At 35.4% G+C, this 72,089-nt stretch overlaps 4 protein-coding genes, 1 long non-coding RNA gene and 1 other non-coding gene across 26 annotated transcripts; 2 read left to right on the top strand and 4 right to left on the bottom strand.

The window, feature by feature from the left end:
• Positions 1–5,802: 5,802 nt before the first annotated feature.
• LOC148927270 (uncharacterized) lies at positions 5,803–7,508 on the bottom strand. Its single transcript, XM_089056253.1, has one exon. It carries the CDS (start codon positions 7,161–7,163, stop codon positions 6,036–6,038), a length of 1,128 nt encoding a protein of 375 aa, XP_088912379.1. The 5' UTR covers positions 7,164–7,508; the 3' UTR covers positions 5,803–6,035.
• A 4,645-nt stretch (positions 7,509–12,153) lies between these two features.
• LOC148927268 (protein NONRESPONDING TO OXYLIPINS 2, mitochondrial) lies at positions 12,154–15,766 on the bottom strand. 11 transcript variants are annotated; one of them, XR_016129088.1, is made up of 5 exons: positions 15,486–15,766; positions 15,270–15,419; positions 13,590–13,635; positions 12,764–12,798; positions 12,154–12,492 (listed from the first exon to the last, which is right to left on the bottom strand). XR_016129088.1 is itself a non-coding variant. In XM_089057702.1 (4 exons), coding segments are annotated over exons 1-3 (324 nt in total). In that variant the 5' UTR covers positions 15,659–15,766; the 3' UTR covers positions 12,154–12,492; positions 13,590–13,634. The 11 variants fall into 11 exon arrangements, 9 of the variants coding, with proteins under 9 accessions (XP_088913828.1, XP_088913830.1, XP_088913835.1 ...); XR_016129089.1 differs by having other exon boundaries at positions 15,301–15,419; XM_089057702.1 differs by lacking the exon at positions 12,764–12,798.
• On the bottom strand, positions 13,984–14,103 carry LOC148927269 (small nucleolar RNA snoR83). Its single transcript, XR_016129293.1, has one exon. It is a non-coding gene; the product is annotated as a small nucleolar RNA snoR83 (small nucleolar RNA).
• An 11,769-nt stretch (positions 15,767–27,535) lies between the features above and the next one.
• LOC148927267 (O-fucosyltransferase family protein) lies at positions 27,536–36,529 on the top strand. The gene is made up of 9 exons (XM_089057205.1): positions 27,536–27,981; positions 29,720–29,810; positions 30,349–30,425; positions 30,600–30,688; positions 31,051–31,240; positions 32,488–32,669; positions 34,474–34,576; positions 34,686–35,014; positions 35,787–36,529. The coding sequence occupies exons 1-9, from the start codon at positions 27,694–27,696 to the stop codon at positions 36,136–36,138; spliced, it is 1,701 nt and encodes a 566-aa protein (XP_088913331.1). The 5' UTR covers positions 27,536–27,693; the 3' UTR covers positions 36,139–36,529.
• A 2,566-nt stretch (positions 36,530–39,095) lies between these two features.
• Positions 39,096–50,200, bottom strand: G2484-1 (protein). 11 transcript variants are annotated; one of them, XM_048092404.2, is made up of 15 exons: positions 49,924–50,200; positions 46,986–48,784; positions 46,397–46,852; positions 45,839–46,131; positions 45,268–45,710; positions 44,975–45,027; positions 44,772–44,879; positions 42,866–44,706; positions 42,553–42,661; positions 42,123–42,303; positions 41,549–41,616; positions 41,108–41,217; positions 40,206–41,021; positions 39,546–39,642; positions 39,096–39,468 (listed from the first exon to the last, which is right to left on the bottom strand). In XM_048092404.2, exons 2-15 carry the CDS (start codon positions 48,772–48,774, stop codon positions 39,449–39,451), a joined length of 6,384 nt encoding a protein of 2,127 aa, XP_047948361.2. In that variant the 5' UTR covers positions 48,775–48,784; positions 49,924–50,200; the 3' UTR covers positions 39,096–39,448. The 11 variants fall into 11 exon arrangements, with proteins under 11 accessions (XP_047948361.2, XP_047948364.2, XP_047948368.2 ...); XM_048092407.2 differs by having other exon boundaries at positions 42,866–44,700; XM_048092411.2 differs by having other exon boundaries at positions 42,866–44,679.
• A 10,777-nt stretch (positions 50,201–60,977) lies between these two features.
• LOC148927266 (uncharacterized) lies at positions 60,978–61,941 on the top strand. Its single transcript, XR_016128744.1, has 2 exons — positions 60,978–61,168; positions 61,636–61,941. It is a non-coding gene; the product is annotated as an uncharacterized LOC148927266 (long non-coding RNA).
• Positions 61,942–72,089: the final 10,148 nt, after the last annotated feature.

Below are 72,089 nucleotides of genomic sequence, written 5' to 3'. Positions count from 1 at the left end.
CGATAAAGTTTTTCTCAAAGTATCCCCGTCGAAAGGGATAACGCGTTTCGGAGTCAAGGGCAAACTGAAGCCGCGTTTTATCGGGCCGTACGAGATTCTAGAAGGAGTAGGACCCGTAGCTTATCGTTTAGCGCTGCCGCCCAGCCTTGGGAGTGTGCACAACGTGTTTCATGTGTCGCAACTGCGGAAATACGTGTTCGATCCGAAGCATGTGATTCGTAATGAGGATATTGCGGTAAGCCCGGATCTGAGCTACGAGGAGCAACCCCAGATAGTCTTAGATCGAAAGGTTCAAACCTTGAGAAATAAAACCACAGCTTTCGTGAAGATTCAATGGAGAAACCACGGACCCGAGGAAGCCACGTGGGAACAGGAGGATAAGATAATAGAGCTATACCCGGAACTCTTTCCGTGAAAGGTACCAAATTTCGGGACGAAATTTTCTTTAAGTGTGGTAGGATGTAACGCCCCGGAATTTAAAACCCTAATCTTAGAGCCCTAGAATTAATTGTTGATGACGTGGAATCAAGAATGCTTTAATTTCGTGAGATGAATCTATGTTGAAAGTTTGAAAAGTCAAACTTGTTGATTTGATGATGTGGCATGTGTTTTATTTATTGTTTATGTGGCAATTTAATTGTTTAAGGGTGAGTGAGAATGTTGGAGAAAATTTCCATAAATACTTGTCACCCTAATTCTTGTAAATTTTCGAACCCTAGCCCCTTTTGTGGAGGATTTCTATTTTTCCGGATTTAATTTAATCCTTGGGATATTTATTTAAATCAAGTTCTAAGAGCCAATTATTTCCTTGTTTAGAAACACAAAAAAATCGAGCCCCCTTATTTCATAGTGATTTTCGAAAATCACTATAGTTGGGAAGGAATGAATTTAATTGATTTTATTTGATCCCTTACTTAATTTCCTTCCATATCTAGAATTCAATTATTCTACCAAATCTTTCCATATTTCAAGAGAACCTTACCATACCTTATTTTAATTAATAGTCAAAATCCATACCTTGTTTAAATAGGCTAGAAATCGCCCACTACCTTGTTTCATGGAGGATTTTCCTTATTTTTATTTTGCTCCATAATATCTTATTCTATATGGAAAAATACCAAAACAAAACCATGGCTAATTAAACTAGCCTAATTTTCGAAAATAGGGAGATATTGCCATCTCCTATTTTTGTTAATTTTCCTTCTCTACTTCATCTTATTATTTTATTCTATTTAGTTATAAGGCAAAGGATCTTACCAAATATTCTATTCTTATTACCTAAAGATCTCATTGGACTCTATAAATAAGAACCAAAGCCCCAACCCTAGCCCCCATAGTTTTCGAAAACTTCACCCCCATATGCTCTCTCAATTTTCTTCCACTTTACTCCATAAATCCTTCATCTTTTGAGAAGAAATCGAAGTTTAATCCGTGGATATTGAAGAACCAAGCCTATACCTTGTTTCTACCGATTGATTTTCTCTAAAAAGGTATTTTCGTTTAAGAGTTATGTTGTTCTTCTTATACCTCTCCTTTTCTTTTTCTTCCAACCGATTTAATCGGTGTTCTTGAACCTTTATGCATATTATTGAGAGAAAACGGGATAAGAAGGGATATGGAACATGTGTGTGTGTGTGTGCGCGCCGAGAGGGTGAGGTGTGTGTGTGCCGTGTGTGTGTGTTATGCGTGTGGTGTGTGTTGTGTAGTATGTGCTTGATGGCTAAATACTTTTGCATGACGTATGATGATAGATCTAGGGTTGAGACGCTAAGAAATATATGTATGTTAAGCATGACTTGAAATTAGTAATTCTTGGTGAGTGTGACTTGAAATCTATAGGTTATGAAGAGTTAGGTGAATCGTTGGGAAAGAGAGAAGTAACGAGGCATGCATAAGTTAAGAATTTATAATTGAACCTAATTTGTGAATACGTGCCTATGTGAATTTAAAGGTGAAACCTCGGTTGCGAAGCCAGATATCGGAAAAAGCGAAACTACTTGAAATCTAAGCAGTCAAGGTGGGCTTTACTCTCAAAAACTCTCTTTTATTTTGTCAAAGATAATTATCGGAGCTATAAGGGTGGTTTAACTGTTATGCCATGCCTATGTTTGTTTTATTGTGAGATTGTGTGCCTGATGCCTAGTTTGTGAGTTCGCTCCATTGGGCTATAGGGCTATGGATATGAGATACGAATTTGGGTCTGAGTATGGGCCGCAAACCCTACCAGGCTGTGTACACGAGGGGATCGTGAGCCGTCCTAGCTAGTCGGCCGGTCTCGTGGGCGAAAAGCGTGGCCACGCTTTCGTCGCACCATGGAAAGATTGTGATATGTGATTGTGGAATTTGATGAGAAAATGGGGAGTTATTTTGACTGGCTAGTCTATGGAAAATACTTTTGTGATACTCGTGATATTTCTCTTAACTGCTTAAAACTCGAGTTCACTTGGTAAGGGTGGCATAACTTATTAAATAAAATGTTTTGGCAATGAGCTCACTGAGTATTTCAAAATACTCAGCCCTGCATGTGTTTTCCTATGTGCAGGTTGAATGATGACGAGCGGTGGCGGGTGTTGAGCAGCATACTTAATAAATATGGATATGTTGAACTCTAAGTGTAGTTGTGTCACCATACATAGCTATGCTTCTCTCTTGGTCGTTTTCCGCTGAATTTTTGTTACTCTTTGGAATTTCTTTTGGGATATTTACGTCTTACTTTTGTTTGTGGCCTCAGCCCCTTTTCTCGTGATTTTGTCTTGGATACTATGTCGTACTCTTAAGGTTTTGACCATCATTTATGATATCTATCTCCCTTTGAATTTATAGGTTAAGTTGTTGCATTAAATACTCTGATATTTCTTCCAAATCTTCTGGTTAGCACTCTTTAAATGAAACCCTAGCCTATGTTTACTTCTTTTGAGTCGGTTTCGGGTAGCAGCCGCCGCATTTATTGTACCCTAGGAGGGCGGGTTGTTACAGTCACAAAGATAAGAAAAGAGGGAGAAAAAAAAAAAGAAGTGCACTACGGATAAAGCGGAAGAGCTGGTCTTGTCCATTTCCAACTGGCGTTGGAGCTGATCGATCATTTTCTCGAGTTACGAGGCTGGCGGCTTGAGCTTGTTGATGCGTTCCATAATGCGTTCCCGGTACGCGACTTGCCTCTGGTTTTTAGAGTGGGCCGGGTCCTTCGATATATCGATCCAACACCTCGTTAGAGTTCTGCCACTCTGGGGTGTATTCATCGTTCTGCTCGACCTCCGACAACTTCCGGGCTTTCACCTTCACCTTTTTCTTTTTGGCCTTGAAAGCAGGGCTCGGCTGCATGTCATCGAGTTCGTACGAATCTGTGTTGAAGTTCGGATCGTACTAGGTGTTTGGATCAAAGTTGAACTCTACCAAACCCGGTGTATCGAATGATCGCAAATCGTCAGGATCATGACCTGGCCACTGGGCACCACCGCCGCTGAACATTGTCATTCCATCCGGGATATTTAGGTTTGAGAAATCGCTAGGATTCATCTTCGAATAATGATACGCTCGGATTTTGCAATATTTTAAGGCCATTATTTGGTTCGTTTTTAATGTCAAAATCGCATTACATGTCCATTATTTGCATATTTTATACATTTTGATATTTTGACGTGTTTTGTGAGAAATGTGCATATTTGAACCGAAAAAAGGTTTAAAAATGCGATGTCTGGAAATCTGGAGTTTCAGGCGGCGATCGGCGACCGCCGCAACATATTCGGCGACCGCCAGCGCCCGGCGACCAACACTTTGCAGCGGTCCGCCTCGGAAATTCTGTGCAAGAAACGATGTCACGTCCGGCGACCGCAGGAGAATGTGTGCCGACCGCCACAAATGAGTCAGAGACTCTGGACTACTGTCTAGCGACCACCGGCCGAAGTGCGGCGGCCCGCAACGAAAAGCGGCGAAGCAGATTTGACCTAGATTTCTCTCCAAGATTACCATATTTTTCAGATCTTTTCATTCTAGGATGAGAGACGATTTTTCCCTTATAAATAGGCCCTCAAGCTTCATCAAAACAGATCCTCTTTTTGCAACATATTTTCCAGAGATTAAAAGCTAGAGTACTTCATCGTGCAAGGAGTTGAAGAAGGATTCAAGAGCAACAAAACGACAAGGATTCAACCTATAGGTTTTATTAGATTTAGTTTTATGTTCCTATTGTTTTCCTTCAATCTATGTGTTTATATTATTACATCATGTGTAACTAAATTCATAGGATTCTAGGGATGTGTTAGTAACGACTTTGGTTATACAATTCATTTTTCTATTTAATATCCGTTTTGTTTTTACATTGTTTCTTCCTTAAGTTAATCTGGAAGCTTCATGATTGAGTGACACAATCGTGCATGATCTAATATAACTTGCTTCATAATTGTGAGAGGATTTTAGCGAGTTAGGTCCACTTAGTAGACACTACAATTAGCTTCCCTTAAAATGACACTATTAATTGAGAGCGGGGACTTTTCAAGGGTCTTAGGAGCTTTTGGGAGTTACATATTTAAGATTGACAACCCTAATGTTAGTAACCAACGTTTGCATCGCATGAGCATAAACTAGGCGACTCGTCCGATCAAAGTATTAAATGTGCTAGGGTATTGTAGTTGGAATTTGTATAACCATAACTGTGAACGCACATCACTGGAATTCCTTTATCTCTATATTTTACTTTTTTTACTGCTTTCAATTGCTTTCTGTTTTTCAAAATTTTCAAAACCTCTTAGTTTTCCTAGATAGTAATTGAGTTTTAGTAGAAGATAGACAGTTTGTGTTTGTTTTGCCCGTGATCGATATCCGGTACTGACCTTTAGCTATACTATTCCTACTATGTATACTTGCAGGTTTTTATAGTGCTAAAAAATAGTGCATCAAATAGTGAGAGAGAAAATGAGATGGGGGAAGAGATTGCATTGAAAGGTGTGAGAATAAAGGTGAAAAAAAATCAGACGACCTATTGTCTGGACTCCCACGGTGGGGCGGACGATAGGCCAGACAATAATCGTTCGCCTGATTGTTCGCAGACTAATCGTCGGGCGTGGGCATATGACACGGCATCGTCCGCCCACCCACAATGGCAGACGATGAGGCGGACGATACATCAAGCACGACATCGTCCGTCCCATTGTGAATGCCCTTAGGTATAGTTATTAACATATTTTCTTTGTCCATCATTAAATGTCTCATTTTTCCCTTTTAGTCCGTCCGCAAATAAATTAATTAATATACCAAAAAATTAACAAAAAAGTAATTAGAATAATAAATATGATTGATAAGAAAACTTACACAACATATCACAAATTAAAAATACTTTGATATGATTGATGGGTATGATTGATTGATTTAATCTTAAAACTTAGCGCCGGTCAAATATGAGGCATTTAATGGGAACCGGCAGCACTATATATTTTTTAAAATACTTAATAAAAATTATATATATTATATAATTATTATTATAATATTATACATAGTATTAATTCTTCTGCCCCAACCCAAGGAGCTCTATTTTTTGAATATCTCATTTGTTAAATGGGTTAAATGAAAATAAAATAAAATAGTAGAGAGAATAAAGTAAGAGCATAAATATTTATTTTTTCCAAAATTAAAGGAAATGACTCAATGTAGCTGGCACATCCCGGAAAGGAATATGACTCAACTTAGTTGGGATGGAGAGAGTACGTAAAACATAAACTCAATGAAACTCAAATTAATGCAATTGTATCTGTCAAAACAGAGAAAAGTTCACTTGAATTAATATCATATGCAATTTAATAAAAAAGATCAACAAAGAGATGCACATACAATTAAAATTGTAGAGTTGAAAGAAAAGGCGTATACAAGTATATCATTTGCATTATTCTTGTCATTGCAAGAAAATTATGTATTACTACATTCTATGTATAAGAAGAAGACAATCAAAAAAATGTATACTTTGACAAATGAGTATAACATAATAGTATATACGTATTAATTCAATAAAAAAGTGTTGAATTTTGGTTTAAATCCCATCATCATCAACTCATCTCAGTGGTTGAATGAATGCCCATCTGCAACCACCCTCCATCCAAGTTCACATCTCTCAAAACGCTTAGCTTCCTTAGCTTCATCCCACACCCCTCTTCGCCAGGTTTTGGTTGATGCAAGCACAATCTTGTCGATGCCTCGTTCTCACGAGCTTCCTCGGCATCAAGAAGATGATTAGGATCATCGCGTTTGTGATGATGCTGCGGTGGTGCAGGAGGGAGGTTGAGATTGAGATCGAGTTGATGATCATGATCAAGAATATTGTGGTGTTGTTGATGTGGTTTTGGGAAGAGTGGTTTCTTGCAGAGCTGTTGGCTCCTGTGATCGTATTGGAAATCGTGGAAATTTGGGATGAACGCGTTGTCTGTGGAGGTTGTAAGCCAGTGGCATCGCTTGTGTCCACCTAGGGCTTGGCCGGAGGAGAAGACGCGACAGCAGACAGAGCACTCGTGCATCTTGCTCCTCTTTCTAGTGGAGGGAGAGGGGCAGAGGATGGTTGTGTCATGCTCGGGCGGTGGAGGCGCCTCTTGATTATTATTATGATTATTATTATTATCCTCTTGAATAATCGAGTCTTGATCGTCGATGATGTTGTTGTCTTGGTCGTTGAGGCTGTCGTTCTTAGATGCGAAACAGCCCTTAACTTTCTTGTGGCTTGCTCTGTGGCCTCCTAATGCTTGGTGGGAATTGAACACTTTTTTACATGCTTTGCATTGGAAGGTGCTCTTTTCCTCTACTTCCTTCCCCTTGAAACTACTCATCTCCTCTTTCTCGTGGGCATGGGATTTGTTCGACAGCATCACGAGGCAATTAGCGAGGTCTTCCTCTTCGCTTAAGCTCATGTAGTCCTCGAATGGCGTGGTTTTAGATGGTGGAGAGGCCAAGAAAGAGGAGCCTCTCTCTCTATCCATGCCTACTCTATTCACCGGGGACGGCTTCTTGAATTCCCCGTCCTCTTCCCCTGCATGAAACCCTAGAAATCGAGGCGTCTTGGCACGGAGAAAGTAGGAATGCTTGTTGTTAGAAGGGTGATATTGTGGCTTCATCCATGTCCCTTGATTACCAGCATGATGCTCGTGGTTGTGGTCGTGATTGGTTGCGGTTGCATGAGGTCTCATTTGGCCCCCAAACCCTAACCCTAGTAAAACTCACCTTGCAAATTTACCTCAATTCATTCTCTCATCTTGATGCTCATTCTCCATCATCTCTCCCCACACTCATCACTCTTTGTGTGAGTGTGTTGCTTTTGTTTCTCTAATTTTTATTTCTAGAAGTATATGTGTGGATAGTGATAAATGGTGAGTGGAGATGGATGTGTGTAGTAGTGGGACCAGTGGTTATATATATATAGAGAGAGTTGAGTAGTTAGTAGATTTAATGTATGTAAGAATGGGGAAGTCCTAGTTTTTAGTTGAACTTTGGTTGCTTCTGTGGAGGAGAGGGAGAGACTGAAATGAGAGTGTTGAATAGACATTTGGTGGTGGAGAGGTGTTGTCTATTAGTTTGTGGTTGTGGATTCATTTTCATAACGTTTAATTTGGTTACATGATTAACAATTGGTCAACGTAGACTTATATCAATATCAGTATATACTAGTCATTTATTTTCACTTAGTCTGAGGGTGTGTATATATTAACAACAATTACTCATTTTAAGGTATACTACTTTTATCTATATCTTGAAGAATGAGCATTATCATTTTCAACCCCATTTTTTTTTAATCCTAGCTTTTAAGTAGTGATGCAACTTCAAACAAATTAAGAGAGGCGAAAATGACATACATGTATATCATCTACTTGGATAGGTCCTCCTCTGATGCTTATAACACTATAATCCAAAACTAAGATTAAATCTACATCTTTGGATTTTGAAATGAGTGAATGAGATTAAAGTTCACAAATTTCAATAATTAGTAGACAAAATATCATAAAAAAGGTAATATTGTCGTTATGTTATCATATGCTAATTTTTATGGGTGTTTTTTTACATCAACATTGTGTATTACAAATATCAACAATATGACATGGGAATATCAACACTAAGGACAAGAAAATATCAACACATTTTTATTGATATTTTACCTACACTATATTGAGATTTTTTTTGCATTTATTGGTAAAATCTGTTTATCAACATATACGAAAATTGAAATATAATTTATCAAATTTCATCATCCGAACATCGTCGGAACATATGCAATTGAGATATCGTTGGAATCCTTATAAAACTATCTTTAATTTGATATATTTTTTGTGAAAAAATTATTTAAATCGAGAGAGTTATGTTAATTTAAAAATTTGAGATGATTTTTATGAGAGAAAATTAACATTAATACCCTTTAAGTTTATTTCCCACCAAGAGAAGAGAGTTCCCCCATTTTCATTTTTGCACCGTAGTTTAGAGGGGGTTCTCAACCATCTCCTTAGAGTAGGTAGGATCTCAGTCCTCTTCCGGGGCTTAAATCAGAGTCTCCTTTTAATTCTTTGCCTTCGATTTGCTGCACACACTTGATTACGTCTAGATAGCTGGTAGTTAGCTGTTTAAGTGTTGGTTTCTCGCACATTTCCAGTTTCCGTTCTGTAGTTCCGCTCCGAGAATGGGTGATGAAACAATTTATCACTTTCTTAGCTTAGTTCCTGTTTTCTTTTGATGTAATCGACTCTTTTCCGTTCTGTTTTAATTTAATCTTAGTTTCTGTTTTCGTTTCTTAGCTTCGTGCTTTGTTTTCTGTTTTAATGTTTAGATCTGTGTTCGCTTTTGTGTTTTATGTTGAGTCTTAGCTTAGATTTGATGTTTTCTGTTTGAGTCGTCTTTCTCTGTTTAGGTCTAGGTTTTTATTTTTCTTTTCTGCATGAAAGTGTCGTAGTTCTTGTTTTTATGTTGTTGTAGCTTAGATCGTAGAAGTAATTTAGTTTTATGTGTTTTCTGCTGTTTCGTCTTCTTTAGCTTTTCAGATGTGTTGCTGCTCTGTTTCTTTATGTTGATTTGTTGAAGAAGATGATTCTTCTGTTAAAGTTGTTTTGCTTTTTCGTACATTTTGCAGGGGATTGACAATCCCGTTTATTCTATTTGTCCTTTTATAGAAATGTTTGTTGAGTTGATCAGTTAAGTTAGTTTAGTTGTCCAGTTTAGCTTTTATTTCAAACCCAATAGTTAACTTAACTCACCCCCAAAGTAAAGCGTGGCAGCAGCCAAGCCCCAAGCCGTGTCACACAAACAATGTCCAACGCCTCATCTCTGTGGGATCGATCCTTACTTCCCTATACTAGTTAGTTAGTATTAGTGGGTTAAGGGTTTTGTTCGATCGCTCTCCTGTTAGCTCTTCCCTTCTTCTCACTCGAGTCGGCGTCATTCAGCTTGATCAGCCTGAGCTTTTACCGGATCCACTCACCCGCATTTTAGGTAAACAAGCAGAAATAGGCTGGCCTGATCAGGTCGATTGCCCAACTTGAGCAGTTCGCAACAATACACACAAACTTTAAAGATGAAGAAGAGAGCGTACGAAAAGGGGCGCGAACAATGTTTATACTCAAACCTGATTAAATATTACTCCCTTCATCTCTTAAAAATAATAACTTTTGAAGATACATGAATTTTAATGTATAATTGATAAAGAGAAAGATAGAAAAAAATATATTGCATCATGGATTGAACATCTAATTAATTTTTTTTAAAATTAAATAAATAATAAACACATTTCAAGAAATTTCAGAATGTTTTAGAATTCGAAATGTTTATTATAGTGAGTTGATTTTTCCAATTCATTCCTCTAATATTATATTATACTATTTAAATATAGTCCCTTAGTTTCAAGATAGATGATCATTTCTTGGGCGGCACGAGATTTTATGCAGTTTTACTTTTTGTGTTAGATGGAGAGAATAAAGGAAGAAATGAGGAATAAAATAGAGATAAATGAGTTACTATTTTTAGTAATATATCATCTTGGGTGCGGGAAACTTAAAAGGAAAGTGGATCATCTTCGATGGAACGGAAGGATGTATATATTTAAATAAAAACGGAATGTTAATTATTTTTTATAGTTACTTATATTATCAAATCATCGTTGAAATGTCCAATTGGTTGTCAAACAATACATATGAATAGAAAAATAATGTACCTAGCCTAGGGCCCTAGGTCCAACCTAGCGGTTCAACCCATTGGATGTCAGCTCGACAACTTTCAAATATTGAATCAAAATATATTTTTATGTACATTTGGCAAAAAATTACTCCCACTGTCTCCTAAAAATAGACCTCTTGAAACGGCATGAGTTTTAATGTCAAATTGGTAAAGTAATAGAAAGATAGAATGAAAAGTGTATTAGTTTCTATTTTTAGGTAACGGATAAAAAAAAGAATTTCTATTTTTAGAGGACGAATGAAGTATGTACCTTTAAAAGTTTGAAAAGGAGTAACGAAATCGAAAACTAAATAATGAGAATTAGTTCATTTTGGCCCAATCCAATATGGCTTGGATTAAATGGATTGCATCCTAGTATTTGATTTAATTAGGGTTATTGGGATTTTGATTATTTTTGGACTATAAATTTTCAAACATAAATCCTACTCTTCGGTTTCATAGTATTGGAGTTATTTTGCCATTTTAATACGTTTCATAGTAGTCATTGAGGGACCTACATTGGGGCTGGGGGGTCCCGTGGAACCCCCAACATTCGCAACTCTAACTATATATGTATTAGTTTTAAAACATAACCATAATCATCCATTAGCTCAAGTGGCTGACGCTCTGGTCTCCCTCTGTGGAGATTTGAGTTTGAATCCGCCAAAGGCCATTTCTATCACATTTATGCTTTCATTACACAGCTGCTTTGTACTTCCAATTTTCCTTTTTAATTGTTAATACTTCCCATTTTTTCAAATACACAAGGTTTTACCTTTATGTTACACACACTATTTTTTTGTTTCGCACAAATTTGGCAATAAAAAAATTCTCCTTATTTATTATCATTAAAATAGAAACAACATTATTTTCTTATTTATTATTTTTTTTACTTACTAGTATAAAATAATGATAAATAATATCTCGTCTCAAAAAACAAATATTTTACATTTAGTGGAACATAGTGAGTTATTGTTGCATCCTTTTATTATTCGTCAATATTATCCATCTATATACTACTATCTCATAACTTCCTACCATCTATGCCTAACTACTTGGTGTGAGACAAATATTGTATAAAATACACTACAACGGTTAACAAAAATTTGGAATCCCCACTAAAAAATTCTTACATCTGCCACTGATAGTAGTTGAGTCATTTCCATATTTAGTAAAATTCAACACATTTCTTATCACTTACTTTCTTTTCTCTTACTTTATTCACTCTTCATCTCTCTATTTTTTCATTTTCTACTTTATTCTTCTTTTACTTGCACCACTAAATACAATTTTTATTAATCTCCATGCTAGAAAGAAATGCTTCCACTACTACGAAACAAAGTGAGTATGAAATTATAAGATTGTGAGTTGTTTGATTTAAGATTATTCGGGTCGTGATTTTTTATGCGATATACATTTCCAATCATAATACTACTATCACATTGTGGAGCAATTCATTATGTCAACCTGTGAAATTCGGGTTAATTGACTGCCTTACTATTGTACATTTTAAATGTCCATTTTTTTTTTTATCATTGTTACGTTTATCTAAAAGCATGCAACATATCGAAACATGTCTTAGAATTACATCCATAACTTGGTTTTAGAAAATGCAAACACGTTAAACATTTTACATTACTCAAACTTTAATAAATCATATTTAATCCTCATTTTACATTACTCAAACTTTAATAAATCATATATAATCCTCAACTTCATATCATCAATTCAAACAAGTTAAAACCGACATCATACACATTTAGCTTTTTTTTATGAGTAAAATGGACATAAAATTAAAGACCTAGGCACAGAAAATTCAAACCTTTTGACCTTAGACATCAGGTATTAGCTTTCTACCACTTGACAAACTCACACGCAGATACACATTTAGCTTTTGTATCAAATGTGTGTGTATGAATTAACCACTTACCACAGTAAAATTTCAACTGCATCCTATCTATCAATATTCACCCGTACAAAATGACATGGTTCAAAGATTTTCCTGATATAGGTTTATTAACGTTAACAATGTAGTATTAAATTTATCTAATATCTTACCCACAAAGATGCAGATAACGAATGGGCAACTAAGCCTAAAGAGCAATCCAATATAATCATACCGTCAAAAGTTGGTTTTCCAAATAGCAGAATCAAACTGCTGTTTTTGTAGAATCAAATAGCAGTGAGTTTGGATTTTGCCTTGTAAAATTCAGCTGAAATTATGAAGCAATAAAATATCCAGCCTAGCTTTCATCCGGTCACACACGATGACAACTTCTCAACTCTGTATGCAATTATCTCACCTTGGAACTGATAGACCAAGCTCTAGCATAAGAAACAAAAAAGAAGCCAGTATCAGATCACTTGTTCCATGCCACCAACCCGTGTTATAGAAATTTTAAACAGCGAGACACTTGCAAATGTAATAAGAATGGTGCAATAATATTTATACACTTGCTGATGAACTACAAGCACAGTGCCAGTCAAAAGCTACGTCAATATGTGCCAATGGTCACTTAGTTGATTATCAAGACATGAAAGATAAGTATTGAGAGTATCTTCAGAAGCAACTCTAAAGCAGATGACTAAGCCACACCTTTGAGTAAGTTTCTCACGTCCCATCAATTTCATCTGGAAAAAGGAGAACTGATGTTACCACGTTTGTTAACCCAGCACACAATTTGACAGGGAAAGTAACTAACAAGACCAATTCAAGGGCTGAGACATTTGGACATTCAGAATGAATCAACGGAAGGGAAGTTGGGCACACTCGTTTCAGATAGAAAATGAAGTGGTTCACGGATTAATTTTTTTAATCGACTTCCTCTGACGTAAAAATTTTAACTTCATTCCAATATTAGGCTACGCACCATTACAAGAACCTAAAGTATACAGCAGTTTTCTAAATCTGCTAAATGGCTCCCAAGACTAATGGTTGAGTGCGATAATGAACCCAAACTTTACTAGTAAAATCCATCAATCACATTTTCAAGCATCAAAGAACCTATAAAATGAATTCAGACTATAAAATCTGACCCGTTGATCACATTGTTCAGGCATCAGAGAGACTAGATATGCACTCAGTTTATGAGACGAGCACAAATAATAACACTCATGAAAATCAAACACCTATCAAACTACAACCACCATACAAATATAAGTCCTAACTTCTCATTTCATTTGCTTAATTTTCAAGAAGTAGATCATTCGACCAAGAATATTGCAGAAACAAATTATTAACAGCCCAATACTACAACATAAAAATAGATGCATCTTATTCTCAATTTTTTAAATGTATGCAGGTACTTTGGTTGATAAGAGATTAATTTATTATCTATCGCATCAATACTAACTAGCTGCTTTAGTACATTAATTAAAGCACCTATACATAGTGTGTAATTCAATGAATCATAATGGAAGACCTTGTATATTTCTTGTGTTTCTTTCAACCATTGGAAACTCATGTGCCTGCAGGAATCAAATATCCCAGTCAGAGAGCTGATCATTACCTCCAGGCAAAAAAGAAAAGACCGAATTATTGTTAGGGAGGTCGTAGAAGAGATGAGGGTTGAGGTAAACAACCATGACTGAGAAAGATCCAGCCAATAATCCAATTAAAAATCAAGGTGTATGTCAGGGCTGAATAGATGTTTACTTCAAGAAATTAGAAATTCTCTAACAAGTTTCAGATGTTATTAGAACTTCAAGGAATTTCTTTACAATATATAAGTGAAAGACTAAGAATTCTTGTAACTTAGCTTTCTGGTAATTTCATGTCATGTGACAGTAAGTAAATTTGTATCACTGAAAATTGGTACATGTATGGTAAGGTACTATTGAAACAACTTCTGGAATAGAAAGGTGTTATCAGCGAACTTCCATAGTTAGTCTACGCCTCCCATGAATCAAATAAACATAATAGTGCTTATTTGGGATTATGAAGGCACACTTTATACATAAATAAATGAATACATAACATCCATCCAAACATAATTGTTCCAGGTCACAGATTGGCCACAGAAGTTCAAATTATAAAATGTTCTGTTTTCAGAACATATGAAGATTGAAAACATTCATAACTAGCACTAGTTTGAGAGGAGCTATGGCTCACATGGTATCCCAAAAAACTTAAAACAGAAATCAAGCATTATGCATAGGTTAGGCACTAACAGAAAAGATGCAAAATAATCAAGATGAATGTCAACGTCATTCCATATTTATTAAAATGCACACAAAAAATTGTAAAACGTTTTGATATACAAAGCAGGGAAATGGACATAAACATAAAGAACACTCAACAAGGGTACATCAAAGCCACAAAAGTAGGTAGATGTACAATAACAGAAACTGCATACATTAATAATGAGGGTTTTTGCAATATCTAGACGAAAAATAGTTACACCATTGCCTGAATTCCAATTTTTTAACTAAAATAATGAGATCACTGAAACTGCTACTTTCACAACCACCTTCCTCATGGTACCATCCCCAAAACCAAAAACAAGAAAAGATAAGCTGTTGGAACAGATACAAGATTCCCAAGACTGCAAACTATGAATAAGGAGCTCGAATAAATAATCAACGAAAATCTAATCAGGGTTATATTTAGAACATATTCTAGGGTAATGTTTTATACTCCCTCCATCCCACTCTTATGTGAACCATTTTACATTTTGGGATGTCCCACTCTAAGTGACACATTTCTAAAAATAGAAACATCACTCTCTCAACTTTTTCCCTCACTCTTACTTTTATTCTCTCCACTTAGCTCACAAAACAACACTACTAAAACCATGTGCTGGAATAGAAATGCTCCACTTAGAGTGGGAGTAGTAATGAACAAAAATCACTTAATATCACATTCCCTAGGTCATCAATCATCATAATAGGATACTTATGCCATAGCTCCTTCAACTACTAGTTACCTAAATTATACTTTTCCCAGAATTAAGAAGCTTAATTTTAATAAAGGGTTCTACACTAACGTCCTACCGCAGGCTCAATCATTTACATAAAGAAACACAAAGCAGCATGAACATCAATATTTATCTAACTACGAAAAATATTCATGACAAGAAAACAAAACAGCAAAAAATACATACTAGAGATCTGGAGAAGTGCAGCAGAGTGTACCCTGAGAAAGAGCCCGACAACTCCTGGACGACGAGCTCAGGCACGACGTCATCCTCGCCGTAGCCACCGCACTGTGCAGTGGCAGCAACGACGCCACACCTCCCAACTCCGACGGCGCCCTATCACACCCTTATTCATTTCAATATTAAGAAAAAAGTGAAATAGTAAGAGAATCTAGGGTTTACCTTGAGAGAGAGAAGCGGCGAAGGGGAGAGGCCACTGGAGTAGTGAATAGAGGTGGCCTATTGGATGGGGCGGTGGCTGATCTGCTGAAAGAAGAAGAAGCTGGCTTCGAAATGGCCGATTTTAGGGCAGAAACAGAAGATCGCTGGAAAATTCTGCTGCATCTTGATGCCATTTTGTTCGCACACCGACGATAGAGATAGAAATGTGATCGATTTTGGCGATAAAGATATTAGGGTTTAGGGTTTACATATAATTAGCTGGATAGTCCCTCAACAACATGCCAATTACTCCGGCATCCACATTAGCCAGAGTTAGGATTCCGTATTATTTTGCGTAACGGCCAAAATTGGTCCTCAACATATGCTCATTTTATCATTTTGGTCATAAACTTTATCTTTTGAATTTTTTGGTCTTGTACATTTCAAATCGGATCACAATTCCGTCAACGATTTTAATCACAATTTTGACCAACATAAGCAATTTTTAATTATTTAATCATCAAAATTATTTTTTTAAATAAAATCATAAATTGTTTATTCCAATTCACTTTCATCTTCTTCCTCCACTTTCATCAATGGAGGGGAGGGAGCGGAAGATTTTCACCGTGAACCCGTCACGCCGTCACTGCCTCTCCGGCACGACGTCGCTCCGCCGCTGGGTCCTCTTTTATCTTATCCCCCACCGCCGCAAAAATCTGTGATGGCAGCCTAATCCGAATTGGGCGAACTGCTGGCCCGGAGCGGGCATGTCGTCGTCGGGGCCCTGCGCTATGGCGGAGGAGGAGGATTCAACGGAGGAATCGGCGGCGGAGCGGAGGCCGAAGCCGAGCTTGTTGAGCCAGCTCATTCTGAGAGGAGAGGGTTTGATGGAATTTGTGAGGGGAAATGAAGGGTTTGAGATTGGGGAAGGAAAAAGGGGGTTTGAAGAGGGGGGAGAGTGGGGGTGTGGCTATGCTCATGGTGGTTGTAGCTGTCGTTTTGAGCAGCATATTTTTTGTGAGATGGCGTGTTGTTGTACACTGTGAAAATCTTTCGTTCCCTCCCCAAAGTGGAAGAAGAAGATGAAAGTAATTTTGAAAAAAATAATTTATGATTTTATTTAAAAAAATAAATTTGATGATTAAATAATTAAAAATTGCTTAAGTTGGTCAAAATTGTGATTAAAATCGTTGACCGTTAAATATTAACGGAATTATTGACGGAGGATCAATTGTGATCCGATTTGAAATGTACAGGACCAAAAAATTCAAAAGATAAAGTTTAGGACCAAAATGATAAAATGGGCATATGTTTAGGACCAATTTTGGCCTTTACTCTATTATTTGTAGTCCAATATTCACACACAAATGTAATAAATGTATTGTTAATGGATAAAAATCTCATTTCATATAGCATCAGTAATGGAGTGGACTATAATCTTTTAACAACTATTGCATTCCTTTTAATTTTTTATTTTTAAATATAATAAAATAGTCAAATATATATAAAATTAAGACCATAATATAAAAACTTCATTTTATTAAAAAAGCCGAAAAATACAACCGAAATACTAAAAAAAAATACAATTTCAACGGCGGTTACGTAACCAAATTTTTTACATCATAACGGACATGTGGCGAGCATGGAGTTGTTGGTCGCGCGTTGTGATCTTTGCCGCTAGAACTTCATTGTAGCCCATCTGTAAACCTTGAAAGTGGGGTGGGGTACCATACCGGAACTAGGTCCAGCTTCCTCATCGCCCCAATCGGTGACTCCTGCACCTTCATCATCGACTATCATGTTATGCAATATGATGCACACATATAGGCTTGTCAAATTGGGTACCCGCGGATACCCGATCTGAAAATTTTGGGTACCCGATCCTGAATTTTCCAAAATTTAATACCCGATACCCGATTTTGGATTTTTATTTATTTTTTTATTATTTTTTTTAAGAAAATAAGCTACAAACCTTTAAAAATACAAACTTGTAGTTCGAATTTGATACAAACTTAGAGTAGTTTAAATTTAATAGAAAAAAAACTACAACAAATTTTTAGAAATAAAATATTCATAAGTTATAACATCCCTTATTCATCCATAATAAACATCTCAATTCATACATTAACTCAAAATATGACTTAAGAGTAAAGGATTTTGGGAGTACATTTAATTATTTAATTTTTAAATAATAGAATTAATACATTATTTATTAAATTTTAAAAATAAAATATAAAAATTGGATAATTCAGGTAATTTGGGTAAACCCGATCGGGATCCGATACCCGATAATCCAAATATCCTATACCCGAACCCGATCCCGAAACCCGAAAAATTAGGTATCGAGTTTCCAATTACCCGATATTTCGGGTTTGGATAATGGATATCCAATTCCCGATATCCATTTTGACACCCCTACACACATACATGACATAAGTAACAACAGTCTTGTACCAAAAACGCCGCGAACCTTTCACTATTGCCCAACGCGCTTGGAGCATACCAAATACGGGCAAGTGGCTGCCTTTAGAAATACGGGCACCACGGGTATATGCCATCAACCAAAGAATGCCCCCTATTGATATTGATGTCCGTTGCAGTGAACTCGATGATCGGGCCATTGCCATGTATTGTTTGTTGAAGAGATGCGATGTGTGCAGGATGTTGATGTCGTTGTTAGACCCGGTCACACCGAAGTGAGCATGCCAGATCCAGAGACATTGTTCAGCTATGGCTTTAAGGATCAACGTCGGGTGTGTGCCCTTGTATCCAATAGTGAGCAATTCTGCCACTCCCAGTGCATACAGTCCATGCTTCCCAGCATTCCAGGAAATATGTGCGTCCTCTCGTGCAAGTTCAGAAGGTACTAGCAATCGACAGCGATCGACTTTCACATATAGAAATTAGATTTCAAACTTTTCGAAAACTATGTTTCACGATGAGATTTGATTTCATCAGAACTAAAATTAAATGAAAATTATAAAATTGGTTCAATTTAAAGTTTTGTTTTAACGAAAGCTTGTTTGAGCGTGCAATTGGATTTCATAAAATAAGAAAATAGAATGTGAGAATGGAAATTGGACTTACACTTCCACGATTTTCTATCAAAACCAGTTTTGCCACATTGGGAGACTGAGGGCAGCAACAGAATTAGCCGTTGGGAATCACGTCAACTGTAGTTGCGCGTCACTCCTCTTCATCGCATACTGTGATTCACCGGTGGGGATGTGAACAACGGGTGACGAGAGGGGACAAGGTCGGGGTTCTCGCCAGCAACAACGTGGATCCCTGCTTCCCAGAGACGTTGTTGGGTGACATGGTAGAGTAGCCGTTGAAGAAAGTCCATGGTGAACAACGGTTGTACTATGATTAGGTTGAGAATGATTTTGTGGTTGGGTTGGGCTACATTGTAACTGGGTTGTTGTGTTTTGTTCTAGGCTATAATTATTTTTTAAAGTAAAATATGGACTTAAAAGTTTTGTTAGAACCATTTTTGTTTTAATTAAAATTGTAATAGTACAATGTTTAAACTGTACAATTAATTATATTATATATCAATTACATGAATAAATAGTTAAATCCACATTTAATTAGAAAATAAATTTAGATTTTATTTTTTGACCATTAATCGATATCCTATGTGATAACATTATTTGATTTATGCCTATTTTAACTATAACAGTTAGATATTGTTTATTATTTGGGTAGACGACGCTCAATATGTGTAGTTTGTGTTACACATTATATTATGTCTGGGTAGGTGGCGCCCAGTATGTGTAGTCCGAGTTATAATATGTGTGGCTAGGCAGGGTCCATTATTTGTTTGAGATTTAAATTGGATATTGAATTCATATAATTGATATTACACTTTTTCCCATAAAATATAAGTTTTGTTTTGAAACGAACGCATCATCCATCGTAATTGTTTGGTGCTCCTAATTTTTTAACCACGAGTTTTACACAAAGCATCTATTCCAAATCCACAATGTCTAGGCTCATTCATAGATACATGGTTGGCGTCATGCGATAGGGTAGACTTTCTTAAATAGTTTAGTGAGTCCAAAGCGACCTAAACAGTATGGATGCATATTAATTGGATTAATAACCCAAGAGTTGCAAAATAGTTGTTGCAATTGGCTTGGAGACCTACCTTTTGTTATTATTATAGTGAAAAACTAAAACAGGGGCTACAATATTGATGTGATCCTCGTTTCGATCCCAAAGCTACGCACGAGAAAAGGAAACATAGCTTGGCCCGAAGTCTTGAGTTGGATGAAACGAGTAGAAGAAGTTATGATTTCCTATTATTTAGGAGCTAATAAGTTTAGTTTAAAATATTGGGATTTATCTATGTCAATGATAGGATTTAATATTTAAATTAGGTGTTCTATATTAGTATTAGGATTTACGCGTAGTTAGACATTTGTTAGGATTTGGTTAGGCTATTATTTTGATTAATTATATTTTGGTAGAATTAAGATTAGTAGTTATCTAATTAAGAGATTTATTAGATTTTTAGGTTTCATAGTTTGCCTATAAAAGGCGTGTAATATGAGTCGAGAAACGGAGAAAATTATTGATGAACAAAATTGAGTTGGTTTCTTGAGTTTTACTCTTGATTTTTCCTATTCGAATTCTTGTAGCAAAGTGTTCGTTTTCGAATAGTTTATCGACTTATCAATCGAACGTTCATATTCGATTGTGGCGTCATTCATTCTGTTCACACCATCATATTTCACGTCGAATCCATATCCATCCGTATTGTAAAGTTGTAGGAATGCCATGTCTACAACGAGTTCTTGCAATTTTCATCCATATTCCGAAGCATGTTTGTGTTACAGATGCTATAATTGAGAGAAACTAAAGTAAGAGAGATAATAATACAGAGAAGCGTCTTCTCTCTTACTTTATTCTCTCTCCACTTTTACTATTTATTATCATTTTTTCAAAATGAGTGCTCAAAACGAAACGCATCTACTATAGTGAGACGGAGGGAATATCATTTTTCTTTTTTTGTCTGTTCGCCAATAAATGTCTCATTTCACTTTTTATATTTGGCAAGGGGGGGACCTACAATCCACTAACTAAACCACTCACATTTTATTATAAAACAATACTCCCTCCGTCCCATCGAAAATGACTCACTTTCCTTTTTGGTTTGTCCAACCAAGATGACCCATTACTAATAATGGAAACACTTTTATCTGTATTGAATTATCTCTCTCTTGCTTTATTTTCTCCACTTAATACACAAAATAAGGTTGCATAAAATCTCGTGCTGCCCAAGGAAATGGTCATCTTCCTTGAGCCGGAGGGAGTATATAAAAGTGGGCTACATATTCCACTAACTTTTTCTACTACTTTCTTATAAAGCGAAACAATTTCTTAAAACCCGAACCATTAAAAAATGGGACATCTAATGGCGGATAGAGGCAGTAATTTGCATTTTCATTTTATTTCACGTATTGACAGAAATACTGCCCAAAACTCAAGGCACAGGGTGCAATGTGGGAGCTTAACTATATTTGTCATTGAGATACATATGTCGATGAATAACTCACAATCTTTAGTATTAGATACTGCTTATGGATCAGACATTTGTAATAATGTGCAAGGTATAATAAACAGGTGGAAAGTGAGGCCTGAGGAAGTAGACCTAGGTGTTAGAAACGGTGCAAGAGTTGTTGTCGAACGCTTGGGAACTTATAGATTAGATCTTCCCTCAGAACGCATGGGAGTATTACTTTCATGTGATTTCAAATAATATCATTTCCATTGCGATGTTAGACATCGAGGGGTTTTCCTTCCATTCTGCAAACAGGAGATGCTCGTTTTCTCATAATGGATTGCTTTATGAAATGACTCTCTAGAGAATGGATTATATATGCTTGAATGCAAACGAAATATTCTCAATGTGCAATATAAAAGGCTTAAGTTAGGTAATGTGCAACTTATCTTTGGCATTGCAGGGTTGGTCATATCTATGAGAAAAGAATAGCGAGATTGAGAGAGTTAACCTATCTAAATTCATTTGATTTTGAATCATATGGTGCATGTGAATTCCGTCTCAAAGAAAGATGGGCAATAAGCCATTTTCCTGGAAAGGGGTATGTGATGTGCTATAGTTGATCCACACAGATGTGTGCGCACCATTTCCAACTCAAACAAAAGATGGTTATTCGTATTACATCTCTTTTACTTATTATTTATCAAGGTATGGATATGTGTATCTTATGAAACACAAATCTGAGGCCTTCGAGAAATTCAAACAGTTTAAGTGTGAGGTTGAGAAACAACTTAGGAAAAGTATCAAGATTCTTCGATCATATCGATGAGGGGAATATTTCAGCCGAGAATTTCTTTATCACTTGAAGTTAAATGGAATCTGGTCGGACTGAACCCCTCCTGGTACACCATAAATGAATGGAATATCTGAAAAGAGAAATCAAACATTATTATATATGGTTTGATCCATGATGAGATTCGCCAGTTTCCCTTTATTCCTCTGGGGTCATGTTTTGGTAACATCTGCTTACATTCTGAAATAGGGTTCATTATAAATCAGTCGAGAAAACACCATATGAATAAGAGCATCCCCATCCGTGCTCTTATTTAAGAGCACAGAGGTGGGCCCAGACCCACTTTCTTTTTCTTCCTGTCCTTAGTAAGAGCACAACATCCATATCCGTGCTCTTCCGCAAGGACAAGCTCAAGGGTCCCACTATTCTATTATTCAATTTAAATACTTCAATTACTAAAAACATTTCTACAATATAAAAATACATTAAAGAATAAAAATTACATAATTAAAATCCTAAAAAATAAAAATTACATAATTAAAATCCTAAAAAATAAAAATACATAATTAAAATCCTAGAAAATAAAAAAAATACATAATTAAATTCATAAAATTAAAAAGACCCACTACTCGTTGCCGAATTTCGCCCAAATGTGATTGATTAGGTCTTTTTGTAGTTCAATGTGGGTTCTTGTATCGCGCATTGTGTGTCTTGTTTCGATAGAAAGATGTAGATGATTAGTATGAAAAAATATGAATGAGAGATAATTTGATGTGAAAAGTGGATGATGAATGTGTGTATTTATAGATGATTTTGGGATAAAAAAAAATTAAATTCAAAAAATTCCAAAAAAACGTCCATAAACGGCTCTATTTTTTGGTAATCAAAAAATATTTTTTTTATTTTTGATATTAATTTCGATTTTTTTTTATTGTTGGCCAATCACATGGCGCAACGTAAGGATGCTCAGCGGCACAGACGTGAATTTAAGAGCTGCAGCAGCGGACGGCGGGTGTCCGTGCCGCTGGCACGGACAGACAAGGCACCGCTGCGGATGGTATAAGGTGTAACAAAAAGGCCAGTTTTAACCATATGCGGACCTGGGGTTGTCCTGCTTTTATTAAGAAAATGATGACTAATAAATTTGAATCTAAAAGCAAGAAATATTTTTTTGTGGGATATCCTAAAGAAACTAAATGATAAGATTTGTACTGTCTCGAGAATTACAAGGTGATAACATCAAGGATAGGCGACGTTCCTTAAGATAATTATATCTTCAACGAACAAGGTCACAATATAGTAGATCTTTAAAAAATTCAAGAACCACGAGATAACAATTAGGATGAGATATTATTCATTGGATTGGACGATAAGTCAGTGAGTGTTTTTGATGATCTATGGGAGGGGAAATTACTCTTAGAGGGAACCTTAGTTAGAGGGCCCTCGAAGGACCACCTCAAGTAGGGGTAAGAAAAAAATCTGAAAACTGAATATCCGAACCGAAACAAACCGAAATTTTGAAATTAGGTTCGATTATTTTGATTTTTCGGTTCGGTTCGATTTTAAAAATATAAAATTTTTGGTTTTTCGGTTCGGTTCAGGCAAAAAAACATCCGAAAAACCTAATTATATTTGAAATACTCTATATTTTATATTTATATAAAATATTTAACTATATATACTACAAAATAAACCCTACTTCACTTCTGCATTCCGCCTCTTTCACCTTTCAATCATTATTTTCTAGCCCTAATCTCTCCACCTCCAACTCCAAGCCTCCGGCAGTGCTGTCCTCCCACGCCCTCCAGCGTCCAACCATCCACACCGGTCGCCCGCACCTCCAGAAGTCCACCTACGACATGTGCGGCCCATCTGATACGCTCGGATTTTGCACTGTTTTAAGGTCATTATTTGGTCCGTTTTTTATGTCAAAGTCACTCTAGACGTCCATTATTTGCATATTTTGTCTATTTTGGTATTTTGACGTGTTTTGTGAGAAATGTGCATAATTGAGCCGAAAAAGGGAGCCAAAACGCCAAGTTTGGGAATCTGGAGTCAGACGGCGACCGCCGACCGCCGCGGATGTGTGCGGCGACCGCCGGCGCCCGGCGGGCAGATCAATGCAGCGGTCCGCCTCGAAAAAATGTGCTTGGAAGAGAAGTCTCGTCCGGCGACCGCCGGAAGATGTGCGGCGGTCTGCCAGGGAACAGACTCTCTGGACTCCAACGCGGCGACCGCCGGCCAAGGTGCGGCGGCCCGCCGAAGAAAGGCGGCGAATCCGAGAAGCCCTAGATTTGCGCCCAGTTTTACCATATTTTGGAGATTTTTTCCTTCTACAACAAGGCATGGCTTTCCCCTATAAATAAGGCCTCAAGCTTCATAAAAAAGAGAGAACTTCTAATTGCAAAATACTTCATAGAGATCAAGGCTTAGAGTACTTCACTGGTGCAAGGAGTTGGAGCAAGATTTCAAGAACATCAAGAACGACAAGGATTCAACCTACGGGTTTTATTTGCTTTAGTTTTATGTTCAAATTGTCTTCCCTTCAATCTATGTTTTTAGCTTATTCAATTATGTGTAACTAAACTCATAGGATTCTAGGGATGTGTTAGTAACGACTTTGGTTATACAAGTTCCGTTTTCTATTTAATATCCGTTTTGTTTTTACTCTGTTTCTTCCCTAAGTTAATCTTGATGCTTCATGATTAAGTGACACAATCGTGTATGATTTAATATAACTTGCTTCATAACTGTGACAGAGTTCTAGCGAGTTAGGTCCACTTAGTAGACACTACAGTTAGCTTCCTTTAAAACGGCACTGTTAATTGAGAGTGAGGACTTTTCAAGGGTCTTAGGAGCTTTTTGGAGTTACGTGTTAGGATTGACAACCTTAATCTTGTAATCAACATTTGTTTCGCATGAGCATAATCTAGGTGACTCGTTCTATCAAAGTAATAACTGTGCTAGGGTACTGTAGTTGAAATTTTGTATAACCATAACTGTGAACACACATCCCTGGGATTCCCTTATCTCTATTGTCTTTCTCTTGATTTATTTGCTTTTAGTTGATCTATGCTCTTTTTTGCTTTTAGTTTTTCAAAAGTTTTCAAAACCCAAATGTTTTTCCAAATAGTAATTGAGTCTCAGTAGAGGATAGACACTTTGTGTTCGTCTTCCCCGTGTTCGATATCCGGTACTGACCTTTAGCTATACTATATATACTTTGTATACTTGCAGGTTTATTTAGTGCTAATAAAAAGTGCATCACCATCGCCCTTCCACCCACACCTTCGCCCCTCCACGCCATTGTCTCCACTCTCCAGCCCTACACTCATCCACGCCGCCACCCTTAATTGACTAGAAAACGTATGTCTTCACTTAGTCGATAGGAATTTTATGTTTACTTAGTTGATTAATTGACTAATTTTGATTAATTGTATGTTTACATAGTTAATTTTGATAGGAATTGCATCATTGTATGTTTCCCTACCAGCTACGGACGAAACTTGAAGCATCAAACCTCCTTTCCACTAATTTGAAATTTCAAAATTAGTTGTATGTTCACTGTACAGATTTGGCTAGTTGTTCGGTTTTAGGGTTTTCGTTTTTAGAAATTTCATACAATTTCGGTTTTTCGGTTTAGTTCGGGTTTAGTTTGGTTTTTCGGTTTTTCGATTTCGGTTCGGTTTCGATTTTCAACGAAATTCGATTTTTCGGTTCAGTTCGGTTTCAAAACCCGAATGCACACCCCTAACCTCAAGACAATGAGATGCATCAAAGACAAGATTATGCAATAGTTGCATCCCATCCACATATTCTTGAACCTTCTCACATTTAGAATGAACAGTCCGAATCAGAACAAAACCAACTCAATAGGCCTAAACGGATTCGTCGTGCCACAAAGAGACTAAATCTAATGGTTGAGAACCAAGATGATGAAGTTGTTACAGACTACGATGAGCCTAAGACCTATGCTGAGGCGGTGTCAGACACCGATCAAGAGAAGTGGCTAAAAGTCTTTATATATCGATGTACTTCAATCTAGTTAGGGAACTAGTTGACTTGCCATATAGGATTTATCCCATAGGCTGCAAATGAATCTTAAAAAAGAGAGAGATGCAGATGGCAAAGTGCAAACCTACAAGGCTAGGTTAGTGGCAAAGATTTATAGTCAGTACGATGGATCTGGGTGATGCTTCCTACATCCTTGGGATAAAGATATATCGATATAAACCAAATTGGATGTTAGGATTATTATAATCCACTTACATAAACAAGTTGCTAAGATGCTTCTCAATGGAGAATTTCATGAAATGATTTCTTCTTATGAGACATGACATTTAATTGTCAACGAAGGATTGTCCTTCCACTGTCAAAGAAAGAAAACAACCCTAAAAAGATCTCCATATGCTTCGGCTCTAGGATATATTATGTATGTCATGATATTGTACTAGGCCAGATGAGGCTTATGCGTTTAGCATGACAGACAGATTTTGCAAAATCCGGTGAGAAACATTAGAAAAATGTGAAGTATTATTACCTTAGAATGAATAAAAAATACTCCATCCGTCTCATGTTACTTGCACTTTTTTGTTTCGGCTCATCCCAAACTACTTACACTATTTCTATTTTAAAAACGAATTAGGGCGTCCCAAAAAAATATGCGCACTTTCTATTTTCTTCCGTCCCATAAAAATATGGGCATCTTCATTTATAGAAAATTATCTCAATTTATTGTCCCTATACATCAAGTTATTTACAACTTATATCACTATTAAAACACTAATAATAATAGGGTCTCACTATCTATTAACACTACTTTAACTACCTTTCTCCTCCTCTCTCTTACTTTACCAATTTTGTGTGAATTCATGTGGCATATCATATGCCCATATTTTTATGGGACGGAGGGAGAAGTTAATTAATATTCACTTAAAACATTAATTTAATTACAAAAAAAAATCAATCCCAAATTTACGACCTAAAAAGAAAAGTGCGAATAAGGTGGGACGAATGGAGTACTTCTTAGTCTATGGTGGACAACCAGAATGAAAATCCAAATGAAGAACGATGCACGAATAAGAATCTCAAATCGAATGAATTGACCGACACTAAATACAACTCTCAATCAAATCAACCACACTTTGAATTAGTTCGTTGATATCTGATTTAATGTTACCTGAATCGAGCTGAAATTAGGATGGAGCGCAATTTGGCAATGAAATTAAGTGAAGAACAAATCAAATGTCGTTCTTCGTTGTTTAAAATGTTAGGGCGTGCAAAACGATGCTCTTTCACAGTCATAAAATCGGTTTCTAAGTCATACTTACGGTTGTCCACGTTGGATAATTTTTCAACAAAAAATTTATATTTAAGCAGTTTTAAAATCCAATTTTAAAATTAATACTAGGAAATACCAAATTTTAGAGTTTATAGTTTTTGGAGCCAAAAAACATTTTAATAACCAATATTGAAGTTTACTAAATAAATTAATAAACCGAGAAGTTCTCTAAATTCATGATATTACCAAGAATTGAATTGTTCGTTTTTCTTTCTTTTTTGAGAAAGATTCTTTATCCACTTTGTCAAATTTGAAGTCCAAATAATATTTATTTTCAGTGAGAATTAAATGCCACGATAGGATTAAACTTTATGTTAGATTAAACATTATAATTCTCGCAATTAAATGATCCCTTAAGGGAAAAATCTCGCTATTAAATGAGAATTAATAAATTGATTAATCAAGCTTTCTCATTTATTGAGATCCTCTCTCTCTCTCTCTCTCTCTTACACACACAGCTGCAATTTTCATACTGTGCAACGAAAACGACCTCAATTCGAGCAGGATTTCCAACAATTAGCTGAGTCAAGTCACCTAAACTGCTTGATTTTGCCCCTAATTACTATGAGAAGGTGCGGAGCAAGATGAAATGGGCGTGGCTAACAAGGCGTTGAGGTGCGGCGGCGGCGGCGGCGGCGTTCTCGTGAATAATGTCATTTTGCAGCAACAGAAGCAGAAGCAGAAGCAGAAGCTGCAGCAGTCCCCGCACCATTATTGGACTTATCTGCACCTCGGGCGACGGCAGGCGGTGCCATGGACGGTCGTGTGCGGGCTGCTGCTCTTCGCCGTTGCCCTCATCTCTCTCTTCACAGGCCACGTTGCGTCTGATCTTGAGTGGTACTCTAATCGCTTCGTGAAACCGACTTGGTACAAGAAGGTAAGGCAGATTTTGAGTTTTAACCCTCACTGTGTGTTTCTGTGTGTAATTCGATTGTTTCTCTCCTGATTTTCATCCCTTAATTGGAATGTAGATACGTTTAGCAATGCAGCTATTTTTTAGCAATGCGTTGTTGAATTGAGCACTTAATTTTGACTTTCACCATTTAGTTGAACTTAATTTTGACTGATTCGAGTTGTCTAAGTGGAACAATATATTCTTCTCTTGAGATAATATGGTGTTTCTATCTTTGATCTTCTCTTCTTTCTGATTGCTATCCAACTTTGCATCTTTGATTAGTTTTCCAGCTGACTTTACTTTGGGGAAAAAGTTCTTCTCTCAAATGCTAATCTTTCTGAGTTTTAATTACTTTATTCTTAACCATAGAATTAAATGCAACCTAGTGTCAGACACATTTCTGGTTCTGCATAAATCCGTGCCTTCTCTTTTGTTTGCTAATATGAGAGGTGAGGGGCTACAAAGATGGACAAAACCCTTTGGCATTCTAAATTTAGTGACAAGGAGACCTTTAGTGATATTAGATTTGTTTCAAAGGAAAATCTTTTAAACTAAGGGCACTATGATGGTGCAGTAATTTAGTTATGTCTTCTCCTTATACTTAAATCCATTGCTTTCGTCTTCACAATGTAGAGGATTATAAATGTCAGACAAGGTTATATTATTTGCAAAGCAACACCAGTTAGCAGCACATTGTGCTTGTTTGAAAGATAGTTGGGGCTTTCTGTGTCTCATCGATTGTTTTTTATATGATCCTGATGCATAAAAATATATTCTTTATGTCATTTGGATGTTTTGTTGACCACGCTATTATTCTTTTAAGATGCCTTTCCATGTAATTTACTGATAAAAGGAACCCCATGAAATTAATTTTGTAAGAGTGGAATGGAGAGGAGAAACCATGTTATATATCACATCCTCAGGTTATACGTACTTACAATCAACACATAATTCACGTTTCAAGCTACTATGGTGATCACTGTCATGATTTATAGTACATCATTCCTGCATTGCAGAGCGTGGATGTTCATAGTAATTTTTTTCTGCTTGTATTTCAGAAAATTAGTGACCGAAATGTGATAAAAAGGATTATATTACTATAGACAAATCATGTCTGTGTAAAAACTGTGTTTTTGGGTTTATTTTACTGTTGATATATGTGTATATATACATTGTGTAAGTAGGTCTGGAAATAAGTTGCATGGTTTAAATATAAGAATACTTGCAAAATTTCATTGAATTAGCTGTTATTTATTGACATCTCTTATTTATCAGGTAGTTGAATAAGTTTGATTAGCTGGAGTTGGTTTGTTCTCTAAGTTTTGTTACGCATATTAATTATTAACATTGTTAGTCATTGTTTTTGCAAACATAAAGACATGAAACAGAGGAGAAGCTACGATTGATTCAAATGACATTGATTTTTTTCTTTTTAATCTATGGTTGGTCTCTATGAACTGTTTGATGATTTCATTTATTCTTATCCCTAAGACATGCCACTAAACTGAATTACAGTGGATGCAGTAATTAAGCATATTTTCTGATTGCATGTGTACAATACTTCTTCCCCTGTATAAGATTGCTTTTACCATTATTTGAGTATATAGAAATTGTGACGAAACTCTAGCTGCAGTAATTAAGCATATTTTACAATACTTTTTCTCCTCTGTTTCATTTATTCTTATCCCTAAGACATGCCACTATGTTAAATTGAATGTAGGATAAAAGTTATCAGGTTCCAGTTGATATATGGAAATCCAAGTTTTCAAACTTTTATTATGGTTGCAGTGAAAGAGGGCCCCGCTTTGCACGTAAGTTTGTCAGAGTTTTCTATATATTGCAAGATGGGTTATTTTGCCACTAGTATGAAGCTGGTTTTTTTTGTTTGCGCACAATTGCTAGCATTAAAGATAAAATTTACAATTTTGTCTGAATGTTGTACTATTTCTTTTTGATATGGAGTGCTGATGTTGGCATATAATTAAAAGTTGTTCAGTTGAGTTTTTGGTAATTATAAACAATCAAGACTCAGATGCTTAGGATGGTTATAAAAGCTTTTGGAGATAATGGGCCATCTGGTATCATGAAAAAAAGCTAATATTTTGGTTTCTTCTTTAAATAAATGGTGCTTCACCTTTTTTAACATATCAAGTTTATCATGAACCAGATAACTTTTAGCTGGGTTAAGATATGATAACAAAATTTAATTCCTTTGCCAGCTTCAGCCTTTTCCCCTACATCTTTTTTTTTTTTTTTTTTTTATATTATTAGCCTTTTCCCCTACATCTCTTTTTTTATATTCTTATTATTATTGTCGTTTACCCTTTGTTTAATGATGATCAATAATAGCTCCTGTACGGGAACGTTTTTCAAATGGATACTTACTTATCGCAACTAGTGGGGGGCTGAACCAACAAAGAACTGGAGTAAGTTTCCTCATATTTTATTGTATGCATGTATCTAATTTAGAGTATGAATTTGTTTGTGTGCTTATTTCTTTTTCTTCGTTCCTTCAGTTACCTAATTTTGTCCTGTCCACTTTGCATTAGTTTTAGTTGTACGATTAAATGCCTATAATTTAATATTTTCTTGATTTACAGATAACTGATGCTGTGGTTGTTGCAAAGATTTTAAACGCTACTTTAGTTGTGCCAGAATTGGATCATAATTCGTTCTGGAAGGATGAAAGGTTGGTTGAGATGAAAACTGACTTATTCAAGTAGAGAAATGAACTTCAGTTATCTGGGCATTATAATTTGCAACCTATTCTTAAGTGCTGGGGCTAAACAGTAATCTAGGTGTGGTAGTTATTAACCCCCAGGTTAGAAATGCTAATTGGCAATACTTACAGTATAAATAATGTAAGATATCAAATTTAGTTTCTTCTGACAACCTCCTTTGTTAAAGAGATTCAAATCCTGTTAGGTAAGATCCCTAACCTCACTTCTGGTAACTGAAGCATGATTCCAATTCTATACTAAGAGTAGTTTCTTTTCTTTTGACTTAACTAAACAAATCCCTGTCTCATCCAGATATTACTTTGTTATGCAGTGATTTTGCCAACATTTTTGATGTTGATTGGTTCATCTCTTTCCTTGCAAAGGATGTACCTATTGTGAAAAGAGTTCCAGAAAAGGTGATGAGGTCAATGGATAAACCACCATATACCATGCGTGTTCCTCGAAAGTCAGAACCTGACTATTATCTGGAGCAAGTATTGCCCATTCTATTGAGAAGACGTGTAAGAGGACAAATTTATGCAATTACAATTGATTAATTTTATAAGTGCTGCTTCTGAAATCCGATGCCTATATAGTAAAATCTAGCCTTTTTTATATTGTGCTGTCATGTGCTTGACATGATGAATATCTCTTAGAGCTTTGGTAGAGCAAAAGTTCCACTATTGTCTATATGCTGAAGAATTGAGAAAATAAGACTGTTTTTTAAGTTTCCCCCTGCTTTTTCTTAGGCAGTCGGCACATGTCCCTTTTAGCTTCTCTCTCCTTTCCTCGCCATCAAACAGGTCACTATTAGCCCATCATCCAAACATTATCAATGAGGCACACTGCATTTAGAGGCTGTACTATGTAGACAGGACCAATTAAATACTTGGATATCTGGGATGCACAAAAGTTCCACGATTGTCTATATGCTGAAGAATTGAGCAAATAAAAGTGTTTTATAAGTTCCCCCTTCTTATTCTTAGGTAGTCGGCACATGTCCCTTTTAGCTCCTCTCTCCTTTCCTCACCATCAAATAGGTCACTATTAGCCCATCATCCAAACAGTATCAATGAGGCACACAACATTTAGAGGTTGTACTATGTAGACAGGACCAGTTGGATACTTGGATATCTGGGATGCACAGTGCACTCCGGTAACCATGTACTATATCTACTTTATACTGGATAGAATAATCAAGTATGATAATCCAACCAATGTTTCTTGATTTATCAATCACCTTAAGTAAGGTTGAGAATCTCCCATCCTTAATTCAACTTTGTTTCAAAGACTGCTACCAAGAAATTCAGAAGCATTGCATAGAGCTTAGACAAATAATGGTAATGACTTCAAACATCGAAGTATGGATGCCATTACAATGTTATATTTTGACAGACTGGTTCGCTTACAAATTTTGCAATTTCATTTCCAACTCGAAAATCGCAAATGAGTTTCTGCTTGCTATAAATGTAGAAGTATGTTCTTTCTTAAATTGGCAACTTTTTGAAAAAAGAGCATATTGTGAAAAATTAAATGTGCATAGAACTGAACCCTAAACGTTATCATCTCTCACTTGAACCACACATGATTTGAATATGATCTATATGGGATACTATTTATTTTTAAATTTTATCTTACTTATTGTTTTATAACGTGTACCTCTAAACAAAATGGCTACGTTATCTCCTTTGCTTTTAAACGATCTCTTGGAAATATCTAGTGTGAGCTAGGTTTGGTTAACATATAAACCTATTAAGTTTTTCTGCAGGTTGTTCAGTTGACAAAGTTTGATTATAGGCTTGCTAATGACCTTGATGAAGAGTTACAGAAACTACGTTGCCGGGTTAACTATCATGCATTAAGATTTACTAAACCTATAAGGAGTCTAGGCCAGAAGGTTGTCACACGCATGCGGAAGATGACAGCACGTTTTATAGCTGTTCACTTGAGGTTTGAGATCCTTACTATGCCATGAATACACTTAATGCTCTTGAACTTTTTTATGTGCAAGCACTCTAAGCAGACTGTAAATGCATATATTACCTTTGATTAGTTGACTAGTTGTTAATATTGATGTCCAAGTTTATTACTTATGCAAGTCTTTTAATACTAATCCTAGTGCCCCTTTGGACTTCAAAAGGTCAAGGTGCTCCTTTGAACGCTTCAGAAATCAGAATTGATTTTTGCATATTATGGCCAATGTTTGAAAAGCGTGCCTTGGGCACAGGGTGCACGGGGCGAGGCTGGAATCGCCCCCGTATGGCTGGGGCCGGCAAGATCAGGGGGCACGGGTGGGACGAGGCTGGGGGCGCTGCGACATTAGTGATGTACACATGCATACTTTTTACCCTCCTTTATACTCCATCTGTCCCAAGGTAGTTGAGTCGTATTCCTTTTTGGGTTGTCCCAAGGTAGTTAAGTCATTTTCTTTTTTGGCAAAAACTTTATCTTCTCTCATACAGTCATACTTTACTCTCTCTTCATCTCTCTTACTTTACTCTCTCCACTTTAACTTTTAACACATCAATTTCTTAAATCTCGTGCCCAAAAGAAATGTCCCAACTACCTTGGGACGGAGGGAGTATATAACCCTCCCAATCCCTCCCTCCCCTTCATTACAGTGTCAAACTATGGGGACCCTAAACTCATATATACCTCTGCGCCCTACTTTATATTGATCCTCCCAATATTTCCTCTATCCATTTCTAACTGGTTGACAATATAGGTGTCATTATTCATTAATATGTGTTTTACTCCATTTGCGCCATTAATGTGTCAAACCATGAGGACCCTATAGTCATTTATACCTTTGCAGTTTGCAACCTCATTAATGTGTGCTATACTCATTTATACCACCCTATATACACACAAATTCGAACCATTAATACATACTGTCATGTCTTCCACAAATTGCATTAGTGCACCTCGATTCGTGGGGGCATGCCCATATTTTACCTATTCTCTCGGACCCGGAGCGCCCTGCGCTCCCAACATCACTGATTATGGCTGCATTTGAATTGCAGCAGTCAGATTGAATGACAGAATTTAATATGCTTTCATCTTTTATAGAATTGAAAGAAGCTTTTTATGAGTAACTGAGAAATATCAGAAGCTCTTCTCTAGTTCACCTTTTATTCATCTATGGAATGTAAATATTTCATGCTTGACGTCAGTAGCTTCTGACTAGTTCTACTTCTGTTGGTCTTAGGTAATGATTTTCCAATTTTCTAATATATAAAAAGTGGGACCCACGTTCCACTAACTTTATCCACCCACTTTCTCGCACCGAGTCAAATCGGGATTTCAAATCACAGAGCGAGGGAGTATTGTTTATTTAGTTGTTATCTTATAGAGTGAGAGTTCGATTAGAAGTCTAATTGTTATTTTTTGAGTTTAGAATCTTTGTTGAGTAGCAGTCTTCATTAGTCTTGACTCTAGAAAATGAATTCTGTGTGAATCTGATGTGTTGGGAATGAGTAATGGATGACTGTTCATTTTGAATTTCTGTTATTGATTATTTATGATTATTCACCTCGGAATATCGGATATGGTTATATAGTAAAATGTAAATTGCCGTTGTAGTGTGGCTTGTCATTATATGGAATTCTTGGGAAAGTCTTCACCTTTTTATTTCCATGTTCCTAAATGCTGGGAACTTAGTGTACTGGATATTGTCCAATGCTTCATTTCTTGTGCATCAATGAAGTTGTACTACTGTATATAATCTGATATATGCCACTTACACTGCTTGTAGGTTTGAACCTGATATGCTTGCATTTTCTGGATGTTACTATGGTGGGGGTGATAAAGAAAGACAAGAACTAAGTGATATACGAAAGCGATGGGAGACGTTACCTGTATGTTTTTGGAATTTTTTTATCCTCATCATTCTTTGAGGCACGATCCATTGACTGAAGCCTATTTATTTTGTGACATATAACAACGATCTGCGATTTGCTTCTTCAGGAATTAAGCCCAGATGAAGAGCGAACACGAGGGAAGTGCCCTTTGACCCCTCATGAGGTGGGATTGTTGCTGCGGGGCCTTGACTTTGATAATAACACATATCTATATGTTGCATCTGGAGAAATATATGGCGGAGAAGAAACTCTGAGGCCACTTAAAGAGTTGTTTCCAAATTTCTATACAAAAGAGATGCTGGCCAGTGAAGAGTTAAAATCACTGCTTCCATTTTCATCTCGATTGGCTGCCATTGACTACACTGTATGTGATGAAAGTGATGTCTTCGTCACTAATAACAATGGGAATATGGCAAAAATCCTAGCCGGTCGAAGGTAAGTATTGAGGAAGATAAGCATATTTTACTTTAGCACACAAGTTTAGATTTATGCTAGTATGATTTTTCTTACCTTTCAGCTTTGTGAAGCATAACAACTTCAGATTAGGCAGAACCAAGATATATTCATGAATTAGGTTGACTTCTAGGGTAACACTAGAAACTAGAGACTAACTCAAAATAAAAAAGAGGTGCCTGTTAGATAAATGTTTAAACTAAAATGTTAGTTGTACTCTGACCAGTCTGGGTAACTGATCGAATACATCCTTCAAACTAAAATGTTAGTTGACTCAGACCAGTCTGGGTAACTGATCAAATACATCCTTCATATGTATGTCTAAATACTCCATATTTCGACCACCGTTCATCCTTCAAATGTTTTAACGAGTCTAGTTGTTAAAGACACGTTTTATCTTTTAGAGTTAGAATTAAATTAGAGTGTTCTTCTGTGTAGGAGTCGCCTGTCAGTAGTTACCTTAGTTCAAACTTTAATTTAGTTTCTATTGAGTTGTTTTGTTCTTACTGTTCGTTTACAGTCGTCCTCCGCCTTTACTCTAACAAAATTTTCCAAATCAATATGCAAATTAAGAATATTTTCTCAAAAAATTCCATTCACACCGGCAGGTTTGAAAATTGCATAAATTGATGTTCTGGTGCAACACCAGAGTTGGCCTTTAGTCGTTATAAAATGTTCCGTTTGGTCTTTAAGTACATCAGTTTTAGTAGTTTCAAACTTATTTGAATCCTTCGTCTTGTTTTTCTTGTTAAAGGAGGTATATGGGTCACAAGAGAACAATCAGACCGAATGCCAAAAGGCTCAGCGCTCTGTTTGCTGCACGCGACAAAATGGACTGGAGTTCTTTCTCAAGAAAGGTGAAACTATGCCAACGCGGGTTCATGGGAGAACCCGAAGAGATGAGACCTGGAAGAGGAGAGTTTCATGAATACCCATCTACTTGCATCTGCCAAAAACCATCTAAATATCTTGCTGCAATGAAAGATGGAACTACTTTTCTCAATGTTTCCACAGGTGATGCTAGAGATGATAACATTGTCAGAGGACAGAGTGTGCTGAGACGTGAAACAGTGCAGCAGCAGAAATACCACCATTCTTCTGTCTAAGCAGAGCTTGTTTATTGATGTGAAACAGTGTAGCTGCAGAAATAACACCATTTTTTCTGTCTAAACAGAGCTTGCTTATCGACATTTCCCCCACCCGAACCTGGGTTGCCAGTGGTGTTATGTGACCCACCGGTGCTGCTGCAAGGAAGAAACAGCACTCTTGCCTATGTAAGAATCAGTTAACACTGCTGGGATTCATGTATAGCCTCATCTGTAGCACTGTGATCTTCACCTAATTGTCCATATTTATTTATTAATGCTGTGTCCCTTTTTTCAACTTTGTTGCTTTCATCTTTCAATTACGAAATGTAACCAACAAAATGACAGCGCAGTTTTATTGTTGTATTTTTTTTTCCGAAATGCAGAGAAGCTGAAATATTATTGATGATTATTTCTTTGTTTCTTTTTAGAAAAGTGTAAGCTGTTTACTAATGTATAGAGTAGATTACGTAACCAAATTAGGACATCAATCGAATTTAAAGGGTGAATAGCTTATTTAAAGGCTACAAATTTAAAATGCCCATTTTTACAACGCGCATATATAAAAATGTCCATTTTTTTGTACATATGTATTTTTAGAACAAAGTCATGTACTTTTCGACATGTTTCATTGACCAAAACGAGGAAGATTATTCTCTTTGTATGATTCTGACGTTGAAAGCAGAAATAACTCAGTTTCAGCCAAAAATAAACTTGTAAAGCATGAGAACTATGGAGGGACCTATTGAGAAAGTGTCCAATTCATCCAAAGAGAAGCAAGTGTGAATTTTCTAATCTTATTCTTGGAATAAAAGGCATGTAACCGGAGGATTCCTTTTGAATATAGGATACGAGGCTACAATCAAGCAAACATAAGATATTGGTTCTTAAAATCACAAACTTTGACTCAATTTTGTTATATCCTTCCAATGTTAAAACTTATCTAAAATATTACTACCTCCGTCCAAAGATAGTTGGGGCATTTTCTTTAAACACAGGCTTTAAGAAATTGATGTGTTAAAAGATAAAGTGAAGAGAGTAAAGTATGAGAGATGATACAATTTTTACTAAAAAGGAAATGACTCATCTATCTTGTGACACCCAAAAAAGAATACGACTCTACTACATTGAGACAGAAGTACAAATTTTATATTTTGTGAGTTATTTTCCATCGCGAATCTTAGGTGAAAACCTATTCTACATGGGAAACCATGAAATGTTGTAGGAGTAATATTTTAGACTACTTTAAAGTTTATGGCAAGTAGGATGAAAAAGCCACGTAAGCCAATCAGAAAGCCAATCGGATATGGCTATGACCCGCAGTGGACAATAATACTCCCTCCGTCCGGCATTAGGAGTCCCGGTTGACCATTTTCATCCGTCAGGCATTAGGAGTCCCGGTTAAACATTTCCATAAAAGTGAAATAAAAATATTATAAAATAAAACACTAAAAAGCACAAGTAAAACACATCCAAAGAATAAAGCAACTAATAATGCAAATGGGTCTCACATTCCATTATTACACACTCCAGTTATTACACACTCAAACATTTCTTAAAACCCGCACCCAACTCAACCGGGACTCCTAATACCGAACGAAAGGAGTACAAAATATAAGGGCATCCACAGTTGGGCGCCCTAAAGTCCGCCCTATGCATCGGGCTCGCCTTAGGGCGCCACTGCAGCACCCCGCCCTATGCGATTTCCTTAGTCCGCGGCCTATGCATCGGGCACGGAAGATGCACCATTTTTTGCATAGTCCAGCCTATCCTCCGGTCCATTGCAGGAGGTAAGGACCACATTTTTCATTTTTAATTTTTTTTTTTTGTATTTTCTTCTATATATATCACCAATTTTTTTGCTTCATTTCACACCTTTCACTCCATTCTCTTCGCCATCACAATTTCTCTCTAAATGCAATAATGAATTCCGACGATTTTCATATTTGCAAGCATAAAATATAAAAAATAAATACTGACAAGAGGATATGCTTTTAATATGTAGTGTTTTTATATTTTTATTCTTGCTAATTGATATATTTGCAAACATAAAAAACAAAAAACAAATACTCCCTCCGTTCCATAGTAATAGAGGCGTTTCATTTTGCGCACTCGTTTTGAAAAATTAGTTATAAATAGTTAAAGTAGAGAAAAAGTAAAGTACGAGAAAGAATAATGTAGAAAAGAAGAATCTATAATATTTTCTCTCTTACTTTACTTTTTCTCCACTTTAACTATTTATAATTATTTTTTCAAAACTGCAAAATGAAATGCCTCTATTACTATGAAACGGAGGGAGTACAAACTACTCCCTCCGTCCACCATTAGGAGTCCCGGTTACTTTTGCGCACTCATTTTATAAAAATGATAATAAATAGTTAAAGTATAGAAATGGTAAAGTAAGAGAGAGAATAACGTAGACAAGACTCTTGACTACATTATTTTCTCATACTTTACTATTTCTACACTTTAACTCTTGACTACATTATTTTCTCATACTTTACTATTTCTACACTTTAACTATTTATTATCATTTTTACAAAATGAGTGTAAAAAAGTGACCGTGACTCCTATTCATGGACAGAGAGAGTATGAGTTAAAATTATAGGGCGGGCTATAGACGTCCCACTGCAGGTGAATGGGTTGGAAGATAAAATGCTTATATGTTGGAGGATAGGGCGGGCTATAGGACGCCCCATTGTGGATGCCCTAAAATTTGGGGTATTATTAGACCACTTTAATAGTTCGTGAGACATATTTCAACCAAGTCAAAGTTCGGTTTTAGAGATAAATATCCCTTGAAGATATAACCTCAAACACCCAAGCTTGGCAAAACGAAACGCAGTCAAAATGAAAATGACTGTTGTTTTATAACGGGATATATCAGATAAAAATTTAAAAAGTAAAAAATTTTGCATGGTAGGGAACACCAAATTCAGCTCAAACATCAAACGCAGTAGCGTTGATTAGTCTCGTCATGGCAGAAACAAAGGGAAATTGTAAAATAAAACCTCATCAGTCATGATAGTACCAAACATGCAAATTTTGGTTAAATTAGACTTCTCTGCAAACATTTACGGCAAGCTAAGACATGTTTTCCATATACAGCAATCTATTCGCGCGCAATGGAAAGTCGAAACCTATTTTCTGTATGCCAACTAAAACACCGATATTGACATCTACGGCCTAAATTTTACATCTGCAACATAGGAAACTGAGCATTTGCATCCTCAATTATTCATGACAAATAAATCTACAGAGAGAGCAACTACACGAGGACAATTTGGCCATTTACCAGCCACAAAAGAGTTGTCGTGATAATATGTCCCTGTCAGCCACGATTGTTATTCCCTAGCAAGAACAAAAAAAAATATTGATACTTAGAGATGTAAAGAAGATACTTATCAGTAGAATGTGGTACGCCTTACCCCTGACTGTGCCTTTGGTGTGACTCCTATACCCCTTGTCATGTGAAGACGATGGTATTTTTGAGATTATCAGCGAACTTTGCAAGCCTTCCAACAGCTGATTAAGAAAAGGTTAAACTGATAAGATTGTGATGACAAATTATTTATCATTGCACTAACCATCTGAAACATATGAGTGGATCAGACGAGTGACACTCCCGGCCAATATCACGATGTAATAAGGCGTGATTTGAAAGTAATTCGATTTCAAGTGAAAGATATCCACATCACATGTAGCAGTTAGCTTTGATAATTATTTACAAGAAGTTTATCGCAGTTTCTCTACAACTTCAGAATCTATGTAGATTGCCAAAAGAATCGAGAAAAGTGAAACAAACAATTGCTAAAACTCAACCAATTGTGATGTGACCTCATTTACAATTGCATCCAGTATAGTAAGCTGTTTGGAGAATTTTATACCTAAACATGGTTATATTATGCATAATCTAAAACCCTAGAGAAGCAAACCTAAAATCTTCAGGAGGTTCTTAATAATGGAAACCAATATCCATGTTTTGGACAGTTATTAACACCAAGCATGATAGGCATATATGTGGAGCACATAGACGAAATGAACATATGCAAAATGTAATTACAAGCCAAAAAATAAGAGTTTGCTACCCGTGATGTTGGCTGAATTCGGCGATTTGATCGGCGGGGTTCAGAGGCTTCCGATATTAACTTTTCAGTTGCTTCATCTTTTGCTAATTTCCTGCTAGCAGGAGCAAGTTTCCCTTGGTTGAGACGTTCAGATTTAGTATTCCTCACTGCTTTCTTACGGTTTTCTTCAGAAGGAGCTTGAGAAGAGAATACCATAGCACCTTGTGTGGCCTCATCAACTTCAGCAAGGTTTTGTTCAGATGATTCATTCTCATCATTACTCATAGACTCTTTTGATATATGATCTGATGATGTAGTACGTGCATTAGATCGTGTAGAGGTAGAGTCATCTCTTCGTGCTAAAGTTCTACTTGGCACACTTGGTGGTTTCCCAGACTTAGGTGGTCTTATTTTAGAATCAGCTACTTGTTTTTCCTTGGAAGTACCTTTGAATCCCCGAGACCCTGATCCTTGAGGCATCAGAAACTTGGATAACTTCGCCGAATCATTAGGCACATTAGTCTTGGAGATTCTATCAGAAACATAATGCTTGCTTACTTCCATGAATTTTCTCTTCTTCCCAGGCTTAGGGACACCAAATACAACTTTGGATCCTTCTTTCTCCAAACCAGACTTCATTGTCCGAGCCATGTTCAATTTGTTCTCCTCCTTTGTACTACCAATAGTAAAAACCTTTTCATTAGCAGACAACGGCAATTTCGGTTCTTCATTTCCCCCAACTTCTGCAAAATCAATGTTTTTAACCATCTTAGCTTTCCCTTTCGCCTCAATACTGGTGCTTCCCAGCTTTGGTCGCTTCTCAGCTGGTGTATCTCCCTGAATATAAGATGTACATCTGAGGTTTAGGACTGAAAGAAACAGGGAAGGAATGCTAATTACATGCAGAAAACAAAATATAGGACCTTTTGAGTGTCATCACGCTCTGCTTTGTGCCATTCAGTCCATTCGCCTTCACTCCAAACTAAAGATGGTCGAAGATGCCACAATTTGACCGGTAATGTCTCTCCTTGAGCTGTAAAAACGATGAAAGGTCATATTGCAGAAATTTGAAGTTGCAATTATAAATCAAAGAAGTGAATATAGAAAATTATTTGCATCTGTAGTAAGTATTGGAATTATGTGTAATTTAGTACTCTCTCCGTTCCATAGTAGTGGAGTCATTTTGCCATTTTGCAATTTAGTACTACCTTTTTTATTTCCAACTTTCTTCTTCTTTTACTTAACTCACTAACACAATTTTTCTTAAATTTCGTGCCGAAAAGAAACGCCTGAGTAGTATACAGAAATGTTAGGATTCCTGATACGATTAGTGTTAGAACTCTTGAATACTATAAAGAAAATACCTGGAAAATGGACACTGAATGAAGTCGCATCTCTCTTGTTCTTTTCTGCGATAATGCCTTCACGCCAGCTGAAGTTACATATATAGAAGATTATGACAACTGAATTAGATGAATTCAAAAGAAAAGTAAAGCATCACATTATTCTTTCAGTGCATAATATCTGGCAAAAAGGTCTTTCAACAACAATATTGTATATGCAAAAACGAGACCATTGAGTATCTCATAATAAGAACCAACCAAAGTGAAACAGAAATTCTAGTTTGGAGTTTGGTTTTGTTCCACTAGCAAATATACACACACAGAGATATTATTTGCGTCTTTGAAGTATTTTCTGTCGATAAGATGTGAATGAAACAAGTACCAGCCATTTTCCCCTGTAACATAAATCTTCCACTACCAGGACAGAAAATGAAGTCACCAAACCACAAGAACAACAAACAAGACAAGCACTACGGAGGTGTTTAGAATTACATGAAGTGCTAATAGATAACAAAAAAATTCAAGGTTTAATTAGATGCTATCTTAGACTCTTAGTGCATATTAAGCTTGTCAGAACAAAAGCTAGTTCACTTACCAATCTTGCAACCAAACGTCAACTTGGTCTCCAACAGACCAGGTGTAGTTTTTTACAGCAGAACGGCGCCTCTTCCTTGTTCCTTCAAGATGCACACTAGTCATAACATGAGGAACACGTATTTTAGGAGCATGACCATCTTTAGCTTCTATCATTATCCACTCCTTGAGTTGCTCAGATCCTAAAAAATTTAACACATTCATTAATGCAAACTGAAAAAACAAAATAGCCTCAATAAGTGAGAGGCATGTCTTTTGGCTTTGCAATTTGTGGACGGATTATTCCATAAGCCTCGTTTGAGGATTTCTATACGGTTCTTTTACTTTATTTAGATTATATTATGTTCCAGTCGACTTTACACCATTAGCAGTGGTGAAGTACATAACTACTATGTATTTCCTTACTTCGAATACAAACACCAGTAACTTACCTTCATCTGATTGTAGTGTATCATAACAAACAAGCGCTTGAACATCCTTCAAACTCAGTATACGGGCGGAGAACCAGGCCTTCGTTGAATCACCACGATCTTTAAGAACCTGCAGTATCAAAACAGATGATACTCTTTATTGATTATGAACTAGAATTCATGCACAATGAATCACAAATTTTAACACATTACCACATTTATCATTTGAAACAGAACAAGCTGTGAAACAACTGTTCAGCATTAAGACCCTAATATATGTTCAAAGGAACTAAAATGAAGTATAAGATAATTTAATAAAAGCAAGATCAGAAACCTCAACAACAGAACCCTCTCTCATGCTTGTGGATGAAATGTTTGATCTTGACTCGATATCTGGATCGCGAACAACAAACATAGTATTTGCTGAGTCTAATAATGTTCTGTCATCGTGGGGTTTAATATTTGCAGCCAGTGTGACACGATCACTAGCGTCTTTTGATGACTCTCTTTCAGTAGCAGACATATTATGACTTGTTCCCCACACATCCTTCTCAGGTTCTTTCTGTTGACTATTAACACCGGGCACTTCCGCAGCATTTGTACTAATAGATTTACCATTATTCAAGTCATTTGATTTAGAACCAGTGATACCAACCACCTGTGGGGCTTTCCAATAATTGCTTGGCCCTGCCTCTGCTAGAGCAGTCAAAGAGAAAGGATCACCCATGGCAACAACTTTTCCAGCATGTGCAACAGCTTCTGCAGCCAATTCAGCTGCCTTGAGAATGGCATCAAGATTCTCTGCATGCCTGGTTGCAGCTGAAGCAGCCTCAATTCTCTTCCTAGCAGCTTCTCTAGCAGCAGATATCATTAAACTGGGAGTATTATTTCGATCCCCACCCTTTGAAATAGATGTAGGTGATTGATTTACCAAATTTATGGAATTATATAGTGAAGAATTATACTCAGAGGAAGTGGACGTTCCAGACTTGGTCAATACTTCATCAGCCATTTGCTTTGCTTGCACTGCAGCATCTGCTGCAATCTTAGCAGCTGCAGCTGCTGCCTTTGCAACAGACGCAGCAGCTGCTATAGCAGCAGCAGCAGACACCAATTTAGACTCAGCATCTGATGTCAAGCCGGAACTTTTTTGCAGTTCCAACTGGCTCCAAACACCATCACAATGAGTTATGGCAGTAGCAGCATGAGCAGCAGCCTCCTGCGCTTGCAACTTAGCCTCCTCAACTTTGCTAAAACCCTCAGTACTGAAAGCCCTCTTATCCATATTTATATCGCCTTTACTGAAATGACCACTTGAAACTGAAGGTGTTGCCACAGGAAAAGCCTGGTTGGAGGGAGGGCCTTTAGGCGCAAAGCTTGAAGGTGTTGAGACGGCCACAGATGTAGAATAATAACTCCCAACAACAGGTCTCGGCAATAATCCTACTTGATTCTGAGATATAAAAGATACCCGACTAAGATCTTCGACTGTAGGAGCCTTGTTAGATATTTGGCTAGGTACTGAATGAGCAGAGACAGCATCTGATAGAGGAGCAGTGGCAGTAACCTGTACAACATCCTCGGAACCAGAAGACTTCTTCCTCTTTCTAGTTTTCGTCTCAGAAGTCTGTCCAGATGATGCTTTAACCTTTTTCAAGTCAAGTGGAGAAGCCCCAACTAACACAGCGGTTGCTCCAGTATTAGTTGTAGGAATAGGGGCACCATGCTTCAGGCCAGAGGTAATAGGCAAAGGTGATTCTTTAACTGCTGTCAGTTTTACTGGTTCCGTACTTTGGAATGCAGGATAGCTAGTACTGATTTCAAAAGGAGAACTTTGTGAAGAAGCAAGCCACGGCACAGGGAAGGGAGCAGGAGGGGCTTGCGCTGGCCAAGTAGAATGCGCAACATAATTCCGCAAAGGTGGTGTCTGGTAAGGATTCAAAGGAGAAACAGCCTGATAATCAATCACAGCACTTCTAGACATGCTACCTGGAGGCAGAGCTTCCCCGGATGGAGTAGATACATTCCACAAGGGAGACGAGAGAGGAATCGCTGAGTGAACTGGAGAAGGGATAGCTTTGATACTTGGCCGAGCAGCTGTTGAGGAAAGAACATCACTTTGAGGGAAACCTTGTTTATTATTTTGATCTGGAGATTTAGCACCTACATCTTTAACTACAATTCATGATCAGCCAAAGTTAAACATTATAATGCAAATACCTGGGAGCAGGATAACTTACCAGAACGCGAGGGTACAGGGGTTCCAGTATTATTTCCTTGGGATTTTTGACCATGAAATCTTTCTACACACGCACGCCAAGACCGCTCCCAAGAGCTCCTACCTCCATCTTCTCCCATGGAAAAAAAGCAGAATATTCAGCAGTAGTAACAAAATTACCAACCACAGAGTTGGAAGGAGAGGGAGAAGAAATGTGCAACTAACCAGACATACCAAAGGCTGAAACCATACAAGCTTCATCAGGTGCTGCTCCTTGACTGAAATCAAATCAATTTTAAATATAACTATCACCAAAAACAAAAAAACACGTTTCACATATTCGCGAAAAAAGGTAGACTTGCGAAGGATAACTTCATAATTCATGCACTCTCGCAAGAATGTCCAATGAACATCTGATGCACAAATATATGTTTACAGAAAACACAATCCACTAAACAATTATTTCCAGTTTCGTAATGCAAAGCAAACTAAACTTCAGAAAGAATAAGTACACTCACATAAGAGATCCGTAAACAAAGATTTGTGCTCGAAGTTGCACTTGTTGCAAATCTGTAAAAGGCTGCTGAAAGAACGAAGATGATGGAGCAGAGGTGTTAAGATCAGGCATGCTTGATGTAGGAATTGTAACATGCCCTCTCGGCTTCACACCACTTTCAAACACCATGAGTTTACCAGCTGCTGATGGACTCATAAACGGAGATGATTTCTCCCCTTTTTCAGTCTGCTTCAGAGCAGATGTTTCTTTTGCTAGATTTCCCTTTTTTAAACTTCCCTTTCCAGATCTACTGCCTCCACGTCTTGATTTACGCTCAGAGGTAGCTCCAACACCTCCAGATGGAGGGCAAACACCAGGTGTTGAAGACCCAACATGAGAAGTTTCCTTCACAACGATTGGATTCGTTTGGCTGCAAACAGCAGCTTCAGGCAATCCTTCGCCAGTCTTCAGCAAATCCCATGGCAAGAGTGTAGAATATTAATTATATAGGTGAAAACAAAATAGTAAATGGGAAAAATTTAAGGTTAATGATCAGAACATGGGCAGAGAGTGAGGGTGGAGAATGAAGGTACCGGCATTTTACAAGCTTGTACTGCCGGAAATGATTGCATACTCCTGCCAGCATCTTCAGTAGGTCGACTTTCCAAAGGCCTGGTGTCGAAAGTAAAGGTCTCATCTTCTTTGCACGGCTCGTTAACTCCTGAAGTCTGAGATCTATTTGACAATTTGCTAGAATTTTCAACATTGATCTTCTGAGGAGAAGCATGCTCGTTTACTTCAATTTGTGAAAGGTCAGTACAGCTAGCACCGGGAGCAGGGACATCATCCTTGTTAGATATATCAATTTCTACAGTACTGCTGGTTACTGCAATTATACAATAGAAGAACTTTTTTAGTTATTATTAGAAATCCAGGCTTATAATTCGTTAATTACTTGATTGATGAAGTATTTTCCATAATTAAGACTGCAAAGAGTATTTAGGATGTCAACTTATCATAGGAAACACAATCGAATAACGTCCTCCAAGATGGCAATATGTATAGCACCTTCAATGGACAAGAAACACAACAGCTAGAGAGGGGTCTAGGTCCTCATTGAATATGATTTCATAACATAAGAGATGAATCACCTGACAATTTTGAAGAATTATCTGTGATGTATCTTTCTGATTCTGCCATCATTTGTTCTTTAGAAGGTGCGGCTTCAATTCCATCATTTTGAGCTACTAAAGCATTGGCAGGATCATCCATTAGTTTATTTAACTCCTTGGAGGCTTCATCAGGAATGTTGTCACTGGAAATCTCTAAGAGGGAAACAGATTGATGGCTTGTCTTTATTTCTCCTGTTACAGAAGCAGCAATTGTATCGTTATCAATTTCAGCAGCAGGGAAAAGCTCATTCTTATCTAGTGCCTCCTTTGGATCTGAATGACTTGGTTGTTTAAGAGCTACAGACTCGGTTTCTCTACTTTGATCCTTGTGCTCCATATCAGATAGTGGTGGGATATGCTTGCGAGAGTAAGCAAACTGATCTCCTTCAGCAGGTGATGCTGTCAAGTTTTTACCTTCAACTTCAGAATTCAATGCTACAAGGAAGTTAACAGAGAGCGAAAATCAAGATTGCATAGTGGATAAAGTAGCAGAGTACAATTCATAATCCTAGTTCACACTGACATATACAAGATGAGGAACATAAAATGGAATTTTGGGATAAAATACCTGGATCATTCCCAATAGGACTATCAGGTTTTGATCCAGTAGGTTTCTGGACTTCAACTGCCTCTGCAGGACAACTGGATCCAACTTCTTTTTCAACATCATCAAGGACCATTTCATTTGAATCAAGAGGCAACTTTTCACTTTCTTCCTCATGGGCAGAACCATTTACAGCACTTTCATGAGCATCAATCTGCATAGAGACAATATCTTTATTGGATGTCCATATGCTCTCACCCTGTAATGGAGGGTTCACACTATCCTCTTCCTCTTTTGGTGGTGCAGGAATGTTTTGAGAATCTTCCATACCATCATTGACTGATTTCTCAGAACATTCTCTAGAAACTATTGAACCTATTGATTTACCAGATTCACCTACTGTATCATCAGTTTTGTGGTCATTGTCTTTCTCAGAAGGATTATCTAGTACGTCATGTAATATAGTGGGCTCATATGCAGTAGATGGAGCCTCAGGAGAGCTGTTACTTTCAGCAGAGACATCTTCCTTTCCAACAAGAGTTTTGTGTCTTTCTGATGATTGAATAACAGTACCCTGCTTCAGATCATTACCGCCATTAAATGCCGGGGTGGCAGCATCATTGTCTCCTATACCAAGATCCTGAATTCCTTCTTCCGGAATCACTATAGATGACCTCTCATGTAACAAGATACAACTTTCAGACAGCTGCTTAGTCTCTGGGCCTGAGACATTATCTTTGGATGCTGAGTCGTCTATTGTATGCCCTTTGGATACTTCCAACATACTAGCAATGCAAGTATCAACTCCATGCTCTTGTTTCTGGGACTGTGCACCTGAAGTGGTTTCACGAGAACACTGATTCTCAATATGCTCGATTTCCAGAAAAATACCACTCAATCTTGTTTCAGTTTCATTGCATCCTATGTCTTGCTCCTCGACGGGATTAAAAGTACTTTTTGCTGTACAACTTGAATTAAAATTGGCACTGCTAGTCTTATCCTGTTCCACATATTCCCTAGCATTAACATCAAAATTCATAGAAGAGCTATTAGAATTGTCAATCTCTTTTCCGTGAACTGGTAGGTCTTCTTGCATTTGATGGGGCAGAGACTCATCCACCAAACCACAAGTTTCCCCTTGATTATTGTCAGCCCTCTTCACTGCAATGCTCATGTTTTCTGCCACAGTTAAACTACTATCTTTGTTATCAATACCTACTGCATAAGAGGAAAGATTTGTCTCCTGGACCTGTAAAGTACATTCAGTCTGATTGATTTCAACTCCTGAAGATTGATTTGAACTAAAAGAAAATTCAACAACTTCAGCTGGGGGTAATGAAGGAATCCCATCATTGACATCATCAACTTTACAAGCATCCCTCGAATCGTTCTCTACTACACTTGTTGAGCTACCCAGCTGATCACCTGGATCTGATTCCTCAATCATCTTTTCACCATGTACCATTTCTTCCTGTCCAACTGCCTTTAACAACATTTCAACAGATTCAGATGATGTTGCCTCAGACCAGACATTGATATGCCTCCGCAAAGCACAAGATTCTGTTGCACTGGAGCTGAACTCTATTCCATTACCTCCCCGAGAGAAATCTTCTATCCAATGGTTGTCTTCCTGACTTGGAATACCAAGAAAAACTTCGTTTTCAACTAAACTGTCAAATCTCAAATGCCCGTGAAGACTGTCATCAAAATCAAACTTTGGTAGAGCAAAGGGTCTCAAAACAGAAATTTTAGAGCTCTCTTCACCAGCTAAGTCAAGATTCTGGCCTTCATAGTCATTGTCATTATAGTCCATCTGTTTATCCCTAAAAGAAATTTTAAAATCAGGAGCACATGGAAACCAATATAAATAAACAATTCAGCTTCACAGGAGGCAATAGAAAGAGTAGTAAACGCATAGCATTTAAATTAAAATGAGCATCTACCATCTAGTGAATGCAATTACACTAAAAACCTAGGTCATAATGAATTTGGTACAACGTCGAGCATTTTAATACTTATTTACTACTGCAGATATAATCTCCAGAAAAGGGAACCTCTCAACTGTAAACATCACAAAGTTCCAATAAGAGAATTTTTTCTTTCTCATTTCCCTGAATCTATCCCTCATATGATTTTTAAAATTTAAAAGTTATAATTAAAAATTATCAAATGAATGAAACTATTATTTTCCAAGTCTATGGATACATGAAAAGTCCTGATTGACAAAGCTTATATATTGCAATAACTGTTACCATTTAACACTTCAACATAGAACATTAAAAATGCGTAGAGTTCATTTTTGCCATTGCCATAGGTTAACACTCTCCCACTGTTCATATTGTAACTTAACATCACTTGAAGAAGTCTGCCATCAATAAAATTTCCAGCATAATGTTGGATAGTACACTTTTTTCTACCAGAACAGCATTGCAGAGTGTGGTCCCAAACTTTTAGTCAACAATAAAGCAGGCGATCACAATAAACCCTTACATATATGTCAATGTTAAAAGTATATGTCCTACAAAATGCACTCCAATTTCAATCAAAACAAGGAAGAAAGACAGATAATTCCATACATTTTGCAAACCCTAATCCAGTTGTTTAAGGTCTAAAATACCAACAATTATTCCAGGTTTGAAACTCAAAATCGAAAACCCTAGAAATGCTCTAAAATATCTGAGATGTTAGAAATTCCCTTCATTTCTTCAACAAAACCCAGAGGAAAGCGACTATTTTCACCAATGGAACAACAATTAGAGAACACACCCAATATAACTTCAGCATAACCCACTCCTCCGCACACACGCACCCTGACAGCAGCTAACAATGACCCCCACCATAACCAACTTCCACCTACAACTAGGTTTTCTCTAAAAATTAAATCAATTAATTCCAAAGCCTCAGAAAATAAGGTAAGAAAAGAGAACCTAAACAAAAAAAAAAAAGAGGAAATGAAGAGTACCAGAAGAAGTAAGTGTAGAGACGCTACCTCCCTCCATCCGAAGACGAAATCCTCACCGTTGATTCCCCTCAAATCAACCCTAATCGGACGGCCACGCTCTCCTTCATAACCCTAGGCCACGAACACTCTAAAATCTCCGGAGTCGGAAACCGTCAACAACACAAAACTCCACCCTACAACTGGTAAAAAAATTCACACCGTACAGAAGCAGAGCTGCACGTATACGTACATGTACAGACAAAGGCGCGCAGAGAGAAGGAGAGTGAGAGAAAGTGGTGTGTGAACTGCGTTTGTTTATATCTGATGCACACCAAATAGGGGGGCTCTCTTACCGCCTGTGACGAAGCTTGTGTCAATGTTGCTGTGCTCTTGACACGTGTATGAGAAGGGGTAGATCTGTAATTCTAAAGCTTCTTTTTTGAAGATATAGAGGATGAAATTCTATGCCGCGACTGTGGTCCAAATAAAGAAATGAGCAAAGGTGATTGGTCCTGAATATATAATTATTTTATGATTTTATTTCTAAACTTTAATTTTTTTATTTTTCAGTTTTGCACGGTTCAAATCAGATCACAATTAGTTATTCGTTAACAGTTCCGTTAAAAACTAACGGTTAACGGGTTTAATTCTGATTTTAATCAAATTAGATTTTTAATTCTATTTTTTTACTCCATAATTATATCCTTAATTATTTTAATAAGTTATCATTTAAAATATAAATAAATAATAATAATAATAATAATAATAATAAAGAAAATAAAAGAGAATGGGTTGGAGTTGAATTTATGAAATAATCCCCCTTTAGCATTAGATTTTTATTTTCCGGCAATTTACAAAAATGTAGATAGTAGACTGACTTCTCTACTCTCTTCCACAGGTTCTGGATATAAAATGGGGGAAAAGGTTCATGAGTTAAAAAAATAGAAGGGGTTCGAAGGCGGATTGATGGCTATTATCCATGGCGAAGTCTCCGGTGGAGAGATTTGAGGGGTGAGAGCGTTCCACGGTGCACCGGCGTCGAGGAGGGCTCTGACCACTTCCGAGAAGCCATTCTTGGCGGCAGCGGCGTGAGGCCTTCAGCGTCAAAGTAGGTGAAATCAGCTCCAGATGCAATTAGAGAATTCACTCGCTCGAGCTGGCCGCAGAGGGATTCTTCTGCTCAATTCTCCGACATATCCGCCACCGCCTTAAACCCTTTCAGTTTCAGAAAGAGGGGTTTGTTTTAATATTATTTGTTTTATATTTTAAAATAATTAGAAAATTAATTAGGGAGTAAAAAATCAGAATTAAAAGTCTAATTTGGTCAAAATTGGGATTAAACCCGTTGACCGTTAGTTTTTAACAGAACTGTTAACGGAGGACCAATTGTGATCTGATTTGAAATGTGTAGGACTAAAAAATCAAAAAGATAAAATTTAGGACCAAAATTGTAAAATGGTCGTATGTTCATAACCAATTTTTGCATTTACTCACAAAGAAATAGTATTTCAAATGAAACAAATACGAGGAACTATTAAGATGAGATTAATTCTCCATTTTAATTGTTTTTTTATCTCTATTTTATTTTATTAATTGTGTATTAAAATTCATACTCAACCAAAATGACATGCTTTTGCGGGATGGAGAGAGTATTTTATCTTAAAATGTATTCTTTCTGTTCAAGATTAAATATCGAATTTTATTAAATGAAAAAAAAAATGAGTGGAAAGAGTTAGTAAAACGTGAATGAAATGAGTAAGCAGAATGTGAGAATTTATTTCGAAAAAAACTATGTCCGTTTTATGATTTTGATCTAGAATACTCCATCCATCTCAGCTCATGTGATTGACTTGTTTTTTGCACATATTTCGAATTAATTTACTTCAGAAAAGAACATGTTTTTCTATTGAAAATGGACTGTTTGAAAATACAGTTGTGAACCTTGTATTTGTGTATTTATTTTGTCTCCTGAAAGGTGCAGGTTTCGGTCAAGTGTGTAACTGCAAGAGTGTATCCAACTGATCAGGATAATATTCCCGATCTAGCTGAGTCGTTGGCACGACAACTGGAATCTGGTTTCAAACAAGTTTCTTCAATCCACTTCTAATGATTAGTATAATGGAGGTAAGGGTCGAATCCCACAAGGATGGACACGTTCGGATAACTGCGGTGACATTCCTGGGTGTTTTTGGTTAGCTACCACGCTTGGGTTGAGACTTTACCTAGGCAAGAAAAAAAGATGGTACTCTACTGACTAGTAGGCATGAAAATAACAGGCATGTGGTTGTGTTCATGAAAATAGGGGACAAAGTATCTCAGAGGTATGTGAAAAGTAGACAGTTACTAAAAGAGGAAATTTAGACAACAGGGTATATCTGGTGGCTGGTTGGCTTTCTGACAGATCTGGAAGGTACAACTGAAAAGTGGGGGACAAAAGCAAAAGTAACTCAAAAAGTAAAAGTGGTCCAAGGCTAAAGTTGATTTTGACGTTTTCTTCTTCACCAAGCATTAACAGAAATCATATGAACACAAACTCCATGACTAAACTCAGATTCATAATTTCGAACTCAAGATCCATCGATTAAAATGTTTAACTAAAGATGAACAACTGAAATTGTAAACTGCCTCTACTGACTAACATGCAAGGTGGTGATCACAGCGCAGAACAGGGACTTCATGCACGAAAACTCAGACTGAAACATAACTATAAAATTCGATCAACGACCACAGATCTAACTTACTCGAAGGAAAATACATGCACGCACTTAAAAATTAAAAGCGATAACTAAATCTAACTTTCCTAGGCAGAATGAAGCAAACTCAAACCATAGAGACATTCGGAATAGAAATTTCATAACATAAACGTTTGGATCTTCACTAAGTACTTCAAAAGGCAACAAAGATAAATGTTTGCAACAGATCCAACGAAGAAAGCAGATAAAGATTAAACTAAAAAGCAAATAACGATAGTTTGCCACTCCGGGCGGTGATACTGCTATACTACTGCGACAAACTGGCTGGAACGGTAGAACGATGATTTCTCCGACAGACTCTTGGACGTCAAGTGACTATAGCTGTGGCGAGGAACGAGAGATTGGATAATGCTGAAGGACTGATCTTCTAGAGAGAATTCTACTAAGTTGTATGAGAACCGAGAGCTTGCGAACTCCGAACCGAACTCGCTTTCTTTCTCTCTCCAAGTGGCTTCTTTTATAGGGAGGCTTGCCCTTGCTTTTAGGGTAGACTTCCTTCACGATTTGACTTTTCTGCCCTTGTTAATGATCATCCCAGCTATCCTTCTTCTCCATCTCGAGCCTTTTCTCTGGCATGTATCCTGGTCAGTATTGCACCCTTCTAGCGCTCTTTTCACTTGCGTCACCTGAATCGTCTCCTACTGACTTGGATCCTTTAATCCTGCACACTTGAGCAACTGTTTTGCAGATAATACATGCATTTTACGACATACTGACCAGTAACCAAGGCTTAGAATACGACTTATCATCTCCCTTTGCTGAATTTTGAAGGAACCGTAAAAAAACTAATGGTGAATTCGTTTTTGACCGACTTAGCATACTAATCCACCTAAATGGACACTTAAACATCCCTAACTAATTAGTTTATTTATTTTATTTGAAAAATGAAAATTTTGAATTCTTCACCTATATCTCCACACAATCAAACTTCATTCTCTCTCGTTTTAGAAATATAGAGAGGTCCTGAACATTTCTATCATAATCAGATATAGTCCTAAATATTAGGTAGGTTGAGCAAAATAGTATATTGCCCGACGACAATGGATGCTTAGACGGTTCAACATATAAAATTCCACGAAAGGACCTATTCATCATTGAATTACATTGTCTCAATATACGTGTTGTAAGGGTCTATTTGATAGATTGGTGATGCTCATATACATATGCTCATTTGTAAGTGTTTGATAACAAATTAGACTACCATGCTAGTCCTTGTATTTTTAATCAATATAAATTTTATAATTTTATTCAAATATATTTAAAAACTCATATAAAAATTATATAAATTATTTTATAATTCAAATTTATAATAAAACTTATTACACATTCATATATAATTGAAATACAACATAATAAAATTACACAAATAAAAGAAATACGGTACAATAATAGAAAATAAACAAACCAAACTACAAACTAAAGTGAAAAATAAGAAAGATAACTAAAAGAGATAAACATTACACATTAAACTATTTGTGCCAAAATTTTCCAAATGTGCTCAATAAAATCATCTTGAAGGGCAATATGAGTTTTTCTACTGTGGAGTTGATCTCGATTTGTTAAATAAGAAAACAAACTCTCAATCCGTTGAGTAGAGTAGCAAAAAGCTTCAGCATTTCCTTGTTGTGCTCTTGTAGGTGTATCTTCAAAAAACTCAGTAGGATCATAATAATTTTGATATGTATGACGTCCATCTTCTACTATCATATTATGTATGATGATACAAGTAATCATAATTTTTCCCATCAATATCTTGTCCCAGACAAGGCATGACCTTCGCAAAAATGCAAAACGCGCTTGTAAGGATTCCAAATGCTTGCTCAACATCTTTTCAGATAGACTCTTGAAATTGAGCAAACAACTTATGCTTTTGAGTTTGTGGAGAAGTGATTGACTTGACAAATGCAGCCCGTGCAGGGTATATGCCATCAGTAAGATAATATGTCATATTATACTGATGACCATTTACTACGTAATTAACATTTGGTGCTCGACCTTCTAAGACATCATTAAAAACAGGAGACATATGGAGTACATTAATATCATTGCACCAACCTGGAGTTCCAAAGAATGCATGCCATATCCATAAATAGTATGATGCAGCAACTTCCAAAATTATCGTTGGTTTTCCACTTCTCCCTATATATTGTCCAATCCCACGCGTTAGGGCAATTCTTCCATTCCCAATGCATGCAGTCTATACTCCTAATCATGCTTGGAAAACCACGTTGAATTCTACATATAGAAATCTAGCCAAATCTTGCTCAGTAAGTCTTCTAAGATATATGGCACTAAAACATGAAATAACACCTTCAACAAAATGTATTAGAGATTCTCTCGTCACCGTTGAACTCCGTAAATATTCATCAACGACATCAGATGATGTCCCATAAGCCAACACCCGCATAGCTCCTGTACTTATCAACGACATCAGATGATGTCCCACATCTCTCTTGAAAATACTCATCATTAGCAGTAACAGCTTCTACTATCCGAAGGAATACGGATTTGTGCATGCGAAATCGGTATCGAAAGACCTGTGGTCCGTATGTCGGGTTGGGACCAAAATAGTCATTGTCAAACGATCAACACCAATCTCGCGTTGCCTTTCACAATATCTTTTTCTGATTGTAGAAGCTTGAGCCCCTCCAGTGGGATTGAGATTCGTGGATAACATGTTCTCAACAATTGTATTGATATGATGATTTTGTTGAGAAACTCATTGCTCCCATTGATTGAGTGCTATGGTATTTGAATCATCAGAACTTGAATCCAATGAAAGTGATGAGTTTTCACTGGAGGACATTTTTTGGAGGTGGAATGTGCAGTCGGTGTTATCTTCCAAAATTTTCCACAAGCTATTTATAAACTAAATATATTTGCATATGGCACTAAACCAAGACACGTGAGACACACTTGCAGTAAAACATGTGACATATCAATAAGTTTTGCAGGATAATGCATGCAATACGGAAATCATATTTTGACCAAAATATGTTATAGACACTTACAGTGATGCATGTGACATTTCAAAAACTTTTGTAAGATAATGCATGTAGCACCAAACTCATATCTGCAAATGCATGCAATAAAGAACTGATGCATGTGACATCTCAATTACTTTTGAAGGAAAATGCATGTGACCAAATTTATATATGCAAATACATGTGATAAAGAACTGATGTTTATGACATTTCAATTACTTTTGCAAGGAAATGCATGTGACACCAAAACTCATATTTGCAAATGCATGTGATAAAGAAATCATGCTTGTGACATCTCAATTACTTTTGCGGGAAAATGCATGTGTCACGAAAATCATATCTACAAATGCATGTGATGAAAAAATAATGTGAAAAGATAAACGTATATAAATTCTACGTACATAATAACCTTAATATTTTAATTGGACCAAACCGGTTAATTTAAACCGGTTATATTATTAATTATATTGTTTATTTACTGAATTATCCTTTATTATATTTTAAATCTTAAAAAAACTTTAGTATTAATATTTAAATATATCAAATTAAATCTCCAATCTCCAATCTCCAATCTCCATGGTTCATGATTCATATCTACACTCCCACCTCCACGTAAACTCCCAATTAAATCACCATGATCATGATTCACATCTAATACCCCACCTTCACGTCAAAAAATTTCACCCCCTTCCTTGTTAAATTTTTTCTAATTTTTTTTTCTTCTTCCATTTTCTTTTGACTCACAACAAACAATTGATCAAAACTCACTAAAATTTAATGAATTAGCTTTGAATCATATTTAATACTATATTATATATTCACTTTGGTTTTTCAATTATTAATTTTAATAATACTTAATTACTTAAAAAATTGGAGTATATAAATATGACGAGAACAAGAAATAATATTTTTATATATTTTGTTCAGACGATATAAACTTTTGCAGAACAATTGACAAAAATCTTGAAGTTAACATAATTAATTAAAATTAAATGGAATATTATTTTATTACATTTATTTCTTAGATAACTTTTTTTTGTGTGTGTGTGTCTATCCTAGTATTTTTATAATCTATATTGCACTTTATTCTACGTGCACCAAAATAAACATTTAAAATATTTATAAGACCTTAACATTTACTCATTTACTTATATAGGAGTATAACTTTTTGTACTTTTATTTTTAATTAAATTAATTTTATTGGTATTTTATTTATTTTAGCATAATTTAATAAAAAATAGTTGAAATTAACATTATTTAAATTTTTTTAGATAATATTTAGCTGAATAATATGTATGTTCAACCTAATACTGCATGTTTATATTTTATTTAAGGTACATGCTACCTAATAATCTATTTGTATCAGATCATATTTCTAGTTCATTTTATACTAAAACATAAACATTATGAATTATATGTTTAAATATCTTATTCTTATTCCATATCTTTGACTTTCTTATCTATATTATAGTTAAATTCTAGTTTTCACGACCAATAGACATTGCTGCTAATTGAATATTAATATTTTATTTATTTTTTTATAAAATATATCAGATTTATAAATATTTAATTCTACCCCATAAGGATATGCATAATTGAAATTAGATATGCATTCGATGATTGCTATTAGTAGCGCTGACATTTATACTTTTTTGACTTTTTATTGTATTAAACTTTAATAAAGTCCAGAAATAGTTATTCAACGAATTATGCATATATATCAAGATAATAAAAGGTTTCAAAGTAAACTATATACTATAAAAAGTCCAAAAATTCTTTGAGTTTTGTTAGAAATTTCATTTGGTATTGCATTTATAACATTAATGAAATTCAATGTAGATGATAAAGAAATGAATCAAACAATCGAATTAAAAAGAATAAAGAGAATAATTTTAAAATTAAATTTACTTATAATTTTTTGAATTTTTATTATATTTAACTTTATTAAAATTCACAAATATTTATTCGATGAGTTATGCATAGTAATAAAAGGTTTCACAAAGTAAACTATAATAAAAAGTCCAAAAGAACTTTGAATTTGATTTGAACTTTCATTTGGTATTGCATTTATAACATTAATGAAATTCGCTGTAGATGATAAACAAATTAATCAAATAGTTTTTTAAAAATAAAGAGAATAAATTTAAAATTAAATTTACCTATATTTATTATTATTATTATTATTATTATTATTATTATTATTATTATTATTATTATTATTATTATTATTATTATATATATATATATATATATATATATATATATATATATATAAGGGGGGGGAGTGTTATATTGTTAACTCAATACCTAATTGCTAACTACAACTAAATAATAACCATTAGATATTCAAATTAAGAGCCTAGATCATCAACCACGGAACGTCAATACGATCAACAAAAAACGTCAATAAAGCCGTATGATTAATTCCATAAAATATCAATAGGGGTATTAATGTCAATTAACTACATATTTAGTTATAACTAACTTTTAAAAGAAATCCCAAAACGTTAAATTCATATAACATATATCAAATTAAAGATAATTTTATAAGGATTCCAACGATATCATATATGCATATGTTCCGACGTCAAAATTTGAAAAAAAATTTGAAAAATTTTCAATTTTTTCGTAAAGCAGAAATGTCAACATACTATATAAAATATGTCAATATAATACATGTAGAATGTCAATATAAGCAATGGGTTAACATTCTTAAAGCATTGTGTTGATATTTCCGAAACACTATATTGACATTTTCATCTAAAACCCTAATTTGGCGTTTTTTTTAATCTTTTTTGATTTTATTAATAAAAACGAAAATTACACGTGGCAAATTGTAGACCACACGTTTTCTAAAATCCTATGGCCTTAAATTAGTTGTAGTTAGCAATTGATCACTCCCCTATATTTAAATATTGGGGAGTGTTATATTGCTAACTCAATGCTTAATTGCTAACTACAACTCAATAATAGCCATTAGATATTCAAACTAAAGGCCTAGATCATCAACCACGAAATGTCAATACGATCAACAAAAACGTCAATAAGGCTATAAGATTAATTCTAATAAATATCAATAGAGGTATTAATGTCAAGTTAGTTATAACTAACTTTTAAAAGAAATCTCAAAACTTTAAATTCATATAACATATATCACATTAAAGATAATTTTATAAGGATTCCAACGATATACTACATGCATATGTTCCGACGTCAAAATTTGAAAAAAAATTAATTTTTTTTTTGAATTTTCATATTTTTTACGTACAGATTTATGTCAATACACCTTACATAATATGTCAATATTATGCTTGTAAAATGTCAATATGAAATTGTGTTGACATTATTATGTCTTCGTGTTGATGTATTTCATACACTGTATTGACATTATATTTCTAAACCCTAAATTTGATACTTGCTATTATCTTTTTAATATTAAAAAATGAAAAACGAAATTACACATGGCAAATTGTAAACCACACTATTTCTAAAATCTTATGGTCTTAATTTAGTTGTAGTTAGCAACTAAGGGATGAGTTAGCAATTGATCACTCCCCTCTCCCTATATATATATATATAGGGTTTTGATCTATGAAGACTAGATTTAAATACAGAAACGCAGAACAAATTCATACGTAGGGCATTTTTAGGTCATAGTTAGTTTATTTTTAGGTCATGCTAACAAAGCATGACCTAAAATGATCTTAACATGACATAAACCAAAATCTTATAATATGACCTAAAACTACTTAATTATGACCTTCCGTGTTTTAGGTTAATTATTGACCATTAGATTATCTAATCTTAGGGCCAAGATTTGGTCTGCATTTCTGGATTTAAGGACATTCTTATTTTGATCATCTCCCTATATATATATATATAGGGTTTTGATCTATGAAGACCAGATTTAAATACAGAAACGCAGAACACGGTCATACGTAAGGCATTTTTAGGTCATAGTTAGTTTATTTTTAGGTCATGCTAACAAAGCATGACCTAAAATGATCTTAACATGACATAAACCCAAATATTATAATATGACCTAAAACTACTTAATTATGACCTTCCGTGTTTTGGGTTAATTATTGACCATTAGATCATCTAATCCTAGGGCCAAGATTTGGGCTGCATTTCTGGATTTAAATGCATTCTTATTTTGATCATCTCCCTATATATATATATATATATATATATAGGGGAGTGTTATATTGCTAACTCAATGCTTAATTTCTAACTACAACTCAATAATAGCCATTAGATATTCAAATTTAAGGCCTAGATCATCAACCACAAAATGTCAATACGATCAACAAAAAACGTCAATAAGGCTATAGGATTAATTCCAATAAAAATCAACAGGGGTATTAATGTCAAGTTAGTTATAACTAACTTTTAAAAGAAATCCCAAAACTTTAAATTTATATAACATATATCAAATTAAAGATAATTTTATAAGGATTCCAACGATATACTACATGCATATGTTCCGTCGTCAAAATTTGAAAAAAAAAATCTAGAATTTTCGTATTTTTCGTACAAAGGTTAATGTCAATGCAGCTAAGATAATATGTCAATATAAAGCATATACAATGTCAATCCTAAATTTGTGTTGACATTCTCAAAGCATTGTGTTGATATTTTCGAAACACTATATTGACATTTTCATCCAAAACCCTAATTTGGCGTTTTTTTTATCTTTTTCGATTTAATTAATAAAAAGAAAATTACACGTGGCAAATTGTAGACCACACGTTTTTTAAAATCATGTGGCCTTAAATTAGTTGTAGTTAGCAATTAAATGATGAGTTAGCAATTGATCACTCCCCTATAGGGAGATGATCAAAATAAGAATGCATTTAAATCCAGAAATGCAGCCCAGATCTTGGCCCTAGGATTAGATGATCTAATGGTCAATAATTAACCCAAAACACGAAAGGTCATAACTAAGTAGTTTTAGGTCATATTATAAGATTTGAGTTTATGTCATGTTAAGATCATTTTAGGTCATGCTTTGTTAGCATGACTTAAAAATAAACTAACTATGACCTAAAAATGCCCTACGTATGACTTTGTTCTGCGTTTCTGTATTTAAATCTGGTCTTCATAGATCAAAACCCTATATATATATATATATATATATATAGGGTTGTGATCAATTGAGATTTTTTAGGGTAATTGAGAAATGAGATGCAATATCAGCCACTTATTTTTATTAAATGAGTGGTCCAGATTTTGCAACACAAAAAATATTTTTAGATTAATTTATTATGAAAGGGTATAATGGTCATTTCGTATTTTAATTAGGATTTTTAGGTTTTGGTGATGAACAAATCCGCCGCCTGATTGATATCATCTTCCAGATTGAAACTCTCACCGCTCTCTTTGGAATTCTTCACCATATCTATGGCCGAGATCGACGAATTCGGATCTTCCAAGCAGCTCCGCCAGCTCTTTCTTCTCCTCCTCGAACAACAAGTGCCTCAGATCTGGATATTTATCATCATCGTCGTCGTCGTAGAATCCGAGCGAGTGAGCTTTACATCATTTTTAGTTTTTTATTTTCGTGTTCTTTCTGGTTAGTTTTTCCGGTGTTGATTTCGTGTTACTCTCTGTATATTGTTCTTCTTCTTGTATATGCTTACAATTCTTCTGTGATTTTTGTTTAAATTCCAATACCTTTTATGTGGTAATTTAAAATTCAATTGAGTTTTTTTATTTCTGACTTTAATGAATGCAAATTAGAATCCTAATCTAGAAAAAATTCGTAGGAACGTAATTTGTTATCAGAAGATCTGTTGCAGCTAGTATTCTCTATATAGTTATTGATAGGATAGCTATGATTTAGTAGCATTGATGTTTTTTTATTTATTAGAGTGGAATTCAGGAAAAATATGCTTGTTATTTTTTGTTTATCGTTACTGATTGATTAAAATTGGAATTGTACATACTGTCAATGCTTTTGCTTGATTTAATAGTTTTTCCTAATTACTGATTAGTGAGCAAGTTCCGATTCAGAACTCTTCTTCTTTAGATCTCGCGAGCTCATGGAGGTGACGAAATCGTCAAAGGATCTGAGGCGGTGTAGCATATAGGTCGTTGACATGAAAATATTTGTTATTGACATTAATAATTTGTAAAATGTTGTTGTTGACATAATAGTTGACATAAATAACGTTTGTTGTTGACATTGTAGTTGACTTGAATAATGTTTGTTGTTGACATCGTAGTTGACATGAATAATGTTTGTTGTTGACATCGTAGTTGATATGTGAATTATAAGTGTTATTTTTTAGTTGTTGACATTTTAATACGAGTTGTTGACATTTGATATTCTCGGTATTGATATGTGAATTATAAGTGTTATTTGTTAGTTGTTGACATTTTAATGCGAGTTGTTGACATTCGATATTCTCGCTATTGATATGTGAATTATAAGTGTTATTTTGTTAGTTGTTGCCATTTTAATACGAGTTGTTGACATTCGATATTCACGGTATTGATATATGAATTATAAGTGTTATTTTTTAGTTGTTGACATATGCAAAGAGAATCTACTTTTGTGGTATATGATTGTTGATGATGCAAAGAGATAATAAGTGATTGTTGTGTTCATATGTTGAACAATAAATGAAGTGTTTGTTTACTGTAAAAATTGAATAGAAATAGTGTGATTGGTGGTGGAGAAAGATGTGGAGAGTCACGTTGTGGAAGGTGTGGGAGTTGTGGATGAGATGGAGCTGTGGGTGATGGTGAGAAGGGTTGAGTTTAGGTTGTATTTTGCGAAAAATGTTGTTGACATAAATTATATGTAAAACATTGTTGTTGACATGAATTATAAGTAAAACATTGTTGTTGACATAAATAATATACGTCGTTGACATGAAAATATTTGTTGTTGACATAATAGTTGACATAAATAAAGTTGTTGTTGACATCGTAGTTGACATCGTAGTTGACATAAATAAAGTTTGTTGTTGACATTGTAGTTGACATAAATAATGTTTGTTGTTGACATTCGATATTCTCGCTATTGATATGTGAATTATAAGTGTTATTTGTTAGTTGTTGACATTTTAATACGAGTTGTTGACATTCGATATTCTCGCTATTGATATGTGAATTATAAGTGTTACTATTTGTTAGTTGTTGACATTTTAATACGAGTTGTTGATATTCGATATTCTCGATATTGACATGTGAATAGTAAGTGTTATTTGTTAGTTGTTGACATTTTAATACGAGTTGTTGACATTTGATATTCTCGGTATTGATATGTGAATTGTAAGTGTTATTTTTTAGTTGTTGACATTTTAATACGTGTTGTTGACATTGATATTCTCGGTATTGATATGTGAATTGTAAGTGTTATTTGTTAGTTGTTGACGTTTTAATACGAGTTGTTGACATTCGATATTCTCGGTATTGATATGTGAATTATAAGTGTTATTTTATTGAATGTTGAAGATTTGAAGATTTGAAGATTGAAGATTTGAATGTTGAAGATTTGAAGATTTGAATGTTGAAGAGATTTGAAGATTCGAAGATTTGAACATTTGAATGTTGAAGATTTGAAGATTTGAAGATATGAATGTTGAAGATTTGAAGATTTGAATGTTGAAGATTTGAAGACTTTGCAGCTAGAGTTTTAGAGAGGATTTTAGAAAATGATATCAAACACAATTTAATGAAAAGACAATTATACCCCCTTGTTGACATAATGTGGTATTTGTTGACATTTTGTTAATCTTGTGGATTAGTGGCCCATATTGCATCTCATTTCTCAATTTAGCTAAATAATCTCAATCTAACAAGACCATATATATATATATATATATATATATATATATATAGGATTGTGTTAAAATGACAACACCTCTTAAAGTAACACCATACCACCATTCCTAGCCAATCATTTGTACATGTGGACGAATAATAAGCTGCCATGTGGCAATCATAAAAATTGCTCAAGGGTAATTTTTCGCGGACTGCAATATCCAATACACTAGACTGCAATTTTTCCCGACTGCAATATCCAATACGCTAGACTGCAATCTATAGATTGCAGTCTAGCGTTTATACTATTGCAGTCTAGCATATATAATATTGCAGTCTAGCGTGGTGTCACAGTGTCATTTTAAGAGTGTTGTCATTTTAACGCACCCCTATATATATATATATATATATATATATATATATATATATATAGGGTCCTGTTAGGTTGAGATTTTTGGGCCTAATTGAGAATTGAGATGCAATCTCAGCCACCCATTCACAATCTTCGCGCGATGTCAACAGCGTCTGGTTTATGTCAACAAGGGGGTATTTTTGCCATTTCAGTTCTAAAATGTTTCAGCTGTATTCAAAACACGCCGCAAAACTCTCGAACATTTCTCTGAGTTCTCTCCCAAATTTCTTCTACAATTCTGCATCTTCTCTTCCCTTCGTCGCAATTCATCTCCTAATCTTAGACTTCGTTCAGTTTTCTACATCAATTAATTTCCAAAAATGAGGATCGAAGAAGTAGTTGAAGTTGAAGCACCGATTGTAGCCAGAAAAAGGCATTCCAAATCGGCGGTTGTTGAAGCGAATTCTTCAGGTTAAGAAATTGATTCAAATTTTAAGTATATTGCTTCGATTTTAGTGTATTAAAACAGATCTGGATTTGTTTTCTTCTGAATTCGATTTCTGCTGGTTTTTATTGTTGATTAGCGATGGTAGAATCAGAAGAGAGGGAAATCAACAAGGCTGCTGGAAAAAACGAAAGAGAACATGCATCTGCTTCCAGTTAAGGATTTGTTTAAATTTTTAAGATTATTGACATTTCATACAATAGCTATTGACATAGTTATGATAATAGACTTGTGTTTTCTATAAACAACATATACTTGTCATTGAGATGATATTGTATACTGTTGACATAGTGTATGCTTGTTTGGATTGTTGTTGACATTATAAACTTTAACAATTGATATAAAAGTAATAAGATAATTATGTTTGCTTTAAACATGATATACTTGTTATTGACATAGTGTATACTTATTAGAATCGTTGTTGACATAGTCAAATTGACATAATAGTAACCAAATAATTGTGTTTGCTATATATGAGATATACTTGTTATTGACATTGATTTATTATGTACTTTATCTATTGACATAATTTTAAGAATATACACGCACTTGCTGTCGATAGGGTATACTTGTTATTGACATAGATTTATTATGTACTTTATCTATTGACATAATCGTAATAACATGCATGCACTTGTTGTCAAAAGGGTATACTTCTTATTGATATGATATCGTGTATAATTGATATTGATTTATTCTGTTTGATTTTAAAATTTTTAAGATTATTGACATTTTATATACTAGCTATTGACATAGCTATAATAATATATTGTTGACAGTAGTAGTGTATGCTTGTTTGAATAGGTGTTGATATAATTATATTGACATAGTGTATGCTTGTTTGAATGGTTGTTAGGATGGCTGTTATAAAACATACAAATGTTTCAAGGTCATGTTGTTGCTCATGGACCTTTAAAGGAGGAACGGCTCCCCTGTTTTGGTGTTGGTCTTGGATGGCTCTTGTAAGGTTATCTAGCAGTCATTGCCTACTTAATTATTTCAAAAATGCTTTTCTTAAGAGATAATGTATGCGGTACAGTTGATAGTTTCATGATAGTTGAATGATTTACCATCTTGTTCAGTGAAATAGGAACTTCTCTGATTTTGCTGCTTTTTTGCTAGGTTTATTACTAGTTTCTTTCTGGATGCAATCCCTTGGTATATAGGAGCTTTTCTACTGCTATGTGTCCGTATGGATGACAGGGAGAAGCCTGGACTCATTGCATGTGGCATAGCTGTAAGTCTTTTCAATCTCTACTAGAATCTCCTCAAGTGTCAATTCATGGATGTTCCCAACAGTTAGGGTCTTAGGGATGATGTGTAATCATATTTTGGTGTTTTATGCCTGTTTTTTATCCAGTGGATTTTGTAATTTTATTGTCTCTGAATAAGTATCTGAGGTTTCTCTTGTCAATCAATACCCCCTCCCACCAGTCATCATATGTGTTTTGCTTCATGATGCAACTGCTTGAGTTGATTAGCACTTGGAAGCCAAACGACTTCACTTGAATCTGTGGCCGAAAAGTTTCTTCATTTGTCCAAGACGTTCCTTCAAGACAAGCCTGATACTTTTGATCACTGGAAAACAATATCTGAATCAATAGTTATTGCTGAAAAAGAAAAGGAAGTTCTTGAAGATTTGACTGAATTTCCAACTTTTAAATTTGGACGTTTCTTTGATGAAGTAAGTACATCCATTTTTTTACATATGTTTCTCTGAGTCGACATTAGATTACTCCTACAGTTTATATACTAACATTGTAGAACTAATTTACAAGCAGTATGCAAAAGAAAGAAACAAAGAAAATATCCCTACATCGCCAGGTTATGATCCTAAAGGGGTGAGCTAATGAATCAGCCTCTCCTATCTCACCACCAGCTGCAAGCCCAATGGATGACGCACAAGTTGAAACGAACAAAGAAAAGCAACAGGAGAAAAGGAAAGAGAAAGTAGAGAATATTGTTAAAATAAAATAACTAAAGCTAAGATTAAATAGTATATTGTTTTTATAAAATGACTGAATTGTTGTTGACATGGCTTGAAAGTGTAGTTGACATTTGGTTATAATTGTTGTTGACATGATTTGTACGTGTTGTTGACATGACTTATAATTGTTGTTGACATGGTTTCTATGTGTAGTTGACATGGCTTATAATTGTTGTTGACATGGTTCTATGTGTAGTTGACATGGCTTATAATTGTTGTTAACATGACTTGTAATTGTTGTTAACATGGTTCTATGTGTAGTTGACATAGTATGTAATATAGTTGACATGGCTTGTACGTGTAGTTGACACGATATGTACCGTAGTTGACATGACTTGTATGTGCCGTTGACACGATATGCACCATAGTTGACATAATTATATTAGTTGTTGACATGACTAGTATATATAGTTGAAATGATTTTTAATTGTAACTAACCTTAAAAACATGAATTATAATTGAGCATAATTAAATTATATATTTACGTAATCTTAAATTATATGACTACATCTCCATGTATAAGTAATCTTAAATTATATAGTTGGATGGGTTTTAAAACTATTATTGTGGATTCTGAAGTTTGAACTTAGCAGTTATATCAAATGTTAACCAGTTCAACAAATTGTATTGAAATGTCAACAACCTATAACCAAATGTCAACAACTTGTATAAAGTGTCAACAATTCAGAAAACAAATATTATAATTAATAAAAAAAATTATAAGATAGATGTCATTAGAGAGCAGAATCAAATATCAACAACTAATAAGATAATGTCAATAACTTTTAGTATATGTTAACAACTAAAAAACAACTCTGATTGTTGTTGACATGGCTTGTACGTGTAGATGACATGACTTATAATTGTTGTTGACATGGTTTCTATGTATAGTTAACATGACTTGTACGTGTAGTTGACATAGTATGTAACATAGTTGACATGGTTTGTACGTGTAGTAGACACGATATGTATCGTAGTTGACATGACTTGTATGTACCGTTGACACGATATGCACCATAGTTGACATAATTATATTAGTTGTTGACATGACTAGTATATATAGTTGACATGATTTTTAATTGTAATTAACATTAAAAACATGAATTGTAATTGTAATTACCCCTCCAGGCAAGACTGGGGCAGCCTGGACGCCCTCATCAGCGAGTAGCACGGAGGCAAGTCTGACTCCAACTTGTATTGAAATGTCAACAACTTATAACCAAATGTCAACAACTTGTATAAAGTGTTTACAACTCAGAAAACAAATCTTAAAATTAAAAAAATCAAAATCATACAATAGATGTCAATAGAGAGCAAAATCAAATATCAACAACGGGTCTTGTTAGGTTGAAATTTTTTAGCTTGATTGAGAATTGAGATGCATTTTCAGCCATTCATTCACAATTTTCGCGCAATGTCAACTACTCAAACATTATGTCAACTAGGGGGTATAATTGTCATTTTCGCGATGTCAACTACGGAGACATTATGTCAACTACGATGTCAACAACAAATGTTATTTATGGGAACCAACGATGTCAACAACAAATGTTATTTATGTCAACTATTATGTCAACAACAACATTTTACAAATAATTAATGTCAACAACGAATATTTTCATGTCAACGACCTATATTATTTATGTCAACAACAACGTTTTACATATAATTCATGTCCACAACAATGTTTTACATATAATTCATTTCGTTGAAGCCGGATTTGACTGCAGAACAATACGACAACGATCCAAGGGCTTTTGCTGCGAAGTCCACTATATGCTCCCTCACAGCTGCTTTAGACTTGTTAAATGTCACCTTCCCATAAAATAGCACCTGTTTTAATTTTCAATCAATCAATCAATCTCAAGTGCAGTTAGCATGTTATGCAGCATTGCAATCTTCAGCTAAGTTATTCGAGCTTTATACTACACAACCGCGCTTGAAAAAAAAGAACCACACACAAGATTTCATGAATTATAAGATCAAGAACTGATGTAGGAGATTCACAATGTACCTGATGGTGGAAAAAGGCTTCCAATACATGGAATGTTGATGAAGAGTTGATCTTATTAGCTATATACAGAGCCTTAGAAGTTGCAAATGAATTATCATGGTAACTGCAATCCAATCAGATTCATCTCTCAAATTATGCAAATTGCATAAGCAAACAATCATAAATTGGAATAACAAATCCTACAACATAATGGGAAAATATGTAAACAAACTGAAACAGATAATGTCAACTAGCATATCTTAATTGATCCACACCAGCACCAAAATCTCAGACATCATATCATGGACTCTCAACCCTATCCATAACACCTTCCTCCACCAACAAACACCACAGCAGAGGCTGTTCAGACAGGGGAGGTTGCATTTTGCATACAACTATTTTGTATATCAACAAAATGTCAACAAAGAGTATAGCTACATAGAATATTTAACAGGTAACATACATCAGACATCCTATCATGGACTCTCAACACTATCCATAACCCCTTCCTCCACCAACAAACACCACAGCATGGGTTGTTCAGACAGGGGAGGGTTCATTTTGCATAAAACTATTTTGTATATCAACAAAATGTCAACAGAGAGTATAGCTACATAGAATATTTAACAGATAACATACATCATGCCAACAGATTTGCATTTATGTCAACCGAACATCAATTTAAATATCAACAGTGCATTTATGTCAACAGGGTATAATTCACCAACATAACACAAAAAAATCATCTTAATGAAACAGAATATCAACAAAGAGTATAGCTACAGAGTATAATTCACCAACATAACACAAAATTTGGCAGGTAACATACATCATGTCAACAGATTTGCATTTATGTCTACCGAGTATAATTCACCAACACAACACAAAAAAATCATGTTAATGAAAATCAAACCAACTTACCTCCGCCATTCGTCGACGTCGACTCGGAATAAGATGAAGAATCCATCAGATAACACTTAGGTGTTGATTATGAAGTGAAATCGAAGCTAAAGATGAAAAAGCAAAAAAATAAAAATTGATTAGGATGAAATTTGACTGGGCATCAACAAATAAAACATAAAAACAGAATCAAAGTAGATAAAATCGACCTAAAAACTTCAGATTCAACACCGAAATCCGTCAATTTGTCTTCTGATTTTCGAAAATTGATATCCTTAGTAATCGTCGAATCAGATATCGTTCAGATCGTTGAAATCGTCTGCGTTCTAATTTTTGAGTCAATTGAATCAGAAATCGTTTCAATCAATTGAATCAGAGATCTCACGAAATCGCAATTCTCACCAAAATCGCAATTGAAAGCTGAAGAACTTCAAAATCGGTAAAATCGACTGAAAAACTTCAAAATCAACACAGAAATCCGTCGAACTGGTCGTCTGTTTTTTGAAAATGGAATCGCAAATCAGATATCGTTGAAATCGTTGAAATCGTCTGAGTCTAATTTTTGAATCAATTGAATCATAAATCGTTAAAATAGATTCAATCAGTGATCCGATGGAAATCGCAAAATCTCACAAGAATCGCCAATCTCACGGTAATATGCTGAAGAACCCTAGATTAAAACGCGAAAAGACAGTTTTACCCTTTCATGTTAAATTAATCTAAAAATATTTATTGTGTGGCAAAATCTGGACCACTCATTTAATAAAAATGAGTGGCTGATATTGCATCTCATTTCTCAATTAGCCTAAATAATCTCAATTGATCACAATCTTATATATATATATATATATATATATATATATATATAGGGATGTATTCAAATCCTTTTTACATCTTTTGTTCTTTTTCCTTTTTAATCTTAGCCCTTTATTTTATACATCTAATGGCCCAAAATTGTGGCTGATTTATTAATTTTTAATCCTTTAAAAAACCGATAGGGGCCAAATTGGTATTCAAACTTTGAGTTGGTTATGGTATGTCCATGATTTTCTCCTTCCCATGATTCTAGCGGTTATTTCACAAAAATAAACAGTTCTCTCCAGAATCTTCTCCCTTTTTCCAACGTTGAAGACATTCCATTGTCGGATCATCTCCCTTTTCTTCCTTCCGTCGTTGTTGAAACATTATCTGTAAAATCTCTATTGGTTGTGGTTTATTATTGGAAACCGTTTTTGGGAGCAATAGTTTATTGATTTTGTTTTCTACAAAATGGAAGAAGGTAATTAAATTTCTACATTCATCGTTTATAATACCGATTAGCTGACTTGAACACCGATTGTTTGGTATAATGGTTCATTGCAAATATTTTTTTTCTGTTCGTTTTTGTGTCTTTGCCGAAGTTTCATTTATTCCCCAAGGGTTAGCAACCATTGGGGGCTAGGGTTTAGTACTTACTAAGTAGCAAGTGTTTTCTTCAAAGTGAACGAGTTTCATTGAATCATATATGGTTTACAATTCGTCTGGGTTAGGGAGTTCTCTTCCCCTATACACATAACGACACCTATCTTTTATAATGCCTATAATAGGTTTCGTGATGCACGTTTTCTGTCTTCACCGAAAGTTTCATTTATTCTCCATGGGTTTAGCAACCATTGGGGGCTAGGGTTTAGTACTTACTAAGTACCACGTGTTTTCCTCAAAGTGAACGAGTTTCATTGAATCATACATGGTTTACAATTCGTCTGGGTTATGGAGTTCTCTTAACCTGTACACATAAGGAGGGACATGTTTCTTTCTATAATGCATATAATATACTTTGTAATGCATGTTTTGTACTCTTTAATGCATGTTTTTGTCTTTACCGAAAGTTTCATTTATTCCCCAAGGGTTTAGCAACCATTGGGGGCTAGGGTTTAGTAATTACTAAGTACCACGTGTTTTCTTCAAAGTGAACGAGTTTCATTGAATCATATATGGTTTACAATTCGTCTGGGTTATGGAGTTCTCTTAACCTATACACATAAGGGACATGTATCTTTCTATAATGCGTATAATAGAATTTGTAATGCATATTTTGTAAAGGCTTTGAAGGACGCTTCTAGGCCTCTAAGACAGTGTAAGGCATGCCATGAGATGGGGCATCACGACTCTAGAAACTGTCATATGCTTAAGGAGATGTCGAAGGAGAAAAAGCTGAGTAATGGGAAGAGGAAAGCTTGATGTTATTGTTAGTAATCCTACCAATGTAAACACTTTAGGGGTAATACATTTGCATTTTTTGCACGTTAATGTGCATTATAAATGAAGAAATTGTTCGTTTTTTTGTTCTAGCTGTTAACTTACTACTGTACATACTAGCAGTGAACATTCCATGCATACTACATTTGCATTTTATTCTGATAATGTGCATTTTGAATACATATAGTTTGCATTATATAGTTGTAGCGATGAACTTTATATTAAAAATATTTTATTAGCCTTGCATTATTAACCTTGTTCCGTGCATTATCGTTCATGATTATGTGCATTATTGCACGCTACGACAGAACTTGTTGTAGATTTCATTTCTGCATCATTAAGCACATTCTGTACATTATTCGAATCATTTGTTTCATTATTGCATAGCCAGCCTAGCAAGAGTTCAGTAAAATCCTGTTAACGTGTTACCCTTTTTGACATTATTAATCAATACATTGGCATTACTTGGCTCATTACATACATTATATATGTTCTGATTACGACATCACACACTAGCACCACAATATATTTCATTTAGCAAGAGCTAAGTATTTTTCAAAATTGACCAACAAATAATTAGTCTTTTTTCCTTCCAAAATGCGTTATCCTAAAAAAACTACATTGTTCAAAATAAACTAAAGAGCGTTTCAATGACTACTCATGTGATCTATTCAGCCCGTAATCTTCGACCCATTTCTCGAA

Source organism: Salvia hispanica, chromosome 4, assembly GCF_029641045.1.
Source record: "Salvia hispanica isolate PSC_SH4W2 chromosome 4, Shi_PSC_v1, whole genome shotgun sequence".
NCBI lineage: Eukaryota > Viridiplantae > Streptophyta > Magnoliopsida > Lamiales > Lamiaceae > Salvia > Salvia hispanica.
This window is presented reverse-complemented; position numbering and strand designations above follow the sequence as displayed.

Excerpts from the sequence above, each read along its gene's own strand:
- LOC148927270 (XM_089056253.1), bottom strand. The coding sequence starts at position 7,163 with ATGAGACCTCATGCAACCGCAACCAATCACGACCACAACCACGAGCAT.
- LOC148927268 (XM_089057702.1), bottom strand. The coding sequence starts at position 15,658 with ATGGCATCAAGATGCAGCAGAATTTTCCAGCGATCTTCTGTTTCTGCC. Across the intron at positions 15,420-15,485 it reads CGCCGCTTCTCTCTCTCAAG|GGCGCCGTCGGAGTTGGGAG; the intron begins GTAAACCCTAGA and ends AGGGTGTGATAG.
- LOC148927267 (XM_089057205.1), top strand. The coding sequence starts at position 27,694 with ATGGGCGTGGCTAACAAGGCGTTGAGGTGCGGCGGCGGCGGCGGCGGC. Across the intron at positions 31,241-32,487 it reads CCATTCTATTGAGAAGACGT|GTTGTTCAGTTGACAAAGTT; the intron begins GTAAGAGGACAA and ends GTTTTTCTGCAG. Across the intron at positions 35,015-35,786 it reads AAAATCCTAGCCGGTCGAAG|GAGGTATATGGGTCACAAGA; the intron begins GTAAGTATTGAG and ends TTCTTGTTAAAG.
- G2484-1 (XM_048092404.2), bottom strand. The coding sequence starts at position 48,774 with ATGGACTATAATGACAATGACTATGAAGGCCAGAATCTTGACTTAGCT. Across the intron at positions 45,711-45,838 it reads TACAAGCTTGTAAAATGCCG|ACTGGCGAAGGATTGCCTGA; the intron begins GTACCTTCATTC and ends GATTTGCTGAAG. Across the intron at positions 44,707-44,771 it reads CCCTGTACCCTCGCGTTCTG|TTAAAGATGTAGGTGCTAAA; the intron begins GTAAGTTATCCT and ends CATGAATTGTAG.